Consider the following 72,089-nt stretch of genomic DNA (forward strand, 5'->3'; position numbering starts at 1 on the left):
TTATGGGAAAGACATAAATAAAGAAAGGGTAGAGGAAGGGAGAAAGAAAGAGGGAGGGAAGAAGTGTGGAGGGAGGAGAGAGAGAGGGGGGAGGGAGAGGGAGAGAGGGGAGGCAAGGGGAGGGGAGAGGGAGAGGGGGAGGGAAGGGGGAGGGGGAGGGGGAGGGGAAGGGGGAGAGGGAGAGGGAGGGGAGAGGGAGGAGAGAGAGAGAGAGAGAGAGAGAGAGAGAGAGAGAGAGAGAGAGAGAGACTTTACCCTGAATAGCTTATATGCCCAAATAGGAAGTTAAGAATAAGTGAGGTTCTTCACATCACTTTGTGGTTTAGGAGAGGAAATAGTTCCTACTGGAAAATCACATGCTATTGTGTTTTTGCATTGCATATTGGAAACATAAAGGTTCGGTTTATTATCTATTGTTAAGGGAAACTAGCACTCATGTTCCAGTGTTTACATCCAATTTCTGTATTACTGTCCAGAAACTTTCATGTCTTTGAAAGTCAATTTTTTAATAAGTAGAAGTTAGGATGGTTTTATTCATTTTTTAAAACTGCCTTGGAGTATAGATTTAAACATTGGGCATTAGAATTAATTTCAGAAAAATCTTGCAAAATATAGTTATCAAATCAAGCTATTGCTGGGCAGTGGTGGCACATGCCTTTAATCCTAACACTCCAGAGGCAGCAGCAGGTGGACCTCTGAGTTCAAGGCCAGCCTGTTCTTTAGACTGAGTTCCAGGACAGCCAGGACTACACAGAGAGACCCTGTCTCAGAAAACAAAACAAAACAACAAAATAAACAAGCAAAAAAAAAATCAAACTATTTATTGTATTTTTTTCTAAAGATTAATTGTGTGTCTTTTACTTTATATTTTTATCAGTCATTAACACAGATACCATGCTGTGATTTTTCTCCTTGGTGGCTTTCTTTAAATAGATGTACCAAAAGAAATGTTGTATGAGTCAGTTTCAAGCTATCTTGCTTGTTCTGTAATTAAATAATGCCACTCTTAAAGAGTGAAAAATACTTACTGTAGGAATTTGCTCTTAAGAAAAAGAGCCTTCATTTGAACAAAATGCAATCAATGCAAAAATTGGCAGTTTGAGATTTTATTATATGGATGATTGTCTCAATTTTCATTTAATTTTCTTAGTGAAAAACTGGATTTTCCCCCACTGGTTTACTTTGAGATCCTGAATAAAACATAACCTGTTATATTTTCCTAATCTCTAAATAAAGACAGCACTTACATAGACTGTTTTGAGGAACAAAATGTTAATGGTGTTAAATTATTTTAATTAAAGTAAAGCAGCTTTATGAAATAAAGATATTAAAATATCAATTGCTTTGTGCTTCAAATCATGCATTAGTCTAGCCTTTCAATTATTTTTTCTGTTTTGGAAAAAAAAAGTCAGAATTCATGATGCCTTATTAGCTATGAAGTTCATATAACTATTATTTGGTTTTGTAATGTAATAGAAATGCTCTGGTGCTTTTCAATTTGTAGGAAGTAACTTGGGTTTATGATTTCAAAGTTTTATTATATTTTTACTAACAATTTATTAAATAAAAATTTACAAACATTTAAGTGTGAAACAAAACTCAAGAAAAACATAGAAGGCAATACTCCTTAATAGAGAAATCTAATCCAGTGGGAATTGTAATTTTCCTCACTTCCTGTCCTACATTTAAGCTTTTCAAGTTTACCCTCACCTATCTTTGACCTACATCTACTAAACCTTATCATTGAGCAGCTAGTCAACAGTGGTTCTACATTATCCCTTCAAAAGGGGGATGGGATAATCCCTATAATTTAAAAACATTGCTCTGTGTCCATCCTACCAGCCCTGACTGGGTCATCAAACTGGCATGAGCACTTTCTAGTTCAGCTTCTCAGGGTTTGTTCATTTGTTGGTTTTTATTATTATTATTATTAAAAACATTATGTGTCTATGTGCATTTCAGTGTGAGGGTTTGTACATATGAGAATAGGTGCCCTTGGAGGACCAGATGCTTGGGATCCCCCTGGAGCTGGGTGTACAGGCACCTGCCCAGTGTAGGTGCCCGGATCTAAACTCTGGTCTTCGGGAATAGCAGTATGTGCTCTTAATCGCTGAGCCATTTATGCCTCCGACTTTTATTCAAAGATAGAGGAAAAGAATAAAAGGGAGGCAACCTTAAAAGAAAAACTGTAAAAATGAAGGAAAGCAGAGAATTACAAAGTCCTTCTCTGTGTCTGCCTCTCTCTCCCCCCCCCCCCTCTTTTCCTACCCACCTCCATCACTTTCTCTCTCTTCCCTTCTCTTGTCCTTGCAGGTTGCCCAGGCTGGGCTGGAACTCGCAGAGTTTCCTTCCAGTGTTCCTGCCTCAGCTGACAGGATGGTGGTTTCTAGGCATACAGCTCCATGCTCAGCGGGAACGCCATCTTTTAACTAGTCCTAATAACCTGAAATGTAAGGAATGGGATTAGGACAATGAAGAAAAGAATCAGAAGTGAAATCCTCTAAATAGCATCGACTTCACCATGCTTGAACAGAGTCCATGGCTTCTAATCCTATCTGTCCCACTCCAGCTGTGTCCTCTTGAACAAATTACTAAACCTCACCTGTGAAAAGGGGACAGTATAGTCCACAGTACAGTGGGAATTAATGAGATAATGCATTTCCCACAAGAGCTTAACTACCAGACAAGAGACTGGCTCCAGCAATAAAAGTTGGTTTTTGCCATAGTTCAGAGATAATTTAAGCAGTGTTCCAGCTTTTGAGAGGCTGAGGGAGAAGGATGACATGTGAAGTCTGAGGCCAGCCTGTCTCCAAAACAAAAATGATGATTTCATTCCTAAAATACCACAATAAATCAGGCTGCACAGATTGCTGGGGACAATGTGTGACTTTTCAGAGAATCTAACTGATAGGCTGCTGAACTTCAAAGGCTCTCCAATAGCCTGGCCTGCGAGAACTTGGCGATTTTTCTCCTGTGGAGGTGTCAGTATTTAACCAATGATACTCAGAAGGCTCACACATTTGTCTTCCATCATCACCTCAAGAAATTAACTATGATGTAATGGTATGTAACACAGAAGCAAGATGACTACCTGGTGCATGCAGCAGGGCCACTATCGATGCACACCAGCTTCTGAGGTAGATTCTGAGAGCCACAGCCCACTGCCAGCTGTGCAGGTCAGGCAATCTGCTTTCCTTTGAAAAAAGGCTGCTTTTAGACTATTTTTCCCTCCAATAACAAGCTTCAGCTGAAGAATTTATATGATGCTCTCTGGCAAAAGTGTTCAAATATTCACTTGAATCTCCGTATCCCTATTGGCGAATCACTATTTCCCCTGCCCAGAAGGACATTTTTTTTTTCCTTTTTCAATTGAAAAAAAGATTTTTTTTCATATAATATATTCTGATTATGGCTTCCTCTCCCCTACTCCTCTCACATTCTCCCCATTTCTGCACCCACCCCGAAAACCCATTCCTTCATTAAAATACAAGAGATAGCTAAAATAAAAATAAAACGAAAACTAACCAACCAGACTAGGACAAAACAAGCTATGGGGGCGGGGGGGGGGGAAGAGCCAAAGGAAAAGCACAAGAAACACCTACAGACTGTGACACACACACACACACACACACACACACACACACACACACACACACACACCCATAAATACAAAATTGGAAATCATATATATGTATATGTGTGTGTATGTGTGTGTGCATACATATGTGTGTGTGTGTGTGTGTGTGTGTGTGTGTATAGGCAAACTGTCTGTGAGGTTTTTTAAAAAATGCCCAGACAAACCATTGTGAGTCAAGAAACCTCCAAAAACACAATAGAGTTTCTTTTGTGTTGGCCATCTACTGCCCAGCATGGGTCTGCCCTTATATCTGGTTTGCATACCCAATGAGACTCCCTTGGAGAAACCTGACCTTTCCTCTGTAACTGGTTATCAAGTGGAGATGACTTCTGGGTTACAGATTAGGGGTTTGTGTCTACTTCCCCTGTCAACACTGGAGCCCCATCTGGTTTAGAGCTATGCAGAGCCTGCGCATATTGTCATAATCGCTGCATAGTTCGTATGAGCATCAGTCCTGTTCTGTTTGGAAGGTATAGTTTCTGTGGTGTCTTCCAGACCCATTGGCTCTGACAATGTTTCCACCTCCTCTTCTGCAGAATTCCCTGAACGCTGAGGGGAGGCATTTGATGAGGACATCCCCTTTAGGACCAAGTGTTCCAAGATCTCTCATTCTTTGCACATTGTCCAGTTGTGGGTCTCTGTATTTGTTCCCATATGCTGCAGAGGAAGCTTCTCTGATGATGGCTGAGCAAAGACACCAATCTGTGAGTATAGAAGATTATCATTGGTAGTTACTTTATTGCTAACTTCCTATAGTAGAATGGCAGTATTTAGTTTCTCCCAGGTCCATTGTCTATCTAGTCTTAGATTCTTGGTCACTCAGGTATGTCAGGCATGGGCTTTAATTCTAATTAGAGTGGTTGGTTACTCCTATAGGATTTGTGCCACCATTGGACCAGCATATCTTGCAGACAGGTCACCATTGTAGATCACAGGGTTTGTAACTGGGTTGGTGTTACCTTTCTCCCTTGGAAGTATGAGGCGTACCTTCTAGTAACATTAATACTAGTCAGTAAGGGTGAAGGCTCTAGGCAGGCACCAGCTTGACTTCTCTGTGTTCAGTGAGTTATGTAGCTGTTGTCTTCAGCAATATGGCCTTACCATTAGTTTGCAGAGAGACACCAATAACCTTAGCAAACCAATAGCCTCTTTTGTTTGGGGCTGTCTGTCCATGGGACTCCTTTGACCAAGAGCTCAATTAGATGTAACCCATTCCTGGCACTAGAAGTTTCATTTAGTGAGTGAGAACTGTCTAGTTGGGATTTTGTCTCCACTGTTATTTGGTGACTCCATTTTAGATTTCTCTCACCTTTGTGTATATTTTAAGAAGATTCTACTATATTAGGTTACATACATCCTCTCAAATGACCCTCAGTTTTAGCTGTCTTTCTCTGTATTCCCACAATTACCCCTACTTCTCTTCTGTTTGATCCTCCATTTCTAGACACACATACACAACACACACACACACACACACACACACACACACACACACCTGTCATCTACCCCTAACTATCTATTTCCCCTTCCTAAAGAGATCCTTCCCTCTCCTCTAGTCCCGTAGTATATTTCTAACCTTCTAGTTATACAATTTGTAGCCTGCTTCTCAGACTTAATAGCTATTTCTTTTGGGGTCTCATTCAATATGATTTTTTTCTAGATCCATCCATTTAACTACAAATTTCATAATTTTGTTTCTTAAGAACTTAGTAATATTCCATTGTGTATACACATAATATATTCTTTATACATTCATTTGTTGATGGATATCTGTGTTGTTACCAATTTCTAGCAACTATGAATAGAGCATCAAAGAACATGGTTGAACAAGTGTCTCTGCAGTAAGATGTAGAGTCCTTTGGGTATATGCCAAAGAGTGATAAAGTTGTATCTTCTGATTAGTTTTGGTTTGAGGTCTGCTTTATCATATATTAAAATTGCTATGGCGGCTTGCTTCTTGGGTCCATATTTACTGAGAATATTTTTAATATCTTTTTCTGTCCTTTAACCTAGAGGTGATATCTATCTTTGAGGGTAAGATATATTTCTTAGATTCTGCAGAAAGATCAATACTGTTTTCTAATTCAATCTGTTTGTGTGTTTTTATTGGGGAATCGAGACCATTGATATTGAGAGATATCAACGAACAGTGTTTACTGATTCCTGTTATTTTGTCATTATGGTGTGGATTTCCCACCGTCTTTTGATTTGATGATCTGGGATTATTATCCTTGGTATTTTCTTAGCTATAGTTAACCTCTTCAGGTTCAAGTTTTCCTAGAGCACCTTCTGTAGAGATGGATGTGTAGTCACATACTGTTTAAATTTGGTTTTATCATAGAATATTTTTCTTTCTCCATCTATTGTAATTGAAAGTTTTGTTGAGTATAGTAGTCTGGGCTGGCATCTGTGGTCTCTTGGAGTTTGTAGAATATCCATTCATTTAGGCCTCTCTGGCTTTTAGAGTCTACATTGAGAAGTCAGGTGTTATTCTAATGGTTTGGTATTTATATGGTCTTTTTACCTTGCAACTTTTAATAATGTTTCTTTGTCTTATATGTTTAGTGTCTTGATTATTATATGTCATGGGGAATTTCTTTTTAGTGTTCTATGTGCTTCTTTTACCTTGATAGGTACTGCTTTCTTTAGATTAGGAAACTTTTTTTCTATTATTTTGTTGAAAATATTTTCTATGCCTTTGACATGGGTTTCTTCTCCCTCTTCTATTCTAATTATTCATAATTTTGTCCTTTCTTAGTGTCCTAGATTTCCTGAATATTTTGTGCATGTTATTTTTAGATTCAACATTTTCTTGGACAGAGGTCTCCATTTCTTCTGTCTTGTCTTCAATGCCTGAGATTCTCTTTTCCATCTCTTGTATTCTGTTGGTGAGGCTTACTGCTGAGGTTTTTGTTTGACTTCCTACATTTTTCATTCCCAGTTTACCTCAATTTGAATTTTCTTTAGTGATTATATTTCTACTTTCATGTTTTGAAATGCTCTTTTCATTTCATCTTGTTTTTATTTTCACAGATGTCATTAATGAATTTTTTCACATCTTCTTTAAGGTCCTTGAACATATTCATAATAACTGTTTTGAAGTCCTTGTCTTGTGCTTCAGCTATACTGAATTTTTCAGAGCCTATTATAGTAGGGTAGCTTGCTATAAAAAGATACATTTCTTTGTTTTTTACTGATTGTTTTTTTAAGCCAGTGTTTAGGCATCTGGGATTGGGATGATTCTAGGTGTTGATATTTGGTCTTGTCTTTGTTGAGTGAGTGTTTTGTTCCTTGGTTTCTGTTGCCTTGACCTGACCTTAGAAGACTGTGGTGGGTGTGGATTGTTTGGTGGGAATGCTCCTGAGTCCCTCCCTGGTTTGGCCACTGGGAATTTCCAGTAGAATGTGTTTCTAGGTATTAGTTGCTGACAAGAGGGAACAGGGACAAACTGAGAGGGTCCACAGGGAGGAGGAAAACTGGGTCAGCCACAAGAATCTGGGGATTTTCCAGGGAGAAGCATCAGAAAGGGAGGATAGGGCTCCACAGATGGTCTGTTACAGGGCTGGGGATGAGACTGGGGAGTTGCCAGAAGGACTTTTAATAAGCTGTCTTGATGAGTGTCCTGGGTGGTTTTGTGTGTCAACTTGACACAAGCTAGAATCATCAGAGGAAGGAGCCTCAGCTGAAAAAATGCCTCCTTGAGATATGGCTGTGGGGCATTTTCTCATTTAGTGATCAATGGGGGAGGGCCTAGCCCATGGTGGGTGATACCATCCTGGGGGTGCTGGTCCTGGGTTCTATAAGAAGGTAGACTGAGCAAGCCATGGGAAGCAAGTCAGTAAGCAGCTCCCCTTCATGGACTCTATATCAGCTCCTGCTTCCAGGATCCTGCCCTGTTTGAGTTCCTGTCCTGACTTCTTTTGGTGATGAACAGCAATGCTGAAGTATAAGTCTAGTAAAACCTTTCCTCCTCAACTTGCTTTTTGGTCATGGTGTTTCATCACAGCAATGGGAACCCTAACTAAAAAAATTGGTACCAGCATAGTGGGGTATTGCTGTGACAGACCTAACCAGGTTTGGGAGAGGATTGTGGAAGGACTTTGGAACTTTGGACTACAAAAGCCATTGAGTGTTGAGAGACCTCAGTGGGACGTTCTATGGGAACTTGGAAGATAAGAATGTTAAGAGCAGTGAAGAAGATGGAGACCTGACTTACAGATTTTCAGAGGGATGTTTAAAGACTTTATCAGGGTCATTTGTTATTTTGAATTAATATCCTGTGGTTCTGGTTAGCTGGGGCTCAAGAACCAGCTGTGGTTAACAAGACACCAAAACTACTGAAGTAAAACCTTTATGTTACTGGAACAGTTGATGCTGGAGCCAAGAAATTGGTGGTGATTAAGAAGAAACAAACTTCATTAGTGAAATCTTCTGGGAAGTATTTCCTGAGAGCACAGAGATGTTATGTTCCAGAGATGGCCAAGGTTGTACCTCATGCTGGCTGTCAGACTTGGTAATGTGTAAGAGTCACCCAGGGTACTGATTTTAAGGACATGAAGGGGTCATGAAGAGTAGCTGAGGCTTGGCACTGTGAGAGGCCAGAAGAGGCCATTGGTGAATGCACAGCCTCAGTGGCAGTTGAAGGCCCGGGACTGAAGGGATCACCCAGAGAAGTTGACGCTTGGCACCACAAAGAAAGCCTACAAGAGGTTATTGGTGAAAGTGTAGCCCAACTGCAGCAGAAGATCCTGGTGTTCTGGAGATGCTGGTGCCATGGGATGACCGCCAAGAACAGCAGTAGCAGTGGAGTAGAGCCAGCCAGAGCCTAGAAGATGAGTTGTGTGTACTGTGGAGGGCAGAGCTGGAGAAATGACCCAAACCTTTTGGAGGAGTCTAGAAGATTGTAAGTGTGTCCCAGATATTGGATGGTTGGAATTTTGTTTTGATTTTATTTGATTGTGATTATGCCCTGATTCTTCCCTCTTGAAGTAAGAACATATTTTACTGGAGCCCACATGGAGGGACTTTAATTTTAAAAGCTTTGAGTTTTTAAAGAGATTGACTACTTTAAAGGAGCTAATTTTTTTTGGTTGCTTAGTCAATAAGTTTATCATCTTTATGAAAAAAAATCTTCACAGAAAACTGCTTTAGCTCTCAGCAGTCCGTTCCTGAGCTCTGAGGAAGCTTGCCTTCTTTTGAACAATCCCATCTTTCTTCTGGGCAAGAGACATTTTGGGTCGTTCCACCTCTTCTTCACTTCTCTCTTGGGCTTCTTCTCATAGGCTAGATTCTCTCGGGTAGCAGCATGAGCTTTCTTATACATCTCCTTCATTGTGTCTGGAATAACATTGTTCTTGATGTACTGAGAGAACTGTTTCCTATAAGCATCTTCATCTTCCTCCATGAGGTAACGCAGGTCATCTTCCACTTTCTGACCCATCATGTGCTTACGATGTACTTCTGCATTGAACTCCTTGCTTTCAGAATCATAACCAGAGAATCATTTGATACTGAGGAATAGACAAGCCTGCATTCACAGCCCCCTTGAGGGCCCCAAAACTTTACTGTAGTTCCTGGCAAGACCTGCATTCAAATAGCAAGGCATCAGGCTGACCATCAATGCTTTCCACATTGTATTCATCTCCAGCCACCTCCACTTGGCCTTCATAGATCTTGTTCACACCAAACTTCTCAAAAGTCTGTGGGCGAGCAGCAGGCCAGTACAATAGGCTGCACTGTAATTTGTCGGGCTGACTTTCACACTGTATTTTGGCAGTTTGTGTGCATATGCTGCACAGACTATCATATGCCCGTCTGTAAGGCCATACACAATCTGGCAGATGATATCTCTATTAGTTACATAAACAATCATCCCGTATTTGGGTGTGTTGTACTTATTTTTGTCTTGGATTACCAATCGTTTCCCCAGTAGTCAGTTTTACCCTCTCACCACCTTCTAAATCTCACTTGGTATCTCTTACCGTAGGCCTTCATCTTGACAATTTCACAAACCCCATCTTGCAGAACAGAAACCTGCAATCATGGTTCCACACAGACCTAAAGTAAAGGCCTGGTGGCATTAATGTGTTTGAATTTGTAAAGACTGTGGGACTTTTACAGTTATTTAAGATCATGGGGATGAGTAAGAAAGGAAAAGTTGTGGCTTAATAGTGATGTGTTTGTGTGTCAAGTTGACAAGGGGTCAGTTGTACTGGCTGGTTTTGTGTGTCAGCTTGACACAAGCTGTAGAGTCATCAGAGGAAGGAAACTCAGCTGAGAAAATGTCCCAAGATCAAGTTGTAAGGCATTTTCTCATTTAGTGATTAATGGGGAAGGGCCCAGCCCATGGTGGGTGGTACTACCCCTGACCTGCTAGTCTTGGGTTTTGTAAGAAAGCAGACTGAGCAAGCCATGGGAAGTAAGTCAGTAAGCAGCTCCCCTCCATAACCTCTGCATCAGCTCCTGTTTGAGTTCCTGTCCTGACTTCTTCAATGATGAACAGCAATGCTGATATGTAAGCCAAATAAACTCTTTCCTCCCCAACTTGTTTTTTGGTCATGATATTTCATCACAGAATATCAACCCTAACAAAGACAATGAGAGAATTTTGAGCCTCCTATTATGGGCTTTTACCCAAGATGGCCTTCAGGTCTCCACATTAGGCAAAAATCCAGAGACTCCAATTGTGGAAACCCATGGCTGATGTGAAGGTCACATCTCACCACAAGAATACAGAGGTACGGGGAAGATACCACATCGTATGGTTTGACCATCTTAAAGAACAGCTAGTATAATTCAAATCTATAATTATTATTTGGGTTATCATTCAACAAACGTCATAAGAGACTGTCAATCACATCATCCTCAGGTTGAAATAATCATGTTAGAATTTGTGTGTTTTCAAATTAATTGCAGTAATAACTCAAGAATTATGTTTTGTATCTTGTTTTATACTCAAGAATCCTTAAAATCTTTGCTACAATTTCTTCAAAATAATTTTTCTCCTTGTTTTCTTTAAAAAAAAAAAAACAGAAAAGTAATTAAACTCCCACATGCTCAAATCAAATCAAAATTCTATGGCCCAGGAGATTAAAATAGATTCTGAATTGAGCAAATCTCCTTTCACTGTTACTGAAGTACCCATGCAAAATACATCAGTGGCAGGCACAGTAGTCTAATTCTTCAATAAATGTTTGTTATTACAGTATTTTTGGTAACAAAGTTAAGGACACTACTTAAAAAGTATTTCCATGCTTTAAGATAACATATAAGTTATTAAGATTACATATTTATAATTGATATTTTCTAAAATATACACACACATAAAAGCGCTGTCTTGAATATGTATATTTCTAAAAAAAAAAAAAAGAGAGAGCTTCACCTAAAGATGAAGGAAATGTGTAGTGTCTGGGTCCAACCAAGCATGTGGCATGTGGATCTCCAGGCCTCCCAGTTATAAATGAAAAATATAAACTGAAAGCTGGAGTTAGACTCATCTCATTTGCATCCATTCTCTCCAGTACCAGAGCATTCTGCCTAGTTTTCACTTTGGTTTCATTGACCTGAACTCATATATACCTCCTGAAACTGGAACAGTTTTATTACTGGGAGAGTGGTTTGGGGACATGAAATTCAGTGTAACCAGGTGAACTACAAAATGTCAACTCTTTTAAAGCAAACAATGCTGCAGTTAACTCTGTATTCATTTCGTTACTAATCACACTTGATATGATGAGAATTTTGAGCCTCCTATGATGCTTCTGCCTGATCTCCCCTTCAGCTTCTACTGTGTCTGTCTCTTGTTCTGTCAGCTAATTAAACACACACACTTGGGAGGGGACTACTGGTAGACCACCCCTTGTCCAGTGAAGACTTCTCCACAGGTCTGATGTTGGACGTGTTTGAGGTGCACAGAACCACCTCTCCAAGAAGAAACATGCATCCATTCATTAGCTGTTAGCTAGTGTTAGTTATTTTTTTAAGCTGACCATCCACATTTAATAGCTTATCACAAACATTTGTAGGGGGGAAAATTGAACTTACAAAACAGTCTAAATAATCCACTAAAATATTATTTCTCCAAAAGAAGAGTGAATACATTTTAAAGTAAATTCTTACTTATTGGGTAAAGTTGAAGAAGGTATATATAATTTCTTTAACATAAAATGTGTTTTTCTACATCTTTTCCATGAAGACATATGGTTTGTTTCACATTCTCTCTATTAACAATGTTCTTTGTATCCTTGTGATTTAAATCAATCTATTTGTTTTCAGGTATCGTAGCTAAAGTACAGTTAAAATGTGCAGACATATTTACTGTTGGCTATACATGTAATTAATTAGATCTAGGGCATAGAACTTTTTGCATGCTATAAATCACTTTTGATTTCAACAACTTGTGCTACCCATCCCTTAGCAAGCTAAATGTTATTTGACTTCTCACTGCAAAGTAACTGAAGAAAGAAAGAGCTGTGCAAATGGTAGAAAAACTACCTAGCATCATTTATTTTGAAAAGAAAACAAATTCCAGCTTTTCTAGTTAGTGCAATCATGTTCTCACCTAATTTCAGGAAAACATTTCTCTGCCCATTCTATACATATATATAATCTACAAAGTTGATGTCCTTTTGGTGCCTTGATTCCATCAGATGATTTTTTTTCTTAAATTATGAAGCTTTATATTTCGACATAAAACAATTGACTCTACATGTCATTAACTGAGCCCATATATCACAGTATACAACATCACAAATTTGGTACCTGGGGGATTAATTAATAGCAGATCAACAGATACCTTTTGTTGATACTAATAACAAACCTATCACTGAAAATTATAACCATAAATATTGAGTACTCAATTTTCAAACATCACAATCTTTGCATAACTTACTTAATAATGTATACTGAACACAGAAACTTTTTATATCTGAGACAAAGAGTCAATATTTTCAACATGCTTTTTCAGGGTAGACCTAAAGCACTGCTGAAGAATTTTAAGCTTTGAGTTTACTTTTCAATATATTGTACATTTTAGAGAGATGCTGTTCTTTGTTGTTGAGATTCCCACTACATCTCATTATGAAGTAGTAAATCATACCTTCTTAGATGTTAATATATTCTGAAGGAGGAGTCATTGACAATGTAATCAGCCACTAGTCACACATGTTACAGGAAAACCATAAAGAAATAAAGGAGATTTCTTTGTTTGTAATATATTTTACAGCAGATACTTTCACTGTTAGACAGTTTTACTATTGGTCTTGATATGATTTTTAGGTGATCATGGGATTTTCCCATTTCAACTACTGATCTATTTTGCCTGACACATTAGGAGAAGAAAGTACAGCTTGACTTAACAGAAACCCTGTGATCCCACACGAGCTTTTAGAGACTTCCCTAAGTTCACCTGCAGCATTTTTTTTTTTTTTCAGAATTGTAGGACAATGTGCCAGGATTTCTAGGAAGCGTTGGAAAACTTAGATCTTTTCTAATTCTAACCTTCTCAGATCTGTTATTACACAGTCTAGCTCTCCCAAAGACATGAGAGGAAAATAAGTTGAAAAGCTCCCAGAGAAAAGACTGACTTGGATTCTCACACCATTTACAAAGAAACCTTTGAGGAAGAACATCCCTCGGTAGCTCACTTCATTAAGAAAAGTGCTGTATATGAATCCTAGTTAAACTTACTTCCTGGTGATTCACAAATGCTTGTGTGTGTGTGTGTGTGTGTGTGTGTGTGTGTGTGTGTGTGTGTGTGTACAAATTACTTAACTCTTTTAGTACAGAACTTCTAATTTTCTAAATTGTTAGAAATTTAATTCTAAATTTAAGAGTCATTCAGAGTTAAGGTAACCAGAAACACCAGCAAGTAGGTATGCTACTGCTGTGTAAAAGCAAGCAACAAATTATCCATCTTGTACAGCCTTGCCTTGAAAAATCTATTTTATACTTCGTCATATTTAAGAATTTGTCATATGTAGTCTGTGACTTACATATTTAGAGTGTTTTATTTTATAGGGTCTCATGCATCCCAAGGAAAAAAGAAGTAATCTTCCCCCCTTTCTACAGAAGCAGCAGCTTGTGGCCTTGGGATTAACCCTTGTTAATTCACATCTGAAAAGGATTAATGATAAATCAGAATTATTTAATATACAAATCAATTCCCCATGTGATTTTGATCCACCCTACTTTAAGAAACAGCAATCTAATGAACTTTATAAATAATTATTTGGTGTATCTACAAAGTTCTTGATTTCAACTCAGATATATAATTATAGTGGCCTGTACTAATACCATGGAAAATCTGAATAAACGGCACACATCTCATAATCTCTTAAAGCCAATGAATCTTTGTGGGTGATTTGATTTTTAAAAGAAAGTTGATAATACTAATGCCATTCATAAGCTATTTTATTATTCTAAGGGGCACAGGTACATGTTTAGGAACATCTACAAAAGTAGAAATCTTTTGTTATAGCAAAAGTGAAAAAATTTTAAACTATGTGGGCCTTCCTATATTTCAGATACTACATTAGAGTCTAAGAATAAAGTACTAGTACTAAAAACAAGCCCCAAGGTAAGCAGATTGAGCTCAATGGGCTACTTAATGAGATATTGTTGAAAGTCAGAGGATCAAAGAAGCTAGATTCTGTAGTGTAGACTATCAGGAAGGAGAAGACATCACACCATGCATATCCTACAGTCTGCAAGGGGATTCCTTGAGCGTCCACCACAGAGCCAGACAACATATACGTGGCTGGACACTACCTAAGGGAGGGGGAATAAACAACAACAACAGAAAAGACAGTAAGTAAGAAGGTCAGAAAGAATCACTCTCCCAACAAACCTTAAATGTTGAAAGGTTTCTCTAGTCCCACCCAGCCCCGCAGTCCCACAGCCACTTATAAAATAATCACTCAGAGGCTTAGTATTATTTATAAACGGTAAGGCCTATGACTAAGAATTCTTGCTAGCTCTTTCATCTTAAATTAACCCATTTCTATTAATCTGTGTTGTGCCATGAGTTCCATGGCTTTATCAATCTACTGGCATCTTGTTCCTTTGGCGGTGGCTAGCTCTCTCTCGCCTCTCCTTTATTCTTCTTGTCCCTCTCCTTGGATTTCCTGCCTGCCTCTAGGCATCCTTGCCATAGGCCAAAGCAGCTTATTTACTAACCAATGGAAACAATGTATATTCACAGAGTACAGAAAGACATTCCACAGCACCTTAAAGCTTTATATTTTATGAAGCATTAAAAGACAGTTCCCATGTAATAAAGAACAAAAAAAAAAAAGGTTAAACTAACCAGTCTCTGGTCTTAAACCATATATAAGATACAAATTGGCTATGTATAACTTGACTTCATTCAGTAGCAAAGTTGAAGAAGACATTAAACATGTATTAAAAATTGGTAATAGCCGCACGCCTTATCCAGCACTCAGGTAAGCACGATTCGACAGCACCATGTGTAGTAGGGCGCTACACAGAGAAACTTCTCGAAAATCAAAAAAAAAAAAAAAAAAATTCCAGGTATATAAAGAGTAAGCAAGTCTGGTCTACAACAAGGAGAATTAGGATCAACAGCAAACAACAGATGTTAGAATTACTGAGCAAAGATGGTGAATATCATGAATTATATGTATTCAGTATGTAGAACAAAAAACTGAACAAAGTAGTTCATATAACCATGCACACGTGCACACACACACACACACACACACACACACACACACACACAAAACAAAACAAAAAATGAATTTAACTTACAGAAGTGAAAACAATACGGGAAAGGAGAAATAACTGGAAACAGACATGTTATAGATGGAAAACTAGTGAGCTTGAGGAAAAAACGTAGAAATTGCCCAGACTGAAACACAGAGAAGACTCCACAAAATGTACAGGTCTGTCACGACCTGCAAAATAAATAAATAAATAAAAATAAAAATAAAAAATGAAGGGAAGTTTATAGTAAAAGAAACAAACCAGAAATGTTCAAATTTTGATGAGAACTACAAACCTAAAAATTTAAGAACCTTCGGTGTATCCCAAGAAACATTACAAGAGGAAAACTACACCAGGACAATCATAATCGAAGAGCACAAATCAGTGAAAATGAGCCAGAGAGAAAGGACACTTTACACACAGAACAAAAACAATATTGATAGATTTCTTGTCAGAAACAAGGCAAATAAGAAATGGAGAGATGTCTTGGGCGTATTGAGAGAATTTTTACTGTCAATCTGAGAGCTTTCACCAGAGAAACTATCTTTCAAAATTGAAGGAGAAAAAGGACTTGTTTTCAGACACACAGGAGCTGGTGAATATCAGCACAACAGACAACCGTGGAAGCAATGTTGGCGCATGTCTTTCAGAAGGAAGGAAAACTGTTTCAAGACAGCAACAAAACTCAATGGAACTGTAAGAAAAACACACAAATCCACAACAACGTTAGAAATTTAAACTCTTCTTCCTTCAGGATTAGGAAATGAGTAGTAAGTAAATTTAGAGGCCTTGAAAAACAGTCTCAAACATCTTAATCTAGTAGATATTATAAAACACTCCATTCCACAACAGCAGAATATACATTATTTTTGAATTAGAATAGAATATTTACTAAGACCATTTTCTGTGATATAAATCAAGTCTCAACAAATTTAAAATAATTAATTTTAAAGTATGTTCTCTTGTCACATTAGAATAAAATTAGACACTAATAAAAAATATAACTATAAACATTAAAACTAAGGAAACCATAGATTGAAGAAGAACCTAAGGGGGAAGCAAATATTTCTAACGGAACAAAAATGTGAAGACATGAGCTAAATACATGCTTGAAAAGGGAGTCAGCAAGTCTGACTAACTTGCCTTTCTTTCTGTGTGTGAAGAATTTCATTAAACATGGTTACACTCGCTATACAACACAAACATAGAATTGGGTAGCTGCATTTGATATTGTAGGGAATGCAATGTCTACAAGATTTACTACTTGTTTTTTAAAGAATGTGCTCACCCATGACTCCAAGAAATTAAATGACTTCAAAGAATTAAATATCTACATTAGGAAAATAAGAAAGCATTCTAAATACTCGATGCTTTGGGTATTATAAAAATTTAATGAATAAGACTTAAAGTATTTAGATAAAATTACTTTTTAAAGATCAGAGAGAAAGAAGTGTAGAAAATGCAAATGAATCAAGAAAAACAAAAGCACTGAATGGGTGGATGCAATTGGTAAATCATCACCTGGAATTTTAGGATAAAAATAAAAAGGATACACATTATCAAAATAGTGCTATCACTACAGGTTTTATCATCTATCTATCTATCTATCTATCTATCTATCTATCTGTCTGTCTATCTAGCTATTTATCTACCTATCATCTATCCATCAATCCATTCATCCATCCATCTATCATCTAGCTAGCTAGCTAGCTATCACCTGTCAGGAAAGAGACTATTATGAGCAATTTAGATGGAATGGCTAAGTCCATTAAAGTAAAGAATGATAAATATTACTAAAATATGTAAATTGCATAACACAATGTCTAGCAAAGATATTTAAGTTATAACTACATATATTCCAATTGTCGAATCCTGCTGCTGTGTAGTTATGAGATTCAAACATTCCATCTGCAGGGAAGTTCAGTAAAACAGAAAGTAAACAGCTCAACACAGTTTCAAGACCCACCTGAGACCAACCAGACCCACAGGATTCTCCATCCCCAAGCGCTGATAAACAGAAAAGACAAGTTTTCCTGAGATTGCTCTCAGGAAAATGAAACTCTGAAGAAGACTCTCAAACAGGCCCAGCAACCTGGAAGAAGCAGAGACAGATAAATCACTTAGAAGGAGCTATTGCTGCTGCTATAAGTAAATCCTCAGCCATATTCCTGTAAGTAACTTCAGTACAACTCATCAGCTTGGTGAAGTTGGACTTTGGGGATAGCCACACTTTGACCTGTCTTTGGCTCCCTATCTGGGATAAGCAGACATGTTAGTGTTGTATCTCCCCAGGAAAAGCCTGTCACACAAAACTGTGCATGGGATCTAAATGATTTGCTAGCAGAATCTTTTAAATATTTAATGAATTGATAGTATCTATTACCATTTTTCAAGAACTTGAAAAGTAATATATACCAACTTATTATATGAAGCTAGCATTATTATGATACCAAGTTCACATGAAAATAATAAATTAAAATTATATAATCAGAATAGATTAAAAATATTTTTTATATATTAAAAATTAAATATATTATAATATATATAAAACAAAAACCTCAATTATTTGTATAAATGTCTTGACAAAATTCTACTAGCAAGTTCCAAGAAAATAAACAAAATAACAATAAATTAATACTAAGTAAGTTTTTTTTTTTTTTTTTTTTTTTTTTTTTTTTTTCGAGACAGGTTTCTCTGTGTAGTTTGTGTTTTGGACTCATTGTAGCCAGGCTGCTCGAACTCACAGAGATCGCCTGCTTGCTGAGTGCTGGATTAAAGGGTGCGCCAAGCCTTAATACTAAGTAAGTTTATCTCAGAACATAAGTTTGGTTTAATATTTTTAAATTAATCAAAAGGATTCCCCATATTAGTAGATAGAAATAAGTAGCTTTGTGATCATCTCAAAGTTGTAGAAATAACATACAACTATTTCATGAAACACAACATTCTCTCCTTTTGAAAACTCCATTTTTAAAGGAAAACTAAATGGATAATGGGCATTTACAAAGTTATCCACAGTAACATCAAACTTACTGGTAAAAATAAAAGCTCTCTAGTTTAGAAAACCTCCTGTGCCAGGAATGGGTTACATCTAATTGAGTTGCTAGCCAAAGGATACCCATGGAAACCCTCCAAACCTAGGCTATTGGTTGCTCTCCACAACTGATTCTAAGGTCCTATCTCTAAAGATAACCCCTACATAACTCACTGCACACAGAGAAGTTGAGCTAGTACCTAACTGAGCCTTCACCCCTATGTCTAGTGTTTGTGGTACTGGGAGGAAATAGCATGCTACCAGAGGGGAAGGTAAGCCCCCAGCCTGCTTCAAACCCTGTGATCTACAGTGATGACCTGCCTGAAAGCTGTGTTGGCTCAATAGTGGCACACAAGTTATGGAAGTAACTAACCTCAATCTGATCAGATTGAAGGCCTCCTCCATGATAAGGAACTCATGTCTGACGTTGCTCAGGTGGCCAAGAACATGAGGCTAAATTGGCCAGGGACCTAGAGGAAAACCAAATACCATTGTTCTGCTAAAGAAACAGCAAAGTAATGACTCCTAATGATAACTGGCTACCCTCTGGCAGCTTCTCTGAAGGGAACTAATACAGAGACCTACATGCAATTGGACAATGTGCAAAGAGTAGGGGATCTTGAACACTCAGGTCTAAATGGGATGTGCTCATCAAATCCCTCACCTCAGTCCTCAGATAACTCTCTGGAAGAGGAGGTGGAAAGATTGTCAGAGTCTGAGGGGATGGATAACTCCAAGGAAACAGTGCCTTCCAGACAGTACATGACAGACATACATGTGAAATCACAGAGACGGTGGCAAAATGCACATGGCCTGTACATGTCCAATCAAGATGGGGTCTCAGCACTGAAAAGGAGAAGTAGACATAGGCCCTCATCCCTAATTCAGAAGCTATCCCAGTTGACAATTGCTCACAGAGGAAAAGTTAGTTTTCTCCAATGGAACCTCACTGGGTAGGCAAACCACATGTAAGGCAAGCAGGCCTCATGCCCAGCGGTAGAGACGGCCAACACAAAACAAACTCGATGGTATTTTTGGAGATTTTTTTTTTTTTTTTTGGTTTCATACATTGTTTGTTTTTTTTTCTCACTGGTCATTTGTGTATTATAGTTTCTGATAACATATTTTATGGGTTTTTTTTTTGTATGTTTGAGCATGTATGTCTGTGTTCATTGTGTTTTTTCTTTGTTTTTTTTCTCTTTGTATGTTTTTATTTGATTCTAGATTGTTTGCTCTTTTATTTGCCTTTTTGTTTTATAAAGAGAGAGGGAAGGTATAGAGTTGGATGGGTAGGATGTGGGGAAGAGTCTGAAAGAAATTGAGGGAGGAGAAACATCAGAACAGATTGTGTACAACTTCTTAATATTTGGTTGTCTATTACCCCTACTTTTACCCAAAACTTCACTAGAAATGTTTGCAGTTGTGCTAAGGTAAGGAAATGGCTGAAGTACAATCTTGATCTTTTAGTTTTAGTATGGCTGGTAAGTGGGCCACCTCAGTGTGCGGAGAGGTTGTGGAGCCCTGGTAAGTGCTGCTGGAGTCCTCTGAATCAAGTGTGCATAGTTTCCTTTCTCTAACGATTTACTTATTCTTGTTTTATGTGTATGAATGTTTTGTGTGCATGTCTGTTCACCATGTTTGTGCCTGGCCTTGGGAGGAGGAGTGTTGGCAAAAGAAGAAGCCAGATCCCCTGAAACTGGAGTGAATGACATTTATGACCTGCCACATGGTCACTGGGAACCAAACCAAGGTCCTCTGGAAGAGCAGCTAGCACTCTTAACTGTGGAGTCGTCTCTCCAACCCCAAGGATCTTATCTCTGTAAATGACACAGACGTCTCACATCCTGCCCTTCCTCCTGGCACATATCCACCCCCAAATCTTTCCCATCTCCAAGTTTTCTCCCTGTAAGCTTTCTTCTGTAGAAGCAACATCTGTATGTACATGTTCCAAAAAGCTCTGTGTAATTTCCTCTTTAGGATTTGTTTGAGATACACAATAGCTCACCCAGGGCCATACTGAGGTAGACAGATAGAAATCCTAAGTGTGCCTTTATTATTCAGTCGAAATACGTAAATCAGTGTTTTGTCCACTCGCTTTCTTTGCAACACAATCACTGGTTTGTTGAAGTGGCTGTGTATTCCCATTGCACTGGATAACAAGAGTTTACAGCCGCTGGTTTGAAAAAATGAAAAATTAATTAGCAAGTGCAACATCAGAGAAGGGGGCATTCTCCAGCAGGGGACAGCTCTCAGTGGGGACGGGGTTTGAGAAAGATGAAAAAGGACCGATTGTTCTTTTGGTTGTTGTCCACATTTTGGCTTTCTTTTCCTCTTTCCTCTCCAGGACTTAAGAGTCAAATCATAGAGAAAGAATTCATTAGAGCCATGTTCAATCATGTTGGGAAAGTTGGTGTGCTCGGTACGTACACCCAGAAGGTTACTACTCTGTGTGTGTATAAAGTTTATAAAGACTTGTAGCACACAGAAACACGATGTTATATTTTAAGCTTTTCTTATAAAATATTGCTAGGGAAGGTGATTATCTCACATTGTAAAAGTCTGCCATGTTTACTATATTGTATTACAAAGCATTTAGATATAGAACACAGAAAAAAAACAGGGATAGTTTTATAGTCCAGATCTGAGCCCTGTTAACTTCCCATCTGTGCATATTAATCACTATTCTGCATAAATTATTTTATAAAGAACAAACTTATATGCATGTATATATTTTACAAGATGTATATTGGAGTCTATATTGGGAAAAGTGTACAATCTCATATAAACACACCAATTCTTTTCTGTTTTTTGGTTATTCCTGTTATTTTATAAAATTTTATCACTGAAAGTGATGATAAGTCCAACCAACATCAGGTCATACATCTTGGAGTTTCTCTAATTGACTATGCTAGGAAAAATTTCTTTCTTCTTTATTTAATTAAAAATATTCATTTAATCCACTCAAGCCATCTCTTATTAGCCTGCTAATACTCAAAAAATAAAAAAATTGAAAAAAAAAAAAAAAAAAAAAAAAAAAATATTAAATCGTTTCCCCATTCTCATCTGCCTTCTAACCTTCCTGTTTGAGCTCTCACCCCAAATTCATGGCCTCCTCTTCTTTCTCGGCTGCATGTGTGTGTTTCTAGGGCTGATCACTTGCTATTGGACAGCCAGTCAGGGGACTGATCCCTGGGGAGACTAATTCTTCTCTCAGCAGTGTTGTGTGATACTTTGTTTGTGTTCTGACCAATAAAGCTTGCCTGGAGATCAGAGGGCAGAGCTAGCCACTACTTAACCATAGAGGCCAGCCCATAGTGGTGCACACCTTTAATCCCAGCACTTGGGAGAAGGAAGTAGGAAGATCAGGAGTTCAAGGCCACCCTGGGCTACATGAGAGTGAACTAGTCTAAAAGAGAAACAGAGCTGGGCAGTGCTGGTACACACCTTTGATCCCTGCACTTGGGAGGATCATGCCTTTGATCCCAGCATCAGGAAGTGGAGACAGGAATATAAAGTAGGTGGAGACAGGATCTTGGGGCCTTTCAGTCTGAGGGTTTGGATTCCTTGAGACAGGATGCCCTATTCAGTCTGAGATTTCATAGAGGTAAGAAATGACTGTGGCTGCTCCTTTGCTTCTCTGATCTTTCAGTTTTTACCCCAGTATCTGACTCTGGGTTTTTATTGATTAAGACTAATTAGGATTGCACTTCACAGCAGTTAATTGCTTGTAGCTCTTCATCCTGGTGGGGGGATGGGGCATGAGATTCCCTCCATCTATGCTGGGATGGAAACTGGTGTCGGCATTGTTTAGGTCTAGTTTAAACAACCATATTGTTGAGGCTACATGGGTATAGCTCAAGTAAGTTTCTCCACAGGAAATTCCTAGGTCATGTTCCAAAAATATGTTTAAACAGATTTTAAATCATTTTTTTTCTTTTTATTAAGAGATTTTCTATTTGTTTTACATATCAACCACAAATTCCCCTGTCCTCTCCCCTCCCACCCCCCCCCCAGTCTCCCCCACCCCACAACCCCCTTCAGTCCCACCTCCTCCAAGGCAAGGTCTCCCCTGGAGAGTCAGCCCAACCTGGTATATTCAGTTGAGGCAGGCCCAATCCCCTCCTCCCTGCACCAAGGCTGAGTAAAGTGTCTCAGAATAGTTACTAGGTTCCAAAAAGCCAGCTCATGCACTAAGTGAGATCCTGGTCTCACTGCCTGGGGGCGTCCTAAACAGTTTAAGCTGAACAACTGTCTCACTTACCCAGAGGACCTAGTCCATTTCCATGGGGCCTCCTCAGCTATTGGTTCACAGTTCATGTGTTTCTACTAGTTTGGCTAATTGTCTCTGTACTTTTTCCAATCATGGTCTCCATATCTCTTGCTCATATAATCCCTCCTCTCTCACTCATCGATTGGACTCCTGGAGCTCTGCCTGGGGCTTGGCCATGTATCTCTGCATCTGCTTCCATCAGTCACTGGATGAGGGTTCTATCATGACAGTTAGGGTGTGCTGTGGATATCACTCTATGTAAATAAAACACTGATGGCCAATGACCAGGCAGGAGGTAGGTGGGACAAGGAGAGAGGAGAATTCTGGGAAGCGGAAGGCTGAAGGAGAGACACTGCAGCCACCGCCAGGAGAAGAGCATGTAGAGACGCCGGTAAGCACAGCCACGTGCAAGGTATAGATTATAAAAATGGTTAATTTAAGATAAAAGAACAGTTAGCAAGAACCTGCAGGCCATACAGTTATAAGTGATATAAGCGTCTGAGTGATTATTTTATAAGTGGATTGTGGGACTGCGGGGCTTGGGGAACCTGGAGAGAAGCCCTTCAGCAACAAGGGTGTTCAGCCATCAGATCACCAGAGTAGGTCAGCTCAGGCACCCTCTCGAGCATTGCCAGTAGTCTATAGTGGAGTCATCTTTGTGGATTCCTGGGGACCTCTCTAGCACTCTGTTTCTTCCTATTCCCATGGTGTCTTCATTTATCATGGTATCTCTTTCCTTGTTCTCCCACTCTGTTCCTGATTCAGCTAGGACCTCTCACTCTCCTAAGCTCCCTTTCCCCTGACCCTTGCCCTCCATTACCCCAACCCCTCACACCCAGTTTGCTCATGTAGATCTCACCCATTTCTCTGTCGCTAGTGATCCCTGTGTCTTTCCCAGGGTCCCGCTCTCTAGGTAGCCTCCCTAGAGCGGTGAGTTGCAGTCTGGTTGTCCTTTGCTTTACATCTAGTATCTACTTATGAGTGAATACGTACCACGTTTGCCTTTCTGAGTCTGGGTTACCTCACTCAGGATGAGATTTTCTAGTTCCATCTATTGGAGAAATTATTTTGGCCACTCCACGTAGTTAAAAGATATTTATTTAATGGCGAAACTCACAAATTAAGTAATGGGTAGGTCGCAGGTCTGGGGAGGTGTAATGCAGTCACGTGTTCTCCGGAGCTCTACACATCAATCTGCACTGGTCAGCGTCCGCACGAGAGAGCGCCAGACGAGTGCTGCCATCCAGCTCTCGGGTCCCCAGGCGCCTCCCTCGCCCGCCTCGTAGGCGTGACAGTTGCCAGAGTCTCAATGGGGGTTGGAACTTCCAGAACCAAGTTGGAATGGCTACCCACTACATCTCCCCCTTTTTGTCTAAATAAGAAGGTTCTAAACTAATACAAGACTATATACAAAGGAATGGTTATCAAATATTGTCCAGAAATAATGAGAGATAATGACCTAGATAAGATGTAACTACAACCAATGCAAACAATATCAAGCAAGAAACACATACTAAAATCCAGAGAAGTATAGAGCATAGGTAAACAGCATATTATAAAGATCATTCAAAGGTGTCCTATCCTAAAGAACCTGAACCTAATACTTAATAAGTTCTATCTAAGATATTATATATACTAAGTTGTAACTATAACTGCTAGTCTTCAATCCCATCAAAGACCTGAGAAGGAATATAACGGTACCTGAGAAATGGAAGACGGATGCAAGCAACTTTCGGGAATCTTGCAAGAGTAGACCAAGACAGCTGGCAGCCTGGACAGTCACCTAATGTTTCTCAGCATTGGTGCATTCAAATTGCTACAGCTAGAGTATCTGACAGACCATTTTCAGAAGCAGGATTTCTGAAAGACCATTTACCTGTCTTGCAGAGTACAGTGGTCGCTTTTCTTGTGTCCCGCTTTCAGAAAGGAGCATTGCATTTGTATGTCAGCATCAAGAAGGCAGTTCTTTGCAGTAGCATTTTGTGCAAAAGACAAACTTCAAATGAAATGTCTTAGAACATTTCTCGGATCAATTGGTGCAGCAGACATTGTGTCTCACGTCAACAGAATCTAGTTATTTAAATGCATATCTCCAGGTCTATGAAGTGTTTGAAGATTACCTGCCCATCTAACCTATGTATCTGTAATCTGATAACTAATCATATTTGCTTGCAAACCTCATGATGTCATTGTTTTTCTCTGCTAAGTAGTAATCCATTGTGTATATGTACCACAGTTTATTTATCCATTCTTCAGTTGAAGGGCATCTAGGTTGTTTCCAGGTTCTGGCTATTACAAATAATACTGCTATGAACATAGCTGAGCGTGTCTCCTTGTGGTATGATTGAGCATTCTTTGGGTATATGTCCAAGAGTGATATAGCTGGGTCTTGAGGGAGATCAATTCCCAATTTTCTGAGAAAGCGCCATACTGATTTCCAAAGTGGCCGTACCAGTTTGCAGTCCCACCAGCAGTGGAGGAGAGTTCCCTTTGCTCGACATCCTCTCCAGCATAAGCTGTCTTCAGTGTTTTTTATCTTAGCCATTCTGACAGGTGTAAGCTGATATCTCAGAGTCATTTTGATTTGCGTTTCTCTGATGATTAGGGATGTTGAGCAATTCCTTAAATGTCTTTCAGCCATTTGAGTTTCCTCTGTTGAGAATTCTCTGTTTAGCTCTATAGCCCATTTTTTAATTGGACTCTTAGGTATTTTCATGTCTAGTTTCTTGAGTTCTTTATATATTCTGGATATCAGTCCTCTGTCAGATGTAGGGTTGGTGAAGATACTTTTCCCACTCTGTAGGCTGTCACTTTGTCATATTGACCATGTCCTTTGCCCTACAAAAGCTTCTCAGTTTCAAGAGGTCCCATTTATTAATTGTTGCTCTCAGTGTCTGTGCTACGGGTGTTATATTTAGGAAGTGATCTCCGGTGCCAATGCAGTAAAGACTACTTCCTACTTTCTCTTCTATCAGGTTCAGAGTAACTAGAGTTATGTTGAGATCTTTGATCAACTTGGACTTAAGTTTTGTGCACGGTGACAGATATGAATCTATTTGCAATCTTCTACAAGTTGAAATCCAGTTATGCCAGCACCATTTGTATTTAAGATTATATTTTAATTACATTTTCCCCCTTCCCTTTCCTCCCTCTAAACTCTTTCATATACCCCTCCCTAATCTTCTTCAAGTTCATGGCCCCCTTTTTCACCTACTGATATTCCGTGCATATATGTACTTGTATATGCATATATATTTCTAGATATAACCTGTTGAGCCCATAGAATGTTACTTGTATGTGTGCTTTCAAGACTGAACATTTAGCTGGACATCCAGTTGGTGTGCTCTTCCCTAGGGGGAACCACCTCTTTCACTCCAGCTTTACTCAGTTGTGTGGAAATGTGGCCTTGTGAGCTTCCCCGACATCCAGCTTGCATATTCATTGATGTGATCCTTGTTAATCCCATAATTGGCCAGTGGTATGGGTAAGACTTTAGAGATGTAGCTTCTGATGTTACTAGCAGACATGATCTCACAGCAAAGTCCCTTATCTTCTGACATTACAGTCTTTCTGAGATTATCCCTGAGCCTTAGGTTTGGGATATGTTTTGTAGATGTATCTATTGGGACTGGGCTCTGAAACTCTCTCTGTTAGTTTTCTGTGGTGGTCCCTGTCTGTTGCAGAGAACTTTCCTTGATGATGGATGAGGATTACACTTATCTGTGGGAATAAGGAGATTGTTGTTAAGGATTATGCTAGCTTATTGAGTTAGTGTTTATAGATTCTCATATAATAACCATAATCTCACTATCACTGATTAGTTAGCTGGGTTTCCAGGACCAGGCATGGTCTCCCACTTGATGAGTGGCTCTTATGTCCAATCAGAAAACTGTTGATTACTGCCAAGGTATGTGTGCCACTACTAACACCCATAGAGTCATGATGTGCCACTACTAACATCCATGCTGGACATTGATGTGGTTCATAGGTGTTAGACCTGTGTATGACTGTTTGTTGCCTCCTTCCTTTGGAAGCTTGCGTGGCTCCTTCTGGTACCATGAAAGCTAGTCCTCAGGGAGGGGACATTCAGGTCAGTTCCAGCTCAGGGGCCTATAGTCTCTGTTTCTGAAGTGCATGGTGTCTTTAGCAATAGGGACTTACCTTCAACTTCTGGGCAGTGTATGTTTAACTATCTTAAGCTGCCTCTCTGTATATAATTTTAAATTCTCACTAGAAGTATATAAAAAAGCTCTTGGGAGGACTCATAAATCTTTGTATTATACTTTTGTCTTTTAAGTGCATGTCAATTTTCTAGTGAAAAATGTAGCCTCATTTTAAATGGTTTTCATTTGAATACTACCGGGATTTATCTTTTTTTGGTTCATAAAGTTGGTGTAGTATATTGGATGCTCACATTACATGGATGTTTTTCTCTATAAAAATATTTGTTTTATCTATATTTTGTCTTGCTGAGTTTAATAGTGATTTGTCTCAGACACTGATAGCACAATGCTGTTCCTTTGCATTTTAGTTTACTTTTTAAAATGGAACATAATAGATTATCACAAATTTCTTCTCTCAATGTATACTTCATGAAAATTTTAGCAGTCATGACTATTAATAAAGCTAAAACACAAAGTCGCTGAAACTTAGAAAAGTTTTCTTTTGATCCCCTTAGGCCATCCCCTTTGATGAAGGTAGTAGTAGGATTATTTCATTGTTGTTTGTTAAATTTTTAACACAGTGAAGGAGTGTTTCAGAATGTCTGAACCGTTTTGTATTAACATCAGCAATATATGAGTGTTCCGGTTGCTCTGTACCTCACCAACACTTCTAACATAATTTAGTTTAGTCTTTCTGGTGCATGTATAGAGTATCCTATAGTTTTCATTTGTACCCAGATACCAATTCTTTCCACTCACTTACCTTTTACTTGATGAAGGGTGTGTTCAATTCATGTCTTTCCCCCTACACACACACACACACACACACACACACACACACACACACACAAATACACACACAAAATTAGTCTGTCTTTATAATATTGACAGTATTTATATATTCTGTATAAAAAACAGATATATTTTACCAGTATTCTTCTAGTCTGTGGATGGAGTTTTCATTATTTCCAGTCAATTTATTACTACCACAATTAAAATATATAACATGTCTATTAGTGTTAGAAATTCTTTCTTGTTCTTCTCCAAATCAAAAAGTAACATTTTTGGAAAATGAAAATTTTTAAGGGGATAAGTAACAAAATTTTTTTCATTTTGTTTTTGAAATGTTGGAGGTTAAACCTCAGGTCCTGTGTGTAGTACCTAAGCACTCTACTACTCAGTTATATCAGCTCACCTTTTAATTTATGGACACATTGCATACCATGTATAAGAAATTGTCATGTAGCTCTTCTTTTACCTTTTCTTTGGGATGTTTGTACTTAATATTTTTGTTATCAAGCCTATTTGGAGTTAATTTGTGCCTCAGATGTGAAGTAAGGGTTGAGGTGATATTTTGCGTATAGTTGTCAAGTTGTTCTAGCCTAATTTGTTGAGTGTATTTCTCACACTGAACCGCTTCAGCACCTTTTATGAAAATCAAGTGAAAGTTGATATATGAGTCTATTTCTGTGTTACATCTACTTTTAGCTTTATTTTGTATGGTAATATTTAAATCAATATCACATTGTTTTAGTTATTATAACTTGATAATAAGACTTGAAATTGCTATAGATTATGTTTTCAGATTTCTTTGAATAATCAAAATTCTTTGGATTTCATTACATATTTCTGAACCAGATGAATATTAAAAAACAAAACCAAATGCATTTGCCCACTAGTGCAAGAGTGTCCTAACTGCTAAGGAGGTAACCACACACTATCTGATTGGACTTTTGAGGCCTGTTTGACATGACAGGGTAAAAATAAATGCTTGACGCTATAAACCTAGGCAAGAACTTATGACTGGAGAGGTCACGTGACCTAGAAAGAAATTTGATAACACTCTTTTGATAAATGGGCATGTAGTAAACTGTCTTCTAAATATTGACATTTATATTCCTAGACTAGTGATGTTCTGAGCTTTGGTCAAAACAAACAAACAACAAACAAACAAACAAACAAACTCTCTTCTTACTTGCTTGCAAAGACTCGTAACTGGTCCAAGGGCTGAGAATAAATGACTGCTAAGTGCTTAGTCCTAGGTAGGATATCCACATGACCCCCTCTCATACCAAGAAACATTGTGGAGGAGGGAGTAAAAAGATTGAAGAGCAAGAGGATGGAGATGAGTAATATGAAATGCTCTTTGATACTGCATTGGTGAATATACAGCAGTTATGGTTACTGCACAATACTGGGATCTTTAACAACATTCATTCATGGGGGTTTGTGAGACGCTGGGGGAATCTATTGACAGTTAATAGTAATCAGAGCAGGGAAACACATTTTCTTTCGTGGTAGCCCAGGTAAGGTGACCCCATTCCAGCAAACAACCCACCAACCATGATCTTATAAACTCCACAAACAACCTGAATTAATCACAGTGGACCAGCTGAAAAATATACAAATAACCTCTCTAGTGTGATTGGGATGAGGGTGACTCTATAAATTAATTCAGAGAGTGCTCATATCTTAATATCAATTCTTTCAGTATAAGAATTCTCTGTTTACCCTGTATCTATACATTTTTTAAAATACTCATTTTAAAAAAATTATTTATTTATGGTTTATAACAACTATTATGCCAGTATATTCAAAGTTTCAGCAACCACAGGCAGCTACTAGAGACACATGTAGTAAAATGTCTATCTTAGTGTGGTTTTAAACTGAAAACAGTAAAGCCACCCAAGGAAATGACTAGAGAGAATTTTTAAAATCTCATTTGGCCAGATTCAGTATTGTTGTTTCTAGATAGTAATACAAAGAGGGTCAATATTAGTTGCATAGATCTATATTTGCTGAATATATTTTGTCACTTCAGAATTTGTAGAACACATTCATAAATAGCTTTTTAATGAAAAACTGTGATCTTTTAATGATAGATTGGGATTGGGATAAAACCAAACATCACTTGGGGTCAAATTGGCGAAGGAGACTGAGTGAGCTGTATAACTGAGATACTTGCAGGTTCTTTCACCATATGCTCTATAAACTTCTTTAGGAGAGAATTCTATTTATATTTTAATAGTTTTGAACTGATACTGCCATTGATTTCCTAGAACTAAAAACATCCCCCAATGAAAAATTCCTTCTTTTTTATACTTTTCCTTTATTTTCTTTTTTATTGAAAATAGAGTTTTAGTACAATGTATTCTGAATATGGTTTCCCTTCCTCCATCTTCTCCCAGATCTTCCTCACATCCCCAACCACCCAAACTTCTCTCTCTCTCAGGATACAAACAGGCATGTAAACTAATAATGATAATGATGATGATGATGAAGAAGAAGAAGAAGAAGAAGAAGAAGAAGAAGAAGAAGAAGAAGAAGAAGAAAGATAAAATTAAAACCAACAAACCAGAATAGGATAAAACAAATAAACAAAAAGTTCTTCAGGGTACATGTCAGTTGGTGGTAGTGTTGGAGATCTAGCTTTACAGTCAATTCCTTCTTTTGTGAAACAGTGTGCTACATCTCCAAATAGTACCTACCAACATAGACCTGACAGAGGCCACCTGCCCACCTGAAAGCCAGTGGCCCACATGGTAAACAAGTGTATCACATCTATGGGTTTTGTAGTTTGGCTCTTCCTTGAAACCTGCTTTGCCTTAGATCTCTGGCCCTCACTCTGTGTGGTCTGACTCAATGATGCTAAGGTATGCAAATCTTGAAATACATATTTTTAGTATTCTGTGTGGTTCTGATATTTCGTGTCAACATGTCTGAGGATAGGCATTGAGAACTGTTAGAATAAACAATCTTTAGTATTCTTTCTTATTCTAAAGACCTGTGAGTCTGTAAAAGCAATGAAAAACAATGAAGATTCTAGGCCACTTCTAATCAATCCTTAATGATCACAGCTGCTGCTGATTAGAATAAAGGAGGATTCATTTCAAATTAAGAAATAATTATTGAAATAATGAAAATAAGAGTCCTTAATATCAAGTAGTTAGTGTCAGCAGCAGTGAATAAGAGAGCAGTCCACTGTCCTCTACTCTAAAATTCTCAAGAATATTAACATTTTTTCACTCCTTCCTTCAGGGAAAAATCAGGAAGAAAAAAAGATGAACTTATTTGGAATTCTATGTACTTTGCCCTTTCGAACTAGACAATGTTACTGAAAGTAATATGGATCCCAGCACATTACAATATATAAATATCAGAACCTGCATATCAATGTGCTGTGCATCTTTGGCCTTTGGGATATTAAAATCCTTGATGAACCATGGAAACATGCTAAGTTATAAAAAAAGAAAAGAACAGTTCTTCTAAGTTGTATTTTGAACCACACAGGAAGAACAATGTCTTACTTGATGTTATCTATCACAATCTGTACACGTTGATGTTCAAGAGCTCTTCGATAAAACCACTAACAGTTTCTATTATTATGAATTAAATTGTGATGAAGTTAGCACTTCAGTGACAAGTAATAGATATTTCATAGGAAAGCACTTGTACTTTTCATGCCACATAGTATTTTACATATAATGTACTTTGAGGGTAGCTCCTTTATTTTTATTAGTACTTGATTATATTACACTCTTCCTTCAACAAGGCCACACCTCCAAATAGTGCCATGCCCTTTGGGGACTGTTTTCTTTCAAACCACAATATTCCACTCCCTGCCCCTAAAGGTTTATAGCCATATCATAATGTAAAAATGCATTCAGTCCAACTTCAAAAATCCCCATAGTCTATAACCATCCCAAACTTGTTTCAAAGTCTAAAGTTCAAAGTCTTTTCTGAGATTCATGTAGTCTCTTAACTGCAAAGCCCTGTAAAATCAAAATCAAAAAGCAGATCATATACTTCCAACATACAATGGCCCAGGGTGTACATTACCATTCCAAAATGCAGGGAAGGGGGCGTAGTAAGGAAATACTGGACCAAACCAAGACTGAAACCAGCTGAGCAAACCCCAAATTCTGCATCTCTATGTCTGATGTCAAAACACTCTCCACATTTCCAACCTCACTCATCTTTGTTGACTGCAATCCACTTCTTTCTCTTGGGTGGATTCTACTTCCTGTTAGCAGTTCTCCTTGGCAGGTATCCCAAAGCTCTGGCATCTCTAAAATCTTGGGTTCTCCAAGGCAATCCAGGCTTCAACTTTACAGCTTCATTAAATGGCCTCTCTACTAGGCCTCCATTCAGGGATACCCCTGACACATGCCTGGCTTTAGTGGCTTTATTCCATAACTCCTTTCTTCTATCCTTAACTCTAAAGTCAGAACCACGTGGCCAAAGCTGCCAACTTCTACTGCTTACTAAAGCTGGAACATGGCCCTCTTATTCAATTACACCTTCACCAGCCCTCTGCTTTCCTTCACTGCTTAACCTTGACTGTCCTTGAACTTGCTCTTTAGACCATCTGGCCACAATTTCAGAGATCCACCAGCCTCTGCCTTCCCAGTGCTGGGATTAAAGGCATACATCACCATACCCGGCTCTAAGCTTTTCTTTAGCTCCTTTTCACAAATTGGAAACTTAGCTGGGTGGGATCTTGCCCTGAGGTCACTAGTCCCTTTATTTCATTTCTTAATCCATAGATCTCCTTGAACATAGATTTAGCTCCATTCTACTTCCTGGTGCTCCTTTTCTCCTCAAGATTTATATTTTGTAATTTATCCTGCTCAGCTTGCTCTTTTTTCATTATAAACCTTCATTAGAGTTACCACTAAAAACTATGTGACAGAGTCTATACTAGCATGTTTTGAGATTTCTTCTTTAATCTTAGTTTGGGAATTTAATCCAAAACTCCTCACTTTAGCCTCAGGCAGATTCTTTAGACAATGGCAAAAGGCAGCCACTTTCTTCACCAAAATATTGTAAGAATGATTTCTAGGCAACATACTAAAATTCTTCTCTGGAACCTCTTGAGCCAGCTCCTGACATTTCAAATTATTATCAGCACCATTGTCTTCCATGCTCCTACTAGTATGTCCCATTAAGCAGTGCTTGAAGCATTCTACTGCTTTCCAAATGCACAGTACCAAAGTCCAAATTTCTACAAACAAACATATGGTCAGGCCTATCACAGTGATACCCAACCCAGTCCCTGGTACCAACTTCTGTCTTAGTCAGAGTTTACTACTGTCATGAAGAAACACCATGACCACATCAAATCTTATTAAAAAACAAAAAAAAAAAACAAAAAAAAAAAAAAACATTTAATTGAGGGTGGCTCACTTACAGTTTCAGAGCTTCTGTCCATTATCATCATGATGGGAAACATGGCAGTATGTAGGCAGATGTGGTACTGGAGCTGAGAGTGCTACATCTTCCAGGCAACAGGAAGTCAACTGACTGTCACACTGAGCGGAGCTTGAAAAAAAGAGACCTCAAAGCGCACCCCCACAGTGACATACTTCCTCCAATAAGGTCTCACCTCCTAATAGTGCCACTCCCTTTGGGAGCCATTTTCTTTCAAACCACCCCAATAATTAACTCAATTAATCTGTTAATGCATTTTATTTATATTTTACTTCATTTGATGTAAGTTTTTACACTAAATTCATATAGTGTGGTGGTTTGAATGAAAATGGTATAGGCTTAGATATTTGAATGGTTGGTCCCAGTAGGTGAAACTGTTTGGGAAGGATTAGGAGGTATGGCCTTGTTGGAGGAGGTGTGTTGCAGCTTTGGGGTTTCAAAAGTCCACAGAATTGCCAGTTAGTTCTCTCTTTGCCTGCTATTTGCATATAAGCTCTCTGCTACTGCTCCAACTCCATGCCTGTCTACCTGCTGTCATGCTCTCTACCATGATGGTCATGAACTCAAACTGTAGGCCCCAGTAAACTATTTCTTCCATAAGTTTCCTTGGCCATGTTATCTCTTCATAGAATTAGAAAAGTAAGACATATATGAGTTCATTTGCTCAATTTCTTAGACTCCACTATGTGCAAAGCACTTCCTTGGCAGGTAAAATAGAAGCCACCTAATATTTCCTCCTAACTGTCCTCATTCCTTTACTCTGTTCTTTAATTGTTTGAAATGCTTTCATTAAATGTGTGTCCTGCCTTTTCCCATTGACAATTCTTTTCTTAGACCAAGAAAACTTCATATCCACAGATCTAACCCATGGCTGCTCTATCTTGAGTGTATGATCATATTCACATCTCTATCCCTCTGACTGTGTCTCTACGATCTCGGCATCACACTGCAAACCTACTCTGTTCTTCAAGCCAGTCCTCACATCTGAGCTTCTCATAGGCTAGAAGTCTATCTCCTCTTGATTTTTCCAACAGTTCTGACAGCACTGGTTACTGTCAGCTCACTTTCAAGCAAATTTCTTCAATTTGGAGAGCCAAAGTTACTGTAACAATGGTGTTAATGTAACCTGGCCCATCATTACTGAGCAAGCTCTGTTTAGGGCGTTGTCAGAATCTGAGGAGTCCAAGAGGTAAAGTGTGATCTTTGACTATTTGTGAGGATAGAAGAAGGGATGAGAACAATGGTATAGAGTGCAGCTGAATCAAAGCTAGTGGACAAGCGTACATAGTATAGTCAGGACAAACTCTAAATCATCATCAGTCAGGACACATGCGCAGGTCATTTTTTCTATTTCGTTATGTTCTAGTGTGGCTATGTTTGTTGTTGTTTTTGACAGGGTCTCACTATGTAGCCCCAGTTGGCCTGAAACTCACAATGTAGACCAGGTAAGCCTTGAACATAAAGGTGGTCTCTGTCTCCTGTGTGCTGAGATTAATGCATGTGCCATTTTCACTTAGTACAGATCTGTTAAAATATTTTGCCCACTTACCATAACTCTGTCTTTCATGATTGAACAGTAGGCAAAAACTGTTTGAAAACATTACTAAGCAGGTATGGAGGCTTTTTCTTCTTTATTTCTCCCAGTGATATCTGTTCAGATAAGATTTTCCAATTTCATAGCAGTAAAAGAATGACCCAGAGGTTCATATGAACTTATTGCTGTACAACTAACTCCATCACTTCTGGCATGGATGACTTTGCTGCCTTAATTGGGCAATGCCTAATAGTTAATTTTGGGAAGCTAAGCCATCTTCTTTGATAAATTGGTGCCTGCCTTGACTTCTGATGACGGGACTGAAACTGGAGGCACATAAAAGTCTTCCTGTTTTCTTTTCTGGAGAGTAGATTTCAAATGTTGCAAAAGCAGTCCTTCAGTTCTTTTAATTCCAAGGTGATCTTTGCATAGACACACTGGCTTAATATCCAGTAACTTTTATGTGTCCTAACATGTTAGGACATTCTGAATAGCTATGAAACCTAGAATACGACAGAGGGAAGCTCAATTGCGTGGACTATAGAGTCCAGTTCTTGTCTCATGGAGTTAGAAGAAATAAATAATAAGAACTCAGGTGGCTCAACACAGACGACCTCTCAGTCACAGGGAAGGAACACAGGAGTGTCCAGACAGGAGCCAACAATCCGATTAGTGCTGTTCTCAGCCTTGCTCAGAGAAACATCTGTCTGCAGTGGGTGATGGCTCATGCAGGATTACAACTGGTCAAAGTGCTGGAAGGAGCAGTTATTGAGTAGTCAGGATATAGGACATCTGTACCACCTCCTCCAAAGCTCAGGACACATTACAGAAGAAGGGCTTGGAAATCGACAAAGCTGGAAGACTCAGAAGAGTGTTGCGGGACTGTCTTCTGCACACAACATGGCTCTGCACTCATATATTTGCAGCAGCAGTGGCTGCATTCACAAGATTGGGCCCATCAGCATTCCTTTATAGATGAAGCCCCACTCAGCATTCAGTGGGTGTCGGGGAAGGGTATAGGGAAGAGTGCAGATATTCCTCAGTGGTATAGGCACTGCTAAGTTGCCTTTGCTTAAGCAAGCAATGCTAATTAAATGCAGTAGGCCACAAAAAGGGGGGAGACATTAATTCAGAGGGAGACTTTGAAATAAAGTGGAGTGGAGTGGGAGGGGAAGGAGATTAGAGTATATTAAGGAGGAATATGATCGAAGTATTTTATAAATGTGAATGAAATTTCAAAATAATAGGTACATTTAAAAATAAATACAATAAACTAAAAATGAAACGTGACTTGATTTGGGATCATGCTATACTCTGTTAGTAAGTTTAGAATTAGTCCTAAATACCATGATTCCTAAAAAAAAAATGACATTTCCCAGTGCAGAGGGAAAGGTAAAGTTCAAGCATCACGACTATGAATTATTGGTAGGGATTAGAAAGTCTGAAGTGACAGGGACAGGGAGGTGCTCCACCTCAGCAGGACACAGGGAGGTGCTCCACCTCAGCAGGACACAGGGAGGTGCTCCGCCTCACCAGGACATGGGGAGGTGCTCCACCTCACCAGGACACGGGGAGATGCTCCGCCTCACCAGGACACGGGGAGGTGCTCCGCCTCAGCAGGACACGGGGAGGTGCTCCGCCTCAGCAGGACACGGGGAGGTGCTCCGCCTCACCAGGACACAGGGAGGTGCTCCGCCTCAGCAGGAGTCATTTCATTGGAATGAATCACTGAGTGAATGAGGAAATGAGTAAACAGTAGAAATAATAAAATTCCACTCAAATTTCTAGGGAGATTTCCTTAAGGAATTGGGCTCTAAATTTATGAACACAGTAAGATTTGAGAAAGATGAATAAATTCAGACCCATGTGTAGATGTAACCAATCGTCTTATTAAAATAAGAAACACAGAGCCAATGTAAAAGAGAAAGCCGAGAGGTCAGAGCTCAGAGCTAAAATCTTAACTCCTGCAGTGCTCCTAGCTTCCCTGAGAGAGAGAGAGCTACTTCCTGTTTGTCTGTCTTTAAATAGTCTTTCTGTTCTGCCTTCTCATTGGTTGTAAACCCAACCACATGACTGCCTCGTCACTGCCTGTAAGTACCGCCCTCCAGGTCTTAAAGGCATATGTCTCCAATATTGGCTGTATCCCTGAACACACAGAAATCTACCTAGCTCTTCTAACCACCACGCTCTTGCTATGGCTCTAATAGCTCTGACCCCAGGGCAACTTTATTTATTAACATACAATTAAAATCACATTTCAGTACAAATAAAATATCACCATACCCATGCTAAAGAGTTATGTGTATCTAATGTAGAAACACATCATTTCGTGTTTCAGGCTCTTAGCACCAGGCTTGGATGGCTGCAGTTCCCGGGGTGGGTAGCTCTGCTGGAAGATTCCTGGGGTTCCTTGCTGCCAGTTGACACATGACATAGAACCTGCTAAAACCATGAGAATGTGTAAGAAGGCCCTCGTCTTCTCTCTGCTGATGCTTAAGTCCTATTATCTTTAGTGTCATCAGTTTCCACACTGGGGGTTTCAGTCTGAAACACTCTGAGACATTTCTGTTAGTTTAGTGACAGAATGCACATGGGCATCTGATCTTATTTAGATTTATTTTTAGACTTAATCATTGAAATTTAAGTATTGAAAAACGTGTTGGCAAAATCATGTTAACATTCAATATCATCATTTACTCACAGGTATCCAAATTATGATATTCAGCATCCAACATTCCAATTCCATCTCAGAGTATACAGAACAGTCCCTTTTCTGTACCCCAAAGCTTGATACTTATACTTTTGAGATTATAACACAGTTAACAATATTTCTCCCTTCTCTTTCCTCCCTCCAAGGCCTCTCATATACTCTTCCTTGCTTTCCTTCAAATTCACAGCCACTAACCCATTAATTATTATTGCATGCATATATGTATGTGCATATACACATACATTCCTAAATATGACCTGCTCAGTCCATATACATACTTCTATGTATATCTTCAGGGCTGACCATTTGGCACTGGTCAACTGACTGACATGCCCTATCTTTCTCTGTTGCAGCAACCTACATAGTAGGTAGTGTTCCTTCTAGTTCATGTTTTTAATCCTCAGGGTAAACTTGAGAAAGCATATATAACCTTTTCTAAAGTCGTTCTTAGGGAAAGTTTCTAGTGTCCATCTGACATCAAAGTTCTTGGCCTTCCTACGGCAGTCCATAAGCAAACCCTTAAGGTCACGGTTTGGCCAGCTCTGATCTTTATTGCTTATTTGTTGTCATAAGTACTATGGTTTTCTGCTGTGGGCATCTATGTCCATTTGTTTTTGCCTTCTGTGGTGCATATCTGAACATGGACTGCTTCTATGATAAGAAATGAGCAGAGGAATAGAATTCAAACATAACTGCTTTTTCCTGTTGAGGCAGAGCAAAAATTGGGGGTGTAATGTTGAACTTGAATATTGTTTTTTTGTTTTTAACTACAGCTTTTTTTAATGTGGATGTCAGTCAGGAAGCCTGGCTCAAGCCTTCAAGTGATAAGACTTTTGCTCCATCTGTTCTCCTGGGGGACCTGATTCACACAGACAAGTTAACTTTCTCCAATCCTTTTCAAGTTGCTACTCCAAAGTATCAACAATAGTAATTTTGCAGAAAATATACAATTACAAACTAGGATCAGATTTAAAAGGGAAATGTAGGGGAAAGGGTAAATAAAACACAAAATACCATTCTTTTCAAAGTTAAGTTATAAGTTTAACTGAAGGTCCTCTCTTGGGGCCCAAGGCCCTCCAAAAGAACACACCAAAAGAGGCCCCCAGGGATCTGGCCAAGCAAGAGTACTGAGCCCTTACCTGGCAAAGTATTTTAGGTGTGGTTACATTGGAACATGTATGTCATGCATGAATGAACAACACTGACTTTATGGATATTCATGAGACAAATTCCAGTGTAGGCCACAAAGCCTGAAATGGCTCTCACTGCAGGCAACAAAATCTCTGTCTCTCCCTTCCCTTTGTGTTTTCATGTTCCATTCTCAGGTAGTCACACAGAGTTATCATATGCCTGCCTTCTTCAGAAAATCATAGTCACTAGACCCTCCACAGGTCATTTCTAAAGGCCCAGGGAAATGCACCTGCTGGGCTCCGTCTTAGGCCAATCAGCTGTGAGAAGGTGGGCAGGGTGAGAAACAGATGACTCAAACCAGCAGCAGTCTAGCCCTGGGCTGTCTGAACATCTACCAGAGCCTGGGGCTCCTTCCTCCCTCTCAGCAGACGACGTATCAATATGCGAAGTTACTGGATATATGTCTGATGACACTATGCTGTGGTTTATCTCTGATGTTAGCGAAACTAGTGTATGATTTGTAATTTTCCCAAATCTCCCAGAACCTGGACCCAAGGGTGCGCGTTAGCTCAGTTCTTCAAAGGATGCGCAGAAGTCTTCACTCTCACCACAAGGCACTATTTTCCCACCCTCCCAATTGTCCGCTGCCTCCCCTGCAGTATACATCAGCGATGACTGTGGGATTATTGGCCTGATGACAAGGCAGGGATAATAATACCCCCCTCCAGCTTTCTTCAGAAGGATGTTGTTGACAGTGAAAACACCAGTGTTTGTGGAATACTCAGAGACAGTCACTGTATAAATACAAGGTATTATTACTATTATCACCATGTTTAACGTCTGGCTGATGGTGGGAAAGTTCTTTCACAGCCCTAGCTGTAAGCTGTAGCTGTAAAATTTTCCCTTTTTCTAAAGCTGTTGCAGAGGCTTTGGACAATGATACTAAAGTAACAATTCAAGTGCGTCCCTGTGCCTAATGAATGCCAGCGCCCTTGATTAATGGCACTTGTTCAGCGTCACACTGACAGGACTGGGCCGTGTTTAGAAAAATGGAGTTTCTGCCTACTGTGATTTTTCTCTCCATTTACCAAAAAAATGGACATCGTCAGGGTTGTTTTTTTTTATTACCTTTAACTCTATTCAACTGCTGCTGTAGTTTTTCGTTTGATGGGTACCATGCTTTTGTCTCGTGCTGGTGCTGGCTACCAGACTGTTGTCACTCAAGAGATCTGCCTTAGCACCTACCTCCACAATCAACAAACTCACTGCTGTCCTCAGCACAAAATCTCTGCCCAGGTGGGAAAGGAGCAGGGTTGGGGGCGGAGGAGGGTAAACTTGGCTGAAAGGCACATGCAGGTCACAGCTGACAAACAAAAAAACAAAAAACCACACAGCCAGGTGCTAGGACATCTATCACAAAGCCATTGGTGAATTGCAGGGGACTGGAGGCATACTTCACATCGCTGTTTCAGAGTTTATGTATTTTACTAACCTTATTTCACTGGGTTGAGGCTATACAGTTTTATGGGGGCCCCCAATCCTCTACTACTTTGAAATAAATTCCTCCCCGGCTATATATCAGAGAACAACACTGGCTGTTGTCCCATCCCTCTGGGCAAATGCGCTGTCTGTATTTCTTTTTCCTCCATCTCTGGGCTAGGGTGCAGGGGTGTTTCTAGGTGGCATGCCGAGAGCGGAAAGGCTTGCAGTTCAAGGGGAAGGAAGGAGGCAGCCAGCGACGGGAACGCTGCTGCCTTCCGCCTCTTGTTACTCCCCTGCTTTGCAAACTGATCAGTCCGTGGTGATTTGAATGGTTAGCTGTGCTGTCAGCTATCTCCGCACTCCAGCTTTTCTCTCTCCTGGCAGGAACATCTGGGACACAGACTTTACAAACGGTAATAATAACCCTACTTTAGCTCTCACATTTTTTTTTTTTGCCGTTGTTATTATGTCATCATGGTAAATGACCATAATTGACCCCCACAATGAAATGTTGCCAGCATTCATATGAGTAGCGACTGCAGTCTCACAGGCTAGCAGGCATGGGCTTTGCAAATAAAATTTTTGCTGAATTGCTGAAATCTCAGGTTCGTTTAGGGACCTGGCTATTTCTGAATTATAATGGGAAATGATTTGTTTCTGGAACAGAAAAGTGCTGCATATAAGAAGGCAAACAGCGGGTCAAGGATGAGTCTTAAGCAGAGATTTTCAGGATGCTTAGGTCCCCTTGTATCTCGGGGGGTAAAGTAGATAAATATAGGGTGATGGGTCATGAGACATTTCACCTGGGCTCAGAGAGCTTGTATCTACCTTTTCTCTAAAGAACACACCCAGAGAGACATACACACACAGACACACAGACATGCTCTCTCTCGCTCTCTCTCTCTCTCTCTCTCTCTCTCTCTCTCTCTCTCTCTCTCTCTCTCTCTCTCTCACACACACACACACACACACACACACACACTCGCACACATATATGCACTCACACACATTCTGTCTCTGTCTCTCTCTGTCTCTCTCTGTCTCTCTCTCTCTCTCTCTGTCTCTCTCTCTCTCTCTCACCATCACCATCTCAGAGTTAGCACTGACATTTCCTAGCATGCAATAAAGACACAGCAGGATACTGAAAATGCCAAACGCAAGTCAATACTCTACCTGTGTATGTTAATATTGTGCTTAGAAAGAAACTATCTAAATTAGACTGGACAATTTTAAGTCAATTGGTTGAGAAAGCAGTATAATTTAGAGATTGGTGTTTCAGTGAAAAAAAATGAATGAATAATCAAATGGAATCTTTTGCTCCTATTTACCAAGAAACCTGATCTTTTATACAATGTTTTTTGTTTTGTTTTTTACTTTTTAACAAATTAGGGTGCTACCTTAAACACAAAAGCTCAGTAAAGAAAGTGCAGCTCTTGCCATTGGCCTCATAGAGATTCACACAAACTGCTAAAGTCCTGCTATTTCAACCATTACTGCCTAGATCTAGTCTCTTACAGGATGTCTGTGCACAGACTCCTGAAGTCCTGCTGATTCAGCCATTACTGCCCAGATCTAGTCTCACACAGGATGTCCAGTGCAGCTCCGAAGCCTTTTGCCAACTCCTGCTCATGTTCTAGGTTCATGCTCCTCTCCAGCTCTGCTCCTCTGCTCAGTAAGGACACCTTTGGGGAGAATAACCGACAATGGTGTATCAATGGTGATGCAGACACTAAGGAAAATCACATCATTTTCCTTATAGATCCCTTATAATGGAGAGGGTTTATTTGTGCCCATGGTTCCTAACTAGAGAAACCAACAAGGCCCCTTGTCTAGCTCATCTTCACAATTACAAAAGAAAGTTTCCTGTGGCCCAGGGATGCATACACAGAGGGTGACCTGGAAAACCACAGGGCAGAGTATGACTGCTCTGGACTACTTTCTCTTCCTTAAAGCCTCTCTGATTTCCTATGTCCCCTTAGTGACAAGTGGCTCCCATGTGCCACTGATGACTCTGGACAACTCAGTGCAGCACTCGTCACTTCTCAATGACCTTCCCAATCACTTTTGTTCCCCGAGGATATGTAATTCTCCTATAAACTTTACAATAAAAAAATACTTATTAACCCAAATAGATCTTATCTGATGGATGGCCACAAAGTAGAACATTGATGAGAAAGAACACATCTACAGAATTTACTCCCGATTCTACTCTTTGTGGTAAATTGACAACCTAACATCCTATTTCTACAAACGTTTTGGCTTTGACTAGTGGTTGAAATCCCAAGTTAAAGTGTCTCAACTTCTGTTTTGGCTTTACTCAAATGCTAATTTAAAATAAAACACTGGGAATAAAGGTAACATCATATCAGTTTAAAAAACTGCATTTACACTTTGCTCTGTCTCTTCTTGCTGGAAAGGCAGCACTTTGTGCAGGCTGAGGGGCTAGCTTGCTATTGCCCAAGCAAGCTGGCTTATCTGTCCCCATCCATTGGCTCTTACCCTGTAGTTAGTTTATTAAATTACAGCTTTAGAGTGCACACAAACTAAACCTTTTTTTTTTATATTTTGAAGGTGCCTGTTATCCCAACTTGGTGGCCATTTTCAATACATTAATTATAACTTCTTAAAGACCTACTTTATAAGATGGATATCTTGTAAAGAAATAGTATCTCTTTTTATTGTCAAGTTTAATATTACCTTTCATTTCAAAGTGGTCTGCAGCAGGTACATAATGCTCTTTAGAGTTATTCTTTTACCCTGAAGTATCACAAGAAAACAGTAGACTATACAGGAAGGTAGGTTTGTAGTATTTTGTGCAGATTGAGAAAGGAGAAAGAATGTCCCAGTTTCTTGTTTTGTAATAGGGATTTTAGAAGGATTTGGTTGAAAGGTGGCTGGTCTGAGAAAGTCTAGTCTATATTGGCAGGTTAATGAGACATACTCCTATGGCAGATGGTCCCTTACTGTTCAGTTATTCTGATCTCAAATTCTAAAATCTTTGTGACCAATTCTTCTGAGCCCCAGGTGAATTAGCCTCTGATGGTGCATTATCTTAGTATCCCTGTCTCCCATCTCCAAGACTTACAGTGCTTGTTGGTATGTTATGTGAAGCCATGGGAAATCTGTAGTTCGACCTCATATATATTTAATGAAACTTATATTCAGGTCTAGAGATATGATTATATGATTAATTAGGAGTACTCCCTGATCTTGCACAGTACCTGAGTACAGTTCTTCCACATTGTGGAACACAGCTGCCCAGGACTATAGTTCCAAATGATCTCACACCCTCTTCTGGCCTCCCCAGGCACCTGCACACACATAGTACATATAATCTCAGGATAAAAATAAATAGATGATAGATAGACAGATAGACAGACAGACAGACAAATAGATAGACAGACAGACAGACAAAGACAGAAACATACTCTCAATCCTTTGCATGGGTGAAAATCGTTCTGAGATAAATTAGATGAGATAAGGCAAGAGTTGGTGGCTTGAATCTCGACAGCAGTGGTAAAATGGTTAGAAGACTGGTGGGTAGTGTTCAAATTGACTTAAAGGTAGATGGCGTTCCCTGATGTGTTGGAAATACAGTATAATGAATGGAAATAAAAGATGACCGTAAAGTGTCCAAGTTCAAAAGCTATAAGGACAAGTGGCAGACAGCAGTAACAGATAGGAAAGGCAAGGCCAGTCAGGCAGGTTTGAATGACACAGCAGTTCCTGTCAATTTCCTGAGAAATATAAACTGAAATGAAAACATTTGTAATAATGGTAACATTGGCAAATAGTTTGGATAATTTAGTGTCAGACATAATTCTAAGTCTCTTTTGTAAATTTCTAGTTAGAAAATACATTTTGGTTACTCATAGATGTGCCATGTTGCCAAGTTGGAGCTGATGGGATGTGAGTAGAAACGATTTATGTAAATTCTGAATCTTCTCCAACACGAAGACAATTTGCTTCCCTTGGACTTCAGCTTGTATAGCCATAAGCCAGATGGTATATGAGATGACCCAAACTTCAACTTTGCACATGATGGTTAGGCTTCAGGATGGAAAGAACACAAATCCAGAGAAGTTTGTAGAACACGAATTCTCCCTTTTTGCATTCTAAAATGTCCACTTACATTAAAATAAAATAATCTGTTTAAAATTGTTTGGTATCTTTTTTTGTTATGACCATCTAGTCTTATTAATACACAGTGTTCTGAGAACAAAATGTTAGTAGTGTAATCTACAAACATGTAGACTTTCATTTTTGTATCTTTTATAGTTATAAACCTGCAAATTCCTTAACTGCACTTGGGCAACTGTCTGGAAGACTGAATCTTACTTCTAGCTATCTGTCCCCACCTCTGCCCATGCAATCAAACAGCAAGGTTCAAGGATCAGCATGTGATCAGTGGTGATCCAGTGGATGACACATTTCCATACAACACATCTAATTAACAGCACCACTGGCTTCTGAGTCATCACTCAGTTTCCAGAGCTAAGCTACATTTCCCAAATTTTTGATTCTCAGTCTCTTGCCCTGACTGTGAAGAATGAGTTATAGTTTGTCATTTAGCTTTTAAAACACTAACCAGTAAAGGATATTTTTACTTCATTAGATACAGGCTTTTTTTTTTCTTTTGTTCCTTCTGAGCTGTGTTGCAAAGAACAACCTGTAATAAGTTGCTCCCACTTCATGACCAAAAATAAAATCTTCTTTTTAAAATCAAATACTTTCATTTCAACTGTGATAATGCCAAATTTGGTGCAAAACTATGACAGCTTAAATTTCATCCTCAAATTCCCCAAAACACTGAATTTCAAAGGATATTTAAAATTTAGGAAACATTTTTCCAAGGAAAATATTCATATAGTTAGGAAGGCCATAGCCATTAGGGACATAGAACCTAGCTACTATTTTCCACAACTACCATTGTATTCCTACACCCACCCTGCTTTCTCACTTATGGCTACTGGCCTATCCATGACTTTCCCATGGTTCTCTGAAACTCAGTATGTGATTAATGCTATAGAATGTAGATCCACCTTCCCACTAACTTGTAAGACACTATTCAGCTTACAATTAGACGCAGCCCACCTCCTGGCACAATTGCTGCACAGCATGGATGCAGAGTGCTCTAGAGGGCTGTACTGATGACGATGCATATGTAACATGCTTCATCTCATGTAGGCAGTGTTTCCAGGAAACAGAGTTACAGATGAAAATGTAAAGGAAGCACACTAAAAACACCACTCATAAGTACATGTTCGTGTCTTTCTATGATGATATTATACAGAGTAAAGAAGGCAGGATAATTTTTTTATCTTCTGGTAGACCACTATTTAAATTTATATTGGTTAACCATTATTAAAATGTATGTTGGTTAAGCTTGATTAAAATTTATATTAAATATTTAAATCTATATTTATGTTCTCAGAACATTTTTGAACCATAGTCCACAATTTAATAGATAGTACTTGAATTTAATCTAGAGAATATGAGATCAAACGGCATTCAAGTCTAACAAGTTATAGAGAAATTGTTAGAAGAATAGAAAATATGAATAAGGTTCTTACTCCTACTTTATGTTCAGGTAGAGAATATATCATATCTATTTTGGGTGTTTTTTTATTATTACTAATGATCAGGTTTACTGCTTTCTACGTTCAGTGTTTCTTGCTTGTTTTCTTTGTCAAAAGTCTGCCTTGTAGTATTCATCACTGTGAAAAATACAAGGAATGATAATACCACAATAGCTCTCCAAGTCTGGAAAGGGCATGTACCAACATGACATTCTTAACAGATGTCAATTCTGCAAATATCAAAGGCAGAGGTCAGGATAACTCAGGCAAGACAAAGGGAAGTTTGCAATCAAAGACTCATTTGAAGAACGTTTTTCCCTTTCAACATAGCTGGTCAGAGCAGTGTCATTACAATATTTCATAAGTCATCACCAAGGCAGTGTAGTAAATAGGTTAGAAAAGCAGACTGCCTGGGACTGAATCCCAGATCTGTTACTCACGAGCTGTTAAGACCCAGAGCACATGTGCTTCCATGTTTATAATTGGACAAAGTGGAGAACAGCAGCAGCCCCACAGGGTGATTCCGAGGATGTGGGAATGAACTTGGAGCACTGGGCCTGGCACACAGTAAAAGTGCAAAAAACACTGGCCCTTCTCTGGTGATGAACTATGTAGATGGCAATTCACACAGATGTATAAAGTGCTGAAATCTCTTGGTCAGTCTCCTGATGAGAGAGAGAACATACACCAACATGTTCTTCATGTTTGAAGACTTAATTCTCTTCTCATCTTTAGGTGAGTTCCGTTTTATGATGCAAATAACTTCAATAAATAAAAATGGAAGGAAACAAAGCAATTATTCTTGGTTTTAATAAAGACATTAAGCAAGAGTTTAAAATATTGATACTTAATATCACTTTATATTGCCCATACCTTCATAGTTTTTAAGAAAACTAAATAATGGTAACCCTTGGGGCTAATGGTAAAATGGGAAAAATAGTCTTAGTGTGTCATATACCTGTAGTATCGTATACCTGTCTTTAAAGGTCTCAACCCATTGTCTTAGAGGTCATTTAAACTTGTGGAATGCCCACTAAAATGTTAATTTGGTGTTATATGTCTCCAAGTAATCTCATATTAATAGAAAATACTCAAAAGTTAAAAATCAGAACTAGCTTAAGGAGAGGCTCCTACTTTGCTCACTTATCATGTATTTCATTTTTTTTCTGATAATGTCTTCCTACTCCAATCATGTATCCCATGTCCCCTGTGATTCTGAGATGAAGCTGATTGAGAAGACCTGGAGAAGCATTAGTACTCATGTTTACTTCCTATAGAGCAAGCTGACTTACCAGGAAACAGAAGGCTGGTGCTGGTATATGGAGTGGAGATGCTGTTATACGGAGTGGAGGTGCTAGTATACGGAGTGGAGGTGCTGGTATATGGAGTGGAGGCAGAATCTGGGAAATGTTAGAGACACTGATGCCACAGAAACTTGGAGTGGGCCGAGGCCTAGGGGGTGGGGATCGCAGGCAAATTTCCCTCTCCTCTCACTGCATGATGCTCCCCCAACCCCTCAGTGAGAACTCTTTTACCCTGTTTTCAGCTTCCTTCTGAACAAACATTTGGGGCAGATATTCTGTGGCCACTGTTGTTAACGCAGCATTGTGTGAACTTCCCAAAGAAGGTACATCCCGGTGAGACTTCACCTAAAGCCCAAGCTTCTCACTCCATTGCATGGATTTCTTCGATGGAATGGGGGCCTATTCCATTCTCTGGCATGCACAATATGGAATCTAAGCAATTAATGCTAATGAACCACAAATGAGAGCCAATGGCTAAAGACTTTCTAGGTTTGTATTCAGGTATATTACATAAAGATTCTCTACTCTCAGAGAGCTTAGAATTCAGCCATCTGGTCTCCTGGTTCAAGCTAGAATGAGCAATGTAATGACTGCCTGGCATTGGCTTTTTCTCCTTTCTCGGTTCACTTTGCCGGCCCTGCACTTTGCCGGCCCTGCTATCCTATTAAATAAACTCTGAAAACCCTTATGCCAGTCTGTGATCGGAATGAGCCCAGGATAAGATATTCAGTATCCTTAAAACAAGTTTCTTTTGATTTAGATTTCATTATAATGGGTTACAAAAGACTTTATTTCTAGTCTGAGCTAAGTTACTGGTGACCTTGGAAAAATCAGTGTCCGCCTTAGTTTATTCACACATTGAATGATAGCATGGGGCTGTTTCTACAATTTAATCAGCCTCTGAGAGTCTATGACTTGAAGAGAACTAAACCTCTAGGTGGCAAAGAAGAGACCCTATATCTCCCCCCCTCCCCCGCTCATGTACTTAAGGGGCGAGAGGTCTCATTCCATTGTCTTAGAAGTCATTCAGTCTTTTGGAATGCCCATGGAGATGTTAATTTGGTGTTACTCAACTACTCCAGGCACAACAGCACAGCAGAGTCAGCCCTGATTTGTGTGTGCCTATTAGTTCACAATATCAGATAGTCAATACTGGTGATGGTCTCATCTGGGATTACTAAATAAATAAATTTCCTAGCATATCTGACTCTACCATTTCTGAAGAGGCTTTGGATAGTAACTGGTCAAACTTAATTTTATTCACATAAAATGTAGAAATTTTGTGACATTATGGGAATCCTTTTTTGTCTGTGAAAACACAAGCTTCATGGAATTCTGGAAAGTTCGTTAAGCTTCTATTGGTTTTAAGGTCCTTGAGCTTAGGATTTTTACTTCCATGTATTTCCTTGTCTTCTCTTACATCACACATCAGGCTCAATTTAGGGGCCTTTCGACTAAGTGCATCTGTTCTCTGGCAAAACTGTCAGCTTCCAGATGCTGCACTGTAAACCAGCATCTGACCTACCTGTCTTTTGTGGGGATGGGGTAAATACCCAGTACTTTCTGCTTGAACATTTCACCTAAGATAGAACCCTGCCAAGTACAGAACAGAGTTCAAATAATTAGATGGTATAGAAAATAAAGTAAAATGAAAAATCTCTTTTAAAAAAATTTGGTAATGGTGAAAAATAAGAATGGCTGTTCTGAAAAACTCAAAATAACTAGAGATATGGCTGAAAGAAATGGTTAATATTTTAGGACATCTTGAAAAATGGGTATATTCACCATGCATTGAGAATCAACATAGCAAAGTCACAGCAAGGAATAAAAGCCAGGGAGTAGAGGACATATTTATCTCCACCTAATGCCGAAGAAAGGAGGATTATGGAGACCTGAATAATTAGATAGAGAAAGATGTTAAGAGTGAAGTGTATTTGTGATCAACACCTTAAGTGTTTTATTTCCTAACATTTATTTTTACTTTTGCTTATGTGTATTCTATGGGCACATGCAAGTGAGTGCAGCTGTCCTCAAATAAAGAGGATGTTGGGTTCGCTGGAGCTGGAATTACAAGTGGTTGTGAGTCACCTAACATGGGTTTTGAGAACCCAACACAGGTCCTCTGAAGAGTAGTACATTCTCCTTACCCCTGAGCCATTCCTCTGCTGAATCAGCGTTTCAGACAACAATTTAATGCCCAACTTTTCTGCTTCTTCCACCTAAAACTACCAACGCTTATAGAGTCATCTCTACTTACTGGCACTGCAAAGATAATTTGAAGCAAACACTTTTTTTTAGAGATGTGTATATTTTAAAAACTTACAGTGCTAAATTTTTCATGGATTTGTGGAATAAATAAATAAATAAATAAAAGCAGACCTAACTAGAAAAGTATAACTGTAGTCAAAGGGATATACTTTAGGAACTAAACTAACAAAAATAGACACAAAGAAACCTTTGCAAAGAATGTATCTCCTTAGATTTTTTTTAATGGTCTTTGGATTTAGATCAAAAGAAACCACGCTGGTAACTGCTGTTGGGTCCAGCTAGCTCTGCTTTGCGCAACAAGCCAACCACAGTCTTAGTGACTCAGCCGCTCAGGGCAATGAAGATTTTTGTTTTGTTTTGTTTTAAATGAAACAGGTTCCATTATGATGTACTTATTGATCATCCTCCAAAAAGTAAAACAAGCACAGAACATCTGTCTGCATTTGAAATTTATGCAGTATCTAACCTTATTTTGAATTCGCTATGTGATAGATCCAGCTCCTTTCCTGGTCCCTCATAGCTCCAAGGACCTACCTGAAATCCAGTGGGTACCACAGAGCCTCGTAAACTGGGTAGAAGATGGAATCAAGGCCAACCCTTTTTGCCCAGGCTAACACTATAAAACAAGGGAGGATTCTATCATCACCCTTGGCAAATTACAACAGATGATGAAAATGAGAAGATATATTCTGTTGTAATATTCCAGGATTACAGAATAAAAAAAAATGCTTCTTAACCTAAAAGTAATTGATGACTTGATTATACCTTGTCCTAATATTCACAGCTATAGAACCTAAATATTGACTAATTTTGAGAACTTCTGGATTCAGCACACATGCTTTTTCATTTTTTCACACACGGAAAAGTTACAAACAATTCTCTTCTTTTAAGAGGGAAAAACTGATGGAATGTATCCCCAAATACATCCCAAAGCCTTCCTATTTTCCTATAGGGAAAGAATAGTGGGACAGTGAGGCTGAGGCAGCCAATCCAGTATGACTAATCCTATGTTCTTTTGCAGCTGGATTTAGCTCCCAAGAAATCCTTTTATGTGTGAGTTTGGAGAAGCCTGACTATCTCATTCCTCTTAGTGATTGCTCTCTTGACTTCCCATTGAGTTACATGCTGGCTATAAATTGTCCTTTTCCAGAATGGCAATCTTTTAAAACAATAATGTTCCTTTAAATGATCGAAATAATTATAGGAAATGGCTAAAAGTATTAATAACATTTTAGAGGAGTTTACATCATGTACTCTACAAAACAAATGGTCACTCCAAAGGCCAAAAGATGGAGTACTAAAATTACAGTGACATTTGGTGCTGAGCTAAATCCTCTCAGGAACCGGGGACTGGCTTATTCCACAGCCCACGGAATTTATCACACTCCAGGGTGTAAAGCCAGGCAAAGAACTTTATTTTCTGTGTTATATTTTTCAGTAAATATGTCAATGCCCCTAAAAGGATATTAGTGTTAGAAGTCCCAAAGACTGAGTTCCTGAACACTTTCACATTTCAAGGTGGTGGCTGCTTGCCTGTAGATGCAGGACAAAAATCTACATTTTCTGCAGTGTTTAAACTCTACTATGAATATTATTAAATGAATAATATTCATAATAACATTTATATAGGTGTTATATCACTACAGCCCTGCCTCTAACTTCCTATTCTTTCTTATTAGGAAGAGAAGAGGAATTTAAAAAGTAAGAAATGGGACTCCACTTGAAAGAGATTTGAATAAAATAAGCCTTGAAATTCTATTTATTTTATAGGCTCCCACACCCTCACTGAAGTGTCAATTCAGAAACTTAGCTGCGAGGAGGTTGTTAAATATAAAAGAATCCATTCTGATTTTTTTCTAAGGCCCCTGCTGACATTGCTCAGCCAGTCAATTTGAATCTTGTCTGACATGATTCCTGAAGAAGCAGAGAGAGCTGCTAGAAAAAAAGTGACCAAGCATCTCTGGTTCCTCAGCTCTGCTGGGTAATGAAGGGAATAGCCACAGGACTTCTCCTGCCATTCAGAATTGAGGTGGGACCACCTGGGGTTTCCAGTTTTAGAATACAACTCTTTGGGCAATTAGCAAAACTTTGAGCATCTGTCTCCCATGGCATTTAGGCAAATTAATAATTTTAAGCATTTCTAAAATAAGAAGTGGGTTAGAAGATATGCCAATATACCATGAGCTTAATTTGTTCAGTTACTTTTTCCCCAAAGGAGAATCATTAAGGGACAGTCCTACAGCAGTGTGTGTTCGTGAGCTCATAGCCATGGAATATCTATTCTAAACAACAGAACTTCATTAGCACACAGTTTTATTTAACTCCAATGCCCAAGACAACGATTTGTTTTAATGTTCTACTCTAAACTTCCTGAAGCAATATTTTTTCAAGTAATAGCTTCCATTCATGATGCTAAGAGCTCTTGAATTCTCCAGTCAATTTGGCAGTTAAGAAACTATCTCTTCTTTGACATCTCAAGCTGCACACCTTGCCTCATGCAGTCCAAACAGAATTAAATAAGAAAGTATAACTGTTACATGTGGCCTTTGGGATTATTAGACAATTTTAACTAAAATCAACAGGAGTTTTGCTCTGGAGGTCCATGTATTTCTTCTGAAATTTCCACAAACAAGAATGAATGAATCTTGTTAAAGTTTCCACATTTCAGATAAAACTCTTTTCATCTATGTTTGATAAGAGTTTCTGTTCCTACAGGAGGAAGTTATTTATTCATCCTTTTGAGGCCTTAAGTATCTTACTAGGTTCTTTTACAACCTGAATAATATGGACCAGAAAGCCTAAAATCTGTTCCTAGAGTAGATCAGATAACTTTGTGTTTATCTTGAGCACCATAGGCAATGTAGAAAAATAAAATGTGGTTAGAATGGCTTTGGACTTGAACCTCAAATCATTATATACAAAGTGTCCCAGAAAAAAAAATTTCTCATGTAAAAAATAGGATACTATTACCTCATTCCCAAGGCTTCTGTGAGGATCAAAGATTTGGACAGGCATTGTTGGCTATATATCTGGAATTCATTAATCATTTCCTTTTTGCCAATGTAATGATTTCCATTTAGGGCCTGTTTGGCCCCAGGGAACAGGATGTTATTCTCGAGCAGTTGAGCAGAGCTCAGCAGTCAATATATACTCCTGTCCATAGATAGTTTCAAAGGTGGACTGCAGACTGCGGAATCTTGGGGGTCCTGTTAAATGTGCCAGGATGAAGAAACAGAAGATATGTAAATGGAGTCCTTTTGACAGCCATCTTTAGACCACATAGAAACCTACAGATTCTTTAATTCATCAGGTCATATGATATCAATACATCATCCCCTAAACCATCCAGCTACTCTCTAGATGCCCTTTAAGTCAATGTATAGACAATTTTCATTTAGTTCCTTCTGTAAATAATATGCTAATATGCATTATAGATTATTAAATGTGATTTTTATGTTGCTTATAATTTTTTTACATATTAGATAGCATGTGAAAAACGTATCAAAGGCACCGAGTGAAAATCACTCTTGATCACAGCAATAAAAACATCTCATATTTATTTTAAGTCATGAAGCTTGGTCGCATTTTAAAATCACATAGCCTCAAGAGTTTAAGACAATAAGCAATCATTTAGCTTTCATTCTAAAGGGAGACGTCTCCTATTCAGCCTGCAGTTGGCAAGTCACCCACCTTCTGTACTTACCTTGTCCTCAACTGTTACCCTGTCTCTTTGGAGTCACTGATAACTGAGGATGAAAAACCAAAGTGTTGAGTAGAATGGCTTTTGTTTGGCTGATACCTAGCTGTTGGTATTCCGAATTCCCAGTCTGTGGGCCCCACAGACATTCATATTGACTCATTTGTGGATACATCAGTGAACTCTTTAGAAAGCCATGTTAAACTTCTTTTTGCCACCGCTTCTCTGACCTACAAAAGGGGCCTTTTACTTGGTTCACACTTCTCTGTCCTCCATCAGCATGCTTTCATTGGTTATCTTCACCACAGTTGAGTAGTTCACTGTTGGAAGCCCTTCATCATGTGGTGGTAACTTTATTGTGTTTATCAGACATATTATCTGTTCTCTACAATCACCCTCAAGTCTGTAAACTTGTAAGAACATAAGCACATATTAGAGAACTTTCACTTAGAACTATTTTTTTAAATCTTCAAAAGTCATGAAAATATTAAAACATCTAAGCACCTCTAATTTCATTGAAATTACAAAGAAACAAACATTTTAAAACAAAACAAAAACAAAAGCCAGGGCCTGTAGGAATGAGTAGCTCACTTAATAGCGTGTTTGCCTTTTAAGCATAACGTCCTAAATTCCAACCCTAACCCCAGAAACCATGCAAAAAAGCTGGAATGGAAGGGTGTGCATTTGTAATCCCCAAGTTGGGAAGACAGAGGCAGGCAGAGCCCTGGAGCTCACTGGCCAGCTGGCCCAGCCTAGTTGTTGGATTCCTGGCAGGTGAGAGTTTGTGTCTCAAAGCAAACAAACAAACAAACCAAATGTTTAAAAAGTGAATGGTGCCTGAAGAATTATACCTGAAGTTCACCTCTGGTCTCCACATTCATGCACAGACACAGACACAGACACACACACACACACACACACAGACACAGACACACACACACAAACACACACACTGAAAAAAGAAAAAGAGGTAACTAAAACTTTAATTTATTATATGTGTCAAGCTTCTTAAAGCCTCATGAAATAGGGCAGAGCTAATCCCATGGTTCACTCACTTGTCGTTTTTATTTCCAACTAGACTGTAGTTTCAAGCGGCTTGGAATGAAACCTCTTGTTCTACTTTTGCCTGAGCTTGGCTGTGTGGACCTCGAGCTTCCCTTGTATGTTTTCCTGAGCTCATCATGCCCCTCAAGGACCTCTCCCTTTGGGTCTTACGACTCCTCAGACTCTATGCTCTCACTTGGAGGGAAGTTAGAGCAGCCATAGTGAATCTCCAAGATCCTGCTTCTGTTCAGAGCTAACACAGCAAAATATTCCTTCCATCCCACCTTGACAGTTACAGCTTTCCATGATCAATCTCACTATTTCTAGGAGTTTACATGCATATAGAATTGTCCCTGAAGTATACTGGCATCTCTTCTTTGGGTACCATGACCTCTTTCTGGACACCACACATGTGGCACCTTTCTCTGCCATTCATTTTAATCACCTGGCATAATAATATAATAACACGGGATGGAGAACTTTCCTGGAGGCAGGCACACAGAAAATTCCTCTATTTTCCTTGCAGCGATGTCCTATAGCAAGAGCAGACCTAGTATGGCCATTCCTCTACCTTCTTGTTTTAATTCATTTAAGTTAGAATAAAATACAGAGTGCCCTCTTTGAGTCCCCAAGATTAAAACTGAATAGCCAGGCCAACCACCAGAGAGAAAAGCAGATGAGCCTGTACTTCCCCCGGACTTTAAACTCTGAAGAATCCTCTTACTGAAGCTCCCATTATCACGATGTAACATGACAGACCACCTAGAGCCTCCACCTGAAAGTCCCAGTGTCACTAGGAAACGCTTCTCAAAGAAATGCCTGTGAAGTCTATGGGCATTCTGAAGCCCTCTCTCCCTCCTCTGCTTCCCGAGTATCAGCAACCGCTCTTCCCTGGCGGATTTCACAAAGGGCTGCACACCAGGAGAGGAAAGGTAATGATGTGTGTTTGTCTTACCAGTGCGCTCACATTTCAAACTTGTCTACAATTCCAACAAATGAAAGGAATTGTTAAACCACAACAAGAGCCAAATAAAGAGGAATGTTCAACTATAAAGTGAATGAGAAACTGTCATTAGGTGGAACCTCAACAGTCTGTGTGTGGCTTCGCAGAATGACAGGTAAACAGTAAACACTAAGTGTTGTCGAGTAGCTTCAACAAAAAGTGTTTCCATGCATGTGCAAATAGGGAGAATGTGCTGTTGCCAGCACCAAATTGCAGGAGCTTTCTGGGCAATCACATGGGTAGTGGGTAGAAAGCCTTCCACCTGCCAGGGCGGCCCTTTTCCCTCCTTCAGTCAGGGTGACAGAAACTCTTTCTGCTGAATTAAATACCCTCTGGTCTTTCACCTTTTTTCTCCCTCTTCTTTTTTGCTGGTCTTTAAGCATTTGAGGGGATTGTTGTGAAAATCAGCCCCTTTAGATCATGTTACTGACAGAGCGCTCTGAAATCCCAAACTGCAGCACTGGCATCCCTGGCATTTACTTATAATAAAAAAAGAATGCCTGCTGTGCACTGTACAATTTGGTCTTGCAAAAATAAATAGCCAGGTTATTTGTTTATTCTCCTTAATCAGAAACCTTAAATTCCAATGCCCACCCAGGAGTGAATAAGGCCCGATGGCTTTAAGTTAAGACAGAGTATGTAGAGGTGGGCCCTTGGGATCGTGGGCCATGAACATCCTTCTAGAGTTACATTCATCTTCTAAACTTCAAAGTTCAGTGCTGCCCAAATAAAACACATCTCCACACTAATTCTGCCCACAGATTAGACTTGGAAGGTAATTTTTATTGTGATACATTAAAATTAATCACAAGAACATACGAGAACTGGTATTAAACAATCAGAATGGGTTAAAAGACAATGTCATGTATATACTAAAAGGAATGAAGACCTTCCTACTCTTGAGCCTGGCACTTTGATTTATGCTTGTAATCATAGCACTCAGAAGACTGAAGCGGGAAGAATCCTATGAGTTTGAGGCTAGTCCGGTGAGCATAGACTACATAAGACCAACCAACCAAAAAATAATCTACCTTCTTCTCTACCACATGAAAGCATACATTAATCACCCATAAAAATTACCAAATGTTTTGCTAATAAATACTTGAACAATTTTGTTCTTCATTTGTAACCTCTGCAATAACTAATTATATTGTATTTCCTCCTACACATTGGTCATTTTGATTTATAAATGACCTTCACAGAAGAAAGCAGAGTAACAATACTCCATGCTTCATGTACTTGCAGAATCTTTCCTCTGAGGCTGGTGGGAAACTTTTCTGACTTCATCCTGCAGCCAGTGTAATATCCGTTCAGTCCACTGGGAGTCAAGGATCCAATAACATCTTTGTCAGAAGCTAAGTAGGCGGCATTGACTTAACTGTTTGCACTGATCTTAGCACCAAGTATCTAGCAAATATAACCTTAGTGTCTGATTCTAAAGATGTATGTTTTCCAAATGAAGAGGTTTCATGAGCTAGTTTGCTATAAGGCATCACAAAAGATGATTCCTACACACTACCATCATTATTGTGATGATTCTCTGCGGATGTTATGACACTGACAAGTAAGTGAGCTCATCAGAGGACCGATAGGAGAAAGGTTCTAAATTTCATCAACAGCCATACAGATTTTTACTTAAACTGTTAATGAGGGAAAAACTGTGCATTTACGGTACTTTTGTTAAGTTTGTTTATAAATACAACACTGTGGTCACTATCTACAGCAAGTCCAGATTTGTACAGAAAGCCACAGATAATTGTCATCCTCTTGTGAACTTCTTCAAGCTTAATTATATAGTAACGAGTCAGTCAAGAGACAAATGAGCTGTTTCCTTATGTCCTTTTCACAGATTGGCAATTGTGGGAGAAAGTAACTATTGGGGTGAAGGAAATATTGAGGCTGGTATCCACTGAAGAATGATCTGAGGCTGGGTTGACTAGTGGAAAAGGGTGACTTTCAAACAACCTTCCTCTTCAGGGATTTGAGGGAATAATAATGAGGAAACCTCTGCTGTGAGTGCTTACCTACAGAATGCTTACACTTAAGCATATCCCATTTTGGACACGTAATCTAGGTTCTACTTATTGCCACTTAATAGCAACAGAACTGCTAAATAACTACTAAGGTGTTTTGTGCTTTCATGTGATGACAATAATTTTAAATTATTTTATAAGGTCAGTGGTAGAGCACTTTGCTAAAAAGTAGAAAGCACCATGTCAATCCCTAGGACTGAAACAACAAAATAAAATGATAAAATAAAATAAATGTAGACTACAACATTCTAAATTAATGCCTACTATAGGAAATGACTATGATTCATGTTATTATTTCTGTTAATGTCTATGTATGACTTTTTTCAAGTCATCCAAACTTTCTAAAATTTTATTTTTTCTTTTGAAAATTGGAATAAAGTACTGTCTTCATGGGTATATTACTAATTCTAACATATGCAATTTATATAACTTACATTAATCTAGACAAGGCAATCAACGAGTGCCAACCACAGGCCTTGGCCCCTCCAAGCACCTTTGCCTCTGCCTCACCTCATCAAATGTTCCTGCAAGCATCCCCTCTAACTCTTGCCAATACTTGTAAGAGAGAAGTCAGTAAGGTTTTTAATTCTGCCCTTCCCAGTCTAGCCACAGATTTCTATGCCCTGCCATTGCCTTAGTTAGCAAAACTCTACACTTGGGTCTCGTTTTCAGCTTTCCTGCTCTCATATCTGGGCAACCAATGGCTGCATGGGGGTTGCCCTACAGTAACAAAGTCTTGAGTCACCAAAAAGTAATAATTTCCAGCAGTTAATAGTAACATTAGCAGTCGCTGGTAATCTTTCAAATTCTCCTGTGCCCTTTTCATACATATTCTAGTGGCATTTCAGGCTGCCTCTTCTTTCCTCAGGCCTCACTGGGTTGCTCTTAGAGCATAACATGTTTAACAAAGACAGAGATGTTTCCATGCAAGAGCTTTCCAAGTATGACCACGGTGAAGCAGGCAGGCACTCAAGTAGCCTTCCAGGGAAGTGACATATCCATCTTGTTCTATGCATGTCATCCCTTCCCTAGGGTCTTAGACATGGAGTCTAGACTCTTTGGAACTCTCAAGTGTGTACTCAGTGCCTGCTTGTCAGGGAGGAAATGTCTCTCATCTGAGAATAATGAACACTACTCCCTTTGCCTGATCTCAGTGATTCCTCTCTCCACAATTGCCTTCTTTGGTTTTTGTCCCCTCTCCTTATGACTGGTCCTTTCTATGACAATGGAAAAAGACTCAAGTAACAGAGTGATAGTAACAGAAGAAAAATCCACCTCTTTCAAATTAGAGACGACAACAAATTCTGCTTCTTCATGAGTCTCCAAGTCCTATTAATTCTATGCTTCTAGTAACTCTAGATTTTAATCCAGTCTGTCCATCTTCATTATAATTGCATCACTTCATCACCCCTACCAAAACTACTACCTTCAAGTGGTGTCCAAATGGTCTTCTGTATCCAAATGTACCTAATGCATCTAGATACCCTGTGAAAATGATTTGAAGGTAAAATATGATTATATGGCAAGACATGGTGTCACATACCTTCAATTCTATCACTTGAGAGAGGCAGGGAGATTTGTGTGAGTTCAAGGCCAGCCAGAACTATATTGTACATCTCTCTCTGTCCCTCACTCTCTCTTTTTTTCTCTCTCTCCTTCTTAAATGCATATATGGCTATGTTGCATACAGGTTATGTGTTTATATGTATATAAATGCATATGTATACACATATAAATATATATATTGAGATAATCATATATTATGTAGTCATATCATTATTTCTTTTTCTCTTTTTAAAATATATTCTTCTCTCATATATTGCATCTTGACTGAGGTTTCCCTCTGTCCTCTCCTGCTGGTCTCTCTCCACAATATCTTCTCTCCCTCAGATCCATGACTCTTCCTTTCCCTTCATGAAAGGACAGGCCTCCCAAAAATATCAACCAAACATGGCATGTCAAGTTATAATAAAACTAGGCATATCTCCTCATATTAAGGCTGGATGAGGCAAACCAGTAGGAGGAAAAGTGTCCCTAAAGCAGGTAATAGTGTCAGAGACACCCCCGGCTCCCACTGTTAGGAGTCCCACAGGAACATCAAACTACACAACCATAACATATACACAGAGGATATACTCCCCATTCATTTGTTGCATCTCTGTGAGCCCCTAGGAGCCCTGGTTAGTTTATTCTGTGGGCTGTTTTGTTGTGTCTAGACCCCTCTGGCTCCTACAGTCTTTCCTTGCCCTCCTCTTTAGGATTCTCTGAGCTCTACCTAAGGCTTGGCTATGAGGAACTCTAACTAATGTTTGGCTGTGAGTGTCTGCATCTACTCCCAGAAATTACTGGATGAAGCCTCTCTGATGATGATTATGCTAGGCTCTGGTCTATGAGTATAGCAGAGAATCTTTAGGAATCATTGACCTTTTTTTGCCAATCATGTCTGGTTCTATCCATGATCTCTGGGCTAACTAGACTCTGGGTCCTGGCCCTCCAGGAAGTGGCAGGTATGGGGTCCCTCTCGTGATGTGGGTCTCAATTTGGACCAACCACTGGTTGGCCACTCCCACAAGTTCTGCACCACCTTTAACCTAGCACATCTTACAAGCAGGACTAATTGTAGGTTGGAGGTTTTGTGGCTGCCAAGCCCTCCACTGGAAGACTTGCCTACTTACAGAAGATGGCCAGTTCAGGTTCCATATCCCTCATTACTAAGAGTCTTCTGTAGGGTCATGCTTATGGATTCCTGGGAATCCTGTTGCACTAGGTTTCTACCTTACCTCTGAATGTCCGCCAATTCCAGGCGTCTCTTCCAGTACTCTCTCCCTTCACCTCCTACCTCATCCATTTTGCTCTTATCACCATCTGCCCCCAGTCCACCTATAGAATTATTCTATTTTCTCTTCCCAGGGAGATCCATGAATCCTCCCCCCCCCCTTGGGCCCTCCTTGTACTTAGCCTCTCTGGGTCTGTGGACTATAAGATGATTATCCTTTATTTTACAGGTAATATCCACTGATAAGTGAGTACATCCAGTGTTTGTCTCTTTGGGACCGAGTTACCTTACTCAGGATGATTTTTCTAATTCCATCCTTTTTACCTGCAAATTTCATGATACTATTTTCTTAACAGCTAAATAATAGTCCATTGTGTAAATGTGTAACATTTTCTTTATCCATTCTTTGCTTGAGGGATATCTAGGTTGTTTCCAGTTTCTGGCACTATTACAAATAGCACTGCTATGAACATAGTTGAGCAAGTGTCCTTGTGGTAGGATAAAGCATCCTTTGAGTATCTGGAAAAAAAACCAACTTCTTTTTGCCTGCTAAAATATAGTTATAAAATCTCACAATGCCAAACAAGTCTTTCATACCCTTCTTTAGCATGATCATCTCTAACAAGTCCACTCTCATGTGACTAACCTCTATGCAACATAGCCATATTCTCTTTCCTGAATACATCATGTTCTCTAAGAGAGAGGACCTCTATCCTCATGATTTGGCCCACTTAAATGCTCTTTTCCTCCCCCAAGCCTGTCTGTCTCACTTGTCTTTCTGTTACCATAATGAACTCTTTCTCTGAATTTTATGACTAAGTGACATTGCCCCATATTCTTCTTTATCCTAACTTTATCTTCTCCAAAAGGCCATTATTAATGTTATAATTTCTACCAACTCACCAAGTCCCTGTTAGTTTCTATTGCTATGAACACAAGTGGCTTCCATGTTGTTACATTCCTCACAGGCTGGACCCATGGCATAAATCTGAAATGTCTACTGATTGGCACTGAAGGTCTTGTCTGGAAATCATGTGATCAATAAGGCTACTTAGCCCCTGTACTGTCTTTCCTTGCAACCTGCCCAGAAAAAAATGGTCCCTGGGAATCAGTCTGTGAACTAACTTTGTTTTTCTGGGCCTTAATTATGGTTTCTGAACACAGGAATTATCAGATATTAATCTCATTCTAGAATCTGCTAACTCCATGAATGTGGTTATTGAAACTTCTCTAAGCTTTCATCTTCCCCTATGAAAAACAGGGATAGAAACATTTTATTTTGTTATGATGCTGAGATCCACTGTCTAGTTAGTACTTCCATAGACACAGCTCTTCATCAGTTTTGGTCTTTCCATTACCATATTCATCTAATGAGATATGTAGCATGTTTATTTAAATTCTGATCTCACTGCCTGTCTATTTTTCCCATGATGCTTTTCTCCTTTTCTTAATGTCTGGACACTACATTACTACATGGCAAATTGTGTCTAAAGTCAAAATGTACTGCTTCCCTAAGAGCATAAGGTAGTAAGTCCTGCTCCTCTCAAAAAAACTCTGTAATCTTTATCATTTGATTAGAAAGACTTTAATTTGAGATAAAGATTACACACACACACACACACACACACACACACACATACACACACACACACATTTTGTTTTTCTTAGTTCTTATATAATTTTTTCTTAATTCTTACATAATTTTTTTAGTTAATTAATTTTTACTCAAGACCAATCACATTTCCCTCTTTCTTTCCTGCCCCTAATCCCCTCCGTGCCCATATCCAGTGCTCATTTCTCATCAGAAAAGTGAAGGCCTCCCATGGAAATCAGCCAGCCATGACAAATCAAGTTTCAGTAAGACTAGGCACATTCTCATCTATTAAGGCTAGACAAAGCAACCCAGTTGGAGGAAAGGGTCCCCGAAGTAGGTAGGAGAGTCAGAGACAGTCCCTGCTTCCATTGTTAGGAGCCCCATAAGAAGACCAAGCTACACAACTGTGACTGACCTAGTGGAGGGCCTAAGTCAGTCCCATGCAAGCTCTGTGGTTGTCAGGCCAGTCTCTCTGAGCACCGATGAGCCCAACTTAGTTGACTTTGTGGGTTTTCTTGTGGTGTCTTTGTCCCTCTGACTCCCATAATCCTTCATTCCCTCTTCCACAGGCTTCCCTGAGGTCTGCCTAATGTTTGGTTGTGGGTTTCTGTATCTTTTTCCACCAGTTGCTCAGTGAAGTTTCTCTGATGACAATTGGGGTAGGCACCAGTCTATGAGAATACAGAATATCATTAGATATCATTTCATTGACTTTTTCCCCAGTCCTGTCTGGTTCTATCTTAGGTCTCTGGCCTGTCCAGCCCCTGGGTCTTGGCCCTCCAGGCAGTGTCAGTGTCAGGGGTGGGCCCTCTCTAATGGCATGGGTCTCAAGATGTACCAATCACTGTTTGGCCACTTCCACAATATTTGTGCCACATCTACCCCACATATCATATAGGCATTGCAAATTGTAGGTTGAAGGTTATATGGCTGGATTGGGTTCACAGTCCCTCCACTGGATGGCTTGCCTGGCTACAGGAGATGGCCAGTTCAGGCTCTTTATCCCCCATTGTTAGGAGTCTTAGCTAAGGGTCACCTCATAGATTTCTAGGAGTTTCCATTGCACGAGGTTTCAAGCTCATTCCAGAGATGCCCCTGATTTCAGTGTCTTTCCCAGCACTCTCTCCCTCTATCCTCTTTCCACTTAATCCCTCCTGTTCCCATGCTCATCCACTCCCATCAATATCTCTTCTCATTTGATTCCAAGACACATTGTTAGATAACTTTGGGATGTATCTCAGTGATAGAAATCATCCCCAGTGAGTTTAATGTTCTGGGTTTGATCCCAAGCACTGCAGAAAAGAAAGACAAGGAAGAGGAGAAAAGAAGAGGTTTGAGGAAGAAGACTTCCACAATGACAATATCAGGAGCTCAAGAAACTTTCTTCACAAGAAAACTCTATATTTAAAACTGAAAAATCAAATGAAAGCCTCAAAAAACACATGATAAATGGACAAACCTTCATTCAAGAAAACTAGCAGACATTATCAAGAATGATGAGATTCTTTGCTATCTGAGCCATCCCTCTTTCTATTACCTTTGCTGTTTAAACTCCATGTAAAATAAGCCAATACTAAAAATAAGCCAAACTAGATATGTACATCCAAGAAGGTGGACATTTCCTCTCAGTTTGGGGATGCACACCCACTAATCCTGTTCTAGAAGCTATGCTTTGGACATACATAGAAAAGTCTAGTCTACTTTCTACCACGCAGGCTTTTTGGCTAAGGTAGAAGGTCTATCTTAGATGGCCACTCCTTTGTTCACTGTTCATTTATCATTCTAGGTCCCTGCTCCCAGCACTGGTGCAGAGGTTCTTCCCACAGGGAAAGGCAAATGCTAATGATGAGGAACCAAGCAATTCTGACTGAAGGTGCATACTTTATTTAGAATAGGAAGTGAAGAATTAGTAGTGGATGAGATGGTTCAGTGGGCAAAGATGCTTGCTGCCACCCATGACAACCTAAGCTAACTCCCAGAAGCTGCATGGTGGAAGAATAGAATAAACTTCTACAAGCTATCCTCTACTCTCCCTCTGTCTCTCTGTCTCTCTGTCTCTCTGTCTCTCTGTCTCTCTGTCTCTCTCTCTCTCTCTCTGTGTGTGTGTGTGTGTGTGTGTGTGTGTATGTGTTTGTCTAAAAAGTAGACAAATATCAATTCAATCATAGACAAATCTGAAATTCAAGAACTCTGTGCACATGTACTTGGCTGCACCCATTCAGTAAAAATCACAGGAAAGCTGATGTATAATTGTCAATGTTCTCCAGGCCCAAACACATCAAATTTAGTGACATGAATAGGCAAAATTTGCAATAAAATTATAAATAAGTTTGACTGGCTATATATATATATATATACAAAATAGAATTAAAGCAAAAAAAATTATTCAAGTCAAATAAAGGTATTTCAAAATAACAAAAATGACAATGATCAGGAAGATATAACAATATAAATATCTATGGACCTAGTAACAGAATCTTACACATGATTCCAATAAAAGAACAGACCAAAAAGAAGAATTTGACAAATCAGCAGTAATAACTAGAGACATCAACACTCTATTTTCAGTTAAAGAAGTAGCAACTGGTCAAAAGCTAGCAATCAATTAGGAATTTTGAAAATTACTGGAAACCACAAAGAACTAACTGGCATCTATGTATATCACATTCTACTCAACACTAACAGAATACACTTCTTTTGAGTGCACATGTACCACCCTCCATGGTAGGAAATATGCTAGACCACTAGATCATAACAAAGTCTTGGAAAATTTAAAAGCAATGAAATAATTCAACACTGCTGGAATGGAATTAGAAGTCAAAACAAGATTTGGTGGGAAATATTAAGTACATAGAAATTAAGCTGTACACCTCTAAGTAAACATTACACTGAATGAGAAATTAGAAGGGAAATTTAGTCAAAATGTATATGAAACAGTACCCAGAAGGAAATTGTGAGTAACTGTGAAAAAAAAGAAGTGCATTAAAAAGTTTTCCATTTGCTTTGTTTTATTTTATTTTTTTATTGAGGCTACAGTGAATGTGATTTGTGGTGGTTTGAAAGAAAATGGTGTCCAGAGGAAGTGGCACTATTTTGGAGGTGTGGCCTTGTTGGAATAGGTGTGGTCTTGGAAGAAATGTGTCATTGTGGAGGCCAACTTTGAGGTGTCAAATATGCTCAAGATGCAATCCAGTGTCTCAGTCAACTTCCTGTTGCCTTCTGACCAAAATGTAGCCAGCACCATGTCTGACTGCATGCCCCCATGCTCCCTACCATGATGATAATGAATTGAACCTCTGAACTGTAAGTAAGCCACTACAATTAAATGTTTTCTTTGTATGAGTTGCAAGATCTTGGTGTCTCTTTACAGAAATAGAAACCAGAGCTAAGACAGAAGTTGGTACCAGGAATTAGGGTATTGCTGTGATAGACCTGATCATGTTTCTGTTTGGAGGAATTTGGACTTTGGTATTTTAGGTTAGGAAAGAAGTGGAATCTCTTAAGCATAGCTTAATGGGCCATAGTAATAGGAACATGAAAGACATAGGTACTAAGAGTTATTTGTACTGTACGGGAGCTCACTCACGAAGTTTCAGAGAAGAAGAATTTTAGTATGTTGCCTAGAGACCATTCCTTGATATTTTAGTGAAGAATGCAGCTGCTTTTTGCCCTTGTCCGAAAAATTTACCTGAGTAAATTTTGTATAAATTTTGTAAGTTTTGTATGAATTCCATTGGCTGAGGAAATCTCAAAACAGCCTAGTATATAGATTCTGTCATGTGGTTATTAGTGTTAACTCTAATGAAGTTTTATGATGAAAAGGAGCAAGTTGAGCAAATAATAATACAAAATGTGCAGATTGAGAAATAGGTCACCAGGAAGTGGAATAGAGCTAAATCCTGTGTTCAAGGAGATAAACAAATTAAGAAATGGAATAAAGGGACTTATGACCTCAGGGCAAGATCCCAACCAGCTAAGTTTCCAACTTGTGAGAAGAAACTAAAGAAAAATTTAGAGCTGGGCATGGTAGCCTACACCTTTAATCCCAGCACTTGGAGGGCAGAGGCTGGTGGATCTCTGAGTTTGTGGCTAGCCTGGTGTAGAGATCCAGTTTCAGGACAGCCAAGCTTAGGTAGTGAAAGACAGAAAGCTAGTGAAGATGTAATTGAACAAGAGGGGGTGGGGCATGTTCCAGCCCTAGTAAGCAGCAGAGCTTGGCAGCTTTGGCCATGTGGTTCTGGAGTTAAGAATAGCTGAAAGGAGTTATGGAATTTGCCCCAGAGACAAAGGAGAGCCACTGAGGCCAGGAACATGTCATGGTTGTCCCATTATAGTGGCCTAGAGATCCCACTGCTTAAAGCTGTGAAGTTGAAACCTGGATTGCCTTGGAGAACCCAAGATATTGGAGATACTAGAGCCATGGGATACCTGCCAAGGAAAGCTGCTAACAGGGAGTGGAACCATCCCAAGAGAAAGACATGTGTTTCAGTCAACAAAGCTGAATAGAGTTGGAGATCTGAAGAGTGTTTTGACATCAGACATGGAGATGCAGAGTTTCGATTTGCCCAGCTCATTTTTGATCTTGCTGTGGTCCAATATTCCTCAGTATGCTTCCTTCCTTACATTTTGGAATAGTAATGTATATCCTGTGCCATTATATGTTGGAAGAGATTGCATGAATCTCAGAAGAGACTTTGAACTTTAGGCTTTTAAATAAGTTTGGGACGGTGATAGACTATGGGGACTATTGAAGTTGGATTGAATGCCTTTTTTCATTATGATATGGTTGCAAACCTTTGGGGACCAGGAAGTGGAATGTGGTGGTTTGAAAGAGAATGTCCCCAAAGGGAGTGACACTATTAAGAGATGTGCCCCTGTTGGTGTAGGTGAGGTCTTGTTGGAGGAAGTGTACCATTGTGGAGGTGTCATATATGCTCAAGATGCCACACAGTGTCAACTTCCTGTTGCTTTCTGATTAAGATGTAGCCAGCCCCATGTCTGCTTGCATGCCCCCATGCTCCCTACCATGATGATAATTGGACTGAACCTTTGAACTATAAGTGAGCTACCACAATTAAGTGTTTTCTTTGTTTGCAAGAGTTGCTATGGTCTTGGTGTCTCTTCACAGCAATAGAAACCCTGACTAAGACAGGATTATTTTTGATTTCTTTTACAGTCTGCCTGTCTTTGATATATAGGAAGGCTACTGATTTTGATATGTTAATTTTGTAATTCATAAACTCACAGCAACTATGGTTACCTGCACAAGAACAAGCCAGTCAACATTCTCGTGCAAACAGGGGTCTCATAAGCCCCATACCCTTTACCAAGGATCTATGGACAACTGAGGGTTTCTGAGGCAGGGAGAGTCAGTTTTCTTTAAGAGTATGGCTCCTGTTAGGTGCTCCAGTAAACAGTCCCACACTGGTAAGTATATGGGTAAGATAAATTAGACTCAGTGGCTTACTTAAGGGACAAAAAAAGACATAAAGTTAGGGGTAGTGGGTAGGCAAAGGTAGCTAAGGGTGGGAAGTGAATATGATCAAAACATTGTATGAACTTCTCAAAGAATTATTAACAATGTTATAATTTAAAAACTATCTAAAATCAACAACCTTTGCTTTCCCCTTAAAATACTTGAAAAGGAAAAGTTTATTGAACACAAAAGAAATAATTAAAAATAAAAAAAGGAAATACAGACACCGGAATAGAGCAAAATGAGGTTACTTAAGGAAAATACTAAAGCCAAGCTGATTATGTACGAAGACCAACAAGACTGATGAACCCAGAACTAGATTTATCGCAAAAAGGAGAAACCTTAAATTACTAAAGCTGGGAGTGTAAAGGAAAAATCATTATTGTACTTACAGAAACAAAAAGAGATTATAGAAGAACTCTATTGGCAATTTCATGTCAACAGATTAAATAAAGTGAGCAAATTCCTAATAAAGTGATGAAAATTACTTTGATACACAAAGTAAAAAAAGGTCAAAATTGGCCTATACCAAGTAAAGAGACTGAAGGAGTTATTTAAAGTCCGCCCCCTCACACACAAAAAGACCATGCCCATTGATGAGTTTTAGCAAATAGCCAATGAGTAAGTAATGTTAACCATTCAAAAATCCTTCCAAAAAACAGAAGAAGAATCCAAAGAATGTAGTCACGTTTTAGCATCCAAAAATCAAGTGGTGTAGTATTACATGATTGCCTTCAAAGATGCAGAAATATTGACAAGATCCAAAACTCATTCCTGATTTTTAAAAAATTATGAAGGCCAGCTTCTCTATTGTAATAAAAAGCACCCACAAATTTCTACTATTAAACATCATACTTTATGACATAAGTCTGAATATTTTCCTTCAAATTTAATAACAATACAGACATGACACTCACACCATTCAGAAATTATAGTAGAGGCTCCATCCATAGTAATTCAATAAAAAAAGAGAAATAAAAACAATCCATATTAGAAAAAATACAACTGCCTCTGTGTGCAGAGGGCATGATCTTCCATATAAAGATTCTCAGAGTACATATACATGCTACAGACACTATTAGAATTAAAATCCAAATTTAGCACAAGGCATTAAAAATACCAATATGCAGAAATAGATTTTATGCACTCATGAAGACACCATGAAAATTAAACTAAGAAAACAATTCCATTATAGCATTGCCCCAAAATGATAAAACATAGAGCAAAACCTTAGTAAAGGAAGTGAGTGACTTGCTGCTACAGCAAATCTGAAGTAATCAAGATTCTGTGGTCATGCTATGCCATAGACATGCAGACCAGAGAACAGAACTAAGAATCTAGAAACATTTATTGTGTGTATGGTCAATTGGTGCTTTCACAAAAATGTGAGAAAAATTCATGAAAAAAGGTCACGAATAAGCAGGGCTGATTTTGTCAGAAAATACAGTTTTTTCAATAAGTAATGACAGAATAATTCAATATTATAATTGATCTGCTAGCAGAGGAACAAGTTCGACCCTTCATTCCATGATACCAAAAGTAACTTAAAATAGACAGAAGTCCTGAATGCAACCGGTAAACAAACTTTCAGAAGAAAATACAGAAATAAATTTTCATGAGCATGTATCATGTGATAATTTCTTAGAGAACACCCAAAGCATAAACAATAACAACAAAAAATAAATATGTGAAGTTATGTCAATATTAAAATCTTTGTGGCACAAAAATACCATTAAGAAATTGAAGACTAGCTTTTAAAATGGAAAAAAAAAGTACTTACAAATAATATATACATACTCAATAATAGTAAATAACTCAATTTTAATATAATAGATGATATGTATACACATTCTATAAATGGGCTTAACCAACAACCAATAAACACTTCAACATTATTAGTTATTAGGTATATGCAAAGAAAAAAATTCTCAGTGAAACACAGCTCTCCAGCCACTTGGATTGCTGTGAGTAAAAAGAGAAAAAAAGCAATGTTGTATAACGATTAGAAAGCTTATACATTTCTATAAAAATGCAAAATGATGCAACTGTTTTTTAAAAGTCTGGCATACACTTTTACTAAAACTCAGTAATTTAGTTCCTAAATATGCACTTAAGAAAAACGAAAAGACAGAATAACACAAAAACTTGTACACAAGTGTTTACATTACGGGAAGATTGCTTATTGATAAACAGTGGGAACAACTTGAGCTTTTATTAACTGTTAGCTGGAGGAGAAAACATGTACTCCACATAAAGGAATAGTATTAAGTACAAAGAAAGATGTACTGCAAGATGGGTGGATATTGAAAATGACATGTTAAATCAAAAAAGCCAAGCACAAAAGGCCATGTATTTTGTAGCATTCTAGCTATGGGAACTATTCCAAGTAGGCAAATTTGTAGAGATAGTAAGTAGACTAGTGGTGTCTGACCCTTAGGGTGAGGGCTTGAGGGTTGATCACTAACTTATATGTGGTTTATCTTAGAAGGTTGAAAATGTTCTAAAATTAGAAGTCAATTTTAGCCAGGACTATATTGACACACACCTGCAATCTCAAGAGTTCAAAGTGAAGACAGAAACATTAATAAATCAAAGCCAGACATGCCTGCCTGGGCTCTTTACCCTTGGCGGGTAGGAGAAAACACAGGCCTGCTTTGTGGTTCTGAGCAGCTTATGCACTATCATGGTGAGCAAATATACAGTGGAGTATAGAAGAGAGGACAGAACGGTTCAAGTTCCATGGAGAGAGGCAGATCTGAAGAGTTGAAGCCAGAGAGGAGTGGTCTGAGACAGGTGGTCTTGCTTGCTACCTGTGGCCATGGTGATATCCAGGCGTGGGCTGCTGTCACTGGCCGTATCTGGGTCCTTGGCCCTGTAGCAGCCATGGTCTGTTTTGATGTCAGTGGCTCCTGTTACCAAGCTGAGAAGATAGGGCTGCACAGAATTGAACTTGCCTCTCACTGGGTGAAACACTAGGGAGAACTGGCCCTGCACCTTGCCTGAACAGTGCAGTAGAACTGGCAGGTTGATAGGGCATGAGAGAGCTGGCCCTGCCCCTCATCTGCCATACAGTGGTGAGGGCAAGGGAGAGAACCCCCACCCCACCCCTTGCTGCCTGTGACAATAGGAGGGCTGGCCCTGAGGTCACAAGAGCAAGAGAGCTGGGCCTGCCTCTCACCTGCTCCAGCACTTGGGAGAGTGGCCCCTATACCTCTCCTGGGCAACACAGTAGAGCTGGCCCTGATGGTGTAGGTACAGGTAAGCAGGCCCCAAGGGCAAGAGAGCAGGAGAAACAACCAGCTCCTTTCTTCTTACTGCAGTGTTGGAGAGCTCACTATAGTGGTGAGGGTAGGGGAAAGTTGGCATGCTGACCAACCCTGCAACCACTGAGGCCCAGAACCAGGGCTATGAGTTGACCCACCTCAACATCTACCCCGTCTATGATCTTGTGGAGCATGTGAAAGGGCCTGACCCACTGACCCAAAACTGCAGGATCTCCATGACACAGGGCAACAACAGGATATGCAAGAGGAATCCCAGTGAAGACCTAGTGTCCATAGTGTTGCAGAAAAAAGAGGCCGTGAACCAGACCGATAACTCATTGCAATGAACACTTGCAAGTAAAGATGTATGGACTATAGGGTAAGCTGTGTGACTCACTGTGACATACTACAGCTTCCATGACAAGAGTTTTTGTTTTTTTTTTTTATTTTAAATTTTATTTTGTTTTATCTTGGGGAATTTCAAGGACAGAGAGCTGATGCAAGGGGATAGGCAGATGAGTGAGATGAAGATGCATGATGTGAAATCCACAAAGAAGCAATAAAAGTTAAATTAGAAAAAAAAAATCAAGGCCAGTATGAGCTACATAACAAGTTGGAGACTAGCCTGGAATACATGAGTCTCTCTCTCTCTCTCTCTCTCTCTCTCTCTCTCTCTCTCTCTCTCTCTCTCTCTCTCTCTCTCTCTCTTCCCCTTCCTCCTTCTCTCTCTCTCTCTCTCTCTCTCTCTCTCTCTCTCTCTCTCTCTCTCTCTCTCTCTCTCCTCTCTGGATGTGTGTGTGTGTGTGTGTGTGTGTGTGTGTGTGTGTGTGTGTGTGTGTGTATCTGTCTGCCTGCATGCCTGCCTGTCTGTCTTGCTCTCTGTCTCTCTCTCCCCTCTCTGTCTTTGTCTCTGCTTGTGTCTCTGTCTCTGTCTCTCTTGTGTGTGTGTGTTATGTGTCTCTGTCTCTGTGTGTATGGTGTCTATCTCTCTCTGTGCCTCACCCTCTCTGTCTCTGTCTATATATTTGTACATATAATCATATATCTGATTAGATTTTCCTAATAGTCATAAACTCCTGTGACTACATTAAAAACACTGAATTATATGCTTTAAATAGGTGAAACGCATGCAAGCTACATTTTAATAAAGCTGTGTTTAAAGTGAAATTATGTTATAGTTAGATTAGGAAGTAGGTAGACATTAGGTATTTGTTGGGCAATGTCAAAAGTCAGAATCCAAATTCTCACCATTGAAAAGGTGCCCTCCCCTGTGCTCCCCACCTTCCACTAGAGACAAATGTTCATGAAAACGCCTATTAGTTTTCTATGGTTGCAATAACAAATTCCCACAGCTGAGTTGCTTGCTACCACATAAATGTGTGACTTCACAGTCTTAGGATTGTAGAAGAAGCTGACATCCTCCCCTAGACTCCAGAAAGAAGTCTTAAGTCTTGTCTTGTCCTTCATAGCTTGGAAAAGTTTTCATGTCTTGACTCATGGCCCCTTTCTCCAATGGCATTCAGTCTTTCTTCCCCCCTTTTTCAATTAAGATTTTTTTTCATTCATTTTACACACCACCCCCCCAGCCTCCCCCTCCCACTGACCACCCCACCCACTCCCACAGTAGAGGCAAGTCCAAGCCCTTCCCTCTGCCTCAAGGCTGCTGTGTCTCATCATAGGTAGAGGGCTCCAAAAAGCCTGCCTATGCACCAGGGATGGATTCTGATCCTACCACCAGGGAGCTCCCCAAGCAGATCAAGCTGCACAATTGTCTCGCCATGCAGAGGGCCTAGTCCAGTCCCATGCAGGCTCCACAGCCATTGATTCAACTTTCATGAGTTCCCGCTAGTTTGGTTTGGTCGTCTCTATAGGTTTCCCCATCATGATCCTGATGCACTTGCTCATAAAATCCTTCTTCTCTCTCTTTGACTGGACTCCTGGAGCTCTGCCTGGTGTTTGGCTGTGGATCTCTGCATCTGCGTTTCCTCCAGTTACTGGAGAAAAGCTCTGTGATGACAGTTAAGGTTTCACTGATCTTGTCACTGGAGTAAGCCAGTTCAGTTCAGGCACCCTCTCCACTATTTCTAGTAGTCCAAGCTGGGTTCATCCTTGGGGGTTCCTGGCAACTTCCCTAACACTGGGTTTCTCTTTATCCCCATG

General features: G+C 39.3%; 1 pseudogene; it reads right to left on the reverse strand.

The window, feature by feature from the left end:
• Positions 1-8,784: 8,784 nt before the first annotated feature.
• LOC114710513 lies at positions 8,785-43,134 on the reverse strand (annotated as a pseudogene).
• Between the last annotated feature and the right edge of the window lie 28,955 nt (positions 43,135-72,089).

The sequence above is a fragment of the Peromyscus leucopus genome, chromosome 11, assembly GCF_004664715.2.
Source record: "Peromyscus leucopus breed LL Stock chromosome 11, UCI_PerLeu_2.1, whole genome shotgun sequence".
Taxonomy (NCBI): Eukaryota; Metazoa; Chordata; class Mammalia; order Rodentia; family Cricetidae; genus Peromyscus; species Peromyscus leucopus.